Source organism: Humulus lupulus, chromosome X (genome assembly GCF_963169125.1).
Source record: "Humulus lupulus chromosome X, drHumLupu1.1, whole genome shotgun sequence".
Lineage (NCBI taxonomy): Eukaryota > Viridiplantae > Streptophyta > Magnoliopsida > Rosales > Cannabaceae > Humulus > Humulus lupulus.
In genome coordinates, this window is record NC_084802.1 from 90,503,552 (window position 1) to 90,575,640 (window position 72,089).

A 72,089-nucleotide genomic window follows, 5' to 3' on the forward strand; every position below is an offset into this window, starting at 1 on the left:
GGTGGGGACCTGTCTTTTCTGGCCTTAAGGCTCTCGTGACCATCCTCAACAGGAATATATTTTTGTGCCCGCTCGTAGAAGTCATCCAGATCTGTGATCTATCTCTTAAGCATGTTATCCCATAACTTACTTCCCGGGCATACTCCGGCTGTGATGGCCATTTTTAACTCCCTACGGGTCAAGCTCCCTATTTTGGCTGCCTCCATATTGAGCCTATGGGTGTAGCTCTTTAGGCTCTCATTTTCTCCCTGTTTCACATTAGCGAGGATGGTGCCCGACATTGTGTAATCACGCATGGCATGATGTTGCTAGAGAAATTCATCAGAAAATTGTTGCCAAGACCTGATGGACCCTGGTCGGAGTTTGTACACAGGTCCTTTCAACATGACAGCAAAGCAATGGACCCTGGCCCTGGTACTAATTACCCTTAATTTCACCAGGATGTTAGATGCATCCAGATGGTACTTTGGATCTGTATTTCCTTCATATGGGGTCATATGAGGCTCGTTGAAGTTGGCTGGGAGCCGGATGGCTTGGATTTCCTTAGTGAAGGGCGATTCATGGTCGAACTCATCATCGATGGCTTCTCCTCAAGATGCGGTGATTATCTTTCTCCGGAGGCTCCTCATTTCTGTGTCTAGGTCATGTCTCCTCTTGTTCAAGGAGTCTCTCAATGTGGACGGGTTAGCATTTCCCTTTCCTTTGTCTTCCCAGGGCGCCATAGGAGGTGTAGTCCTTTTATCTGCCATTTTCTTGTTAAGTCTAAGGGTGTTTTCCTTGAAGTGACTTTGATTTTGTTACGAGGGTCAGCATTTTTCTTCTGCTCTAGTCTCTGGGGCTGCTTCAGTGGTTCGGGGCATTCGCGCTGTTTTGTCCGGGGGGTATTACTTATGGAGAGTCTAGTCCTCCCATCATCCACTGAGACTATGGTTTATGCCCCATCTTGAAATCTCTCTTTTTTCCTAGGGAGATATACGTTTGATTTCCCTTGTAGCAGGCCATTCAACACCTCTTACATGTTCTCTAAGGTGATTTCTAGTCTTTGGTTCTTCCGATGCAGTTCGCATATCTCCTCTTCGTAGAATTGAGACCTAGTACTCGAGCTCACGGGATGGACTCGGGGATGCTTGTCAGGCCTGCGCGTCGATGGGCCCAGATCTTGCCGACTGGAGTTCGGCACCTATGGCAGCTTTGGGGGCGGGAACTCGCCGACATCACTCGTGAGGGAAGCTGCTAACCTCGAACGATGCTCATCAGGTGGGACGACCGGGGACGAGGCCTCCCTTTCATCTTTGGGAACTCTTGGCACCTTTGATGCATTCACATATCTGGGTGGCAGAGGACTCTTCATGGAGGCCTTCAGTTGATCTCCATCGAGGTGTACCTCAACCTCCCGTGGTTCTCTCAAACTCTTAGAGCATCTCGGCATCTTTACTACCAGAATCAATGGAAGAACAGTGGCCTGGCACTTATCCTTCCCACAAACGGTGCCAAACTATTGACGGTAAGAACTCGTCAACGAAATATGGATGGAAAACTCAAAAACTTAAATCAATATCTAATGAATACAAATGAACTTATAGAAACTTGAAGGAAAATTGCAAGTAGAAAATAGAAAGAAAACTTGTATTTTTCTCTTAGATTAATCTGATCTTACAAGAATTTTCTAACCCCCTTCAATGATGAAGTGAGGTTCCCATTATAGTGGGCTCTAATGGCCCCTAATGCATTGTGGTTCCAGGGGACCAAATTGTTAACAAGTACGTTGTCAGTGTGATGGCACAAGTAGTAGTGGTGCAGAAGGTCGTGGTGTCAGCTTTGGTACATAGTCAGGGTTCGTGGGAACGCCTCCACTACTTATTTTTTATGAGTGTCAGAGAAGTGGCACCAGATGTAGTTGCACAGGTGGTTGTGGTGTCAGCCCTGATACATGGTCAGAGAGATGCAGGTAGTGCCTCCACCGTTGGTACTAACTTGTACCATCACTACTTGTCTAGTACAGACGTCAGAGTCATGCCTCTATGCTCCTCATGGTCGTACAGCTTGTTCCCGTACGCATGCCTTGTGCCTGAGTGAGATGCACCCTAGCTTCAAGCCCCTTTTTATTTTACTATGTATAAGAGGACTTGTAGCCTTGAGTGAGATAAGCATGTGGGAGTCGCGCCCCGCTGGTGACACCTTCCTTAGTAAATAGAGAAGAGCCTCATCAGCGGGGCATATTCTTATATCATAGGGGCGTGGCCTCGCGAGATGATGCGCAGGCCTGGGCACTTAGGCACGGCCAAGACGTAGCCTCATGAAACGATCCACGTTCTTGGGCACCTGGGCGCGGCAAAGGCATGGACTTGCGAGACGGTGTGCATTCCTGGGGACCTAGGCGAGGCCTGCGAGGCGTGGCCTTGCGAGACGGCACGGTGCCCGTTCCTAGGTACCTGGGTGAGGCATGGCCTCGCGAGATGCCTGGGTGCGTGGCTGACGGCAGGAGACACCTGGGTGCGCGACACCTAGGCACGGGTCCATAGGACCTTCAGTGAGGTAAGCAAGGTGAAGTGAGCTTGGGCCTCGTGTTGTGTGAGACAGGTCAATCTTGTGAAGGCCTTGCGTGAGTCCTGGGTCTTTCAAGATCATGTCCAATTTGCGGTGTTCACACACCATAATTTTTAGAGTATAAGCACTTATTCGCGTTGTTGTGTCTAAATCCATTAGAAATAATGACTTTATTAAACGTCTCATGTCATTGTTATGGAGCTTGTTGCAAACAATATAATGATTTGACAAGTCTACACAATTTATGTTCATTTCCATGAAGAACAAAACCCTTCGATTGTTCCACATAGACATCATCCTTGAGATCCCCATTTAGGTTTATCGTTTTGACATCCATCTGGTGAACATAAAGATTATATATAGATGATAAGGAAAACAACAATCTTATAGAAGTTTCTCCTGCCACCGGTGCATATGTGTCAAAGTAATCTATTCCCTCCCTTTGTTTGAGTCCTTTGGCTACTAACCTATCCTTGAAGGTTTGTATGGTGTCATTGGTATGGTATTTCTCTCTAAATACCCATCTTTCACCCTATTGGTTTGGACCCTTTTCGAAGGTCAACCAATTCCCAAGTGTGGTTAGACATAATTGAATCCATTTCATCATTAATTGCCTCCTTCCAAAAAGCGGAGTCTCTTGAAGACATTGCTTCTTTGAAAGTTTTGGGATCATCTTCTATTTAAAGTCTATTGGATGTTTCAAAGTAACTTCCTCATTATCACCTTCAACAAGGTACAATGTCTCTATTTGAGAACACTCCTCACTTGATCCAAAATCTTTGATCCTTTTACTTCTTCTAGGAAATTGAGGTTGCTCACCAACTATTCACTACTACATTAATAGCCTTTAACTTCAGTTTTTTAGGCTAACAGTCTTCGATTTTCGCTGAAATAGAATCCAAAGTCTATCATTGGGAAGTTAAAACCTTAAAATAACCAAAGTTAAAAATTAAGATTAGACTTAGGTTATTACATAAAAGCCGAAGTCTATTCTTACCTTTAACTTCAGTTTTTATGTAATATTCGAAGTTAAAGGGTTCCAGCGTGAATATTTAAACCTTTTAACTTTTGTTATTACATAAAAACTGAAATTAAAGGTATGAATAGACTTCAATTTTTATGTAATAACCGAAGTTAAAGGGTTATTTAAAAAAAAATATTTTGTTTTGTAATAATCGAATTGCATATATATTTTTGTTTTGTAATAACCGAAATATATATATTTTTGTTTCATATTACATAACCAATTATTTATTTTAGATTTAATATTTGGAAATCTAATTTATTTTAATACAAATAATGTTTTATTTCCGTTAATAACATTATTGTGATTTAATTTATCATTTGCATAAATAAAATTAAGCAAGTTTGTAATCTTATAAAAATATTCATATACTAAACATTCATTCTTTTGTCTAAAACAAAAGACATACTATTCATACCAATTGATATAATTATAAGTAGCTATAAACTATATTCACCTAATAATAAATAAAAGCTATCAATCTTGCTAACTATTCATTTTGTATTGGGAGGAGGACATCAATCTCACTTTACACATTTTTCCCATCAAACTATAAAATTGAAAAATAAAAATTAATGAGCATACTAATTATTTTATAGTTTATCATAAGACAAAATAATTTATAAAAATATAAACAAACATACTTTATTTTTTAGGACTCCCACCGCATTTGCTGCCCTTACAAGATCCCAGATGTATTTTAATACATAGCAACCACATTCATGATTCTTTGGTTGTTTTGGGCACTGAATATTGAAGATCTTAGTAAATTTCCCAAGCATGGAATTTGAAGAAGCCCTTTCGTATGCACTACATTAAGAAATTAAAGATGTAAAAAATTTGATAATTTAAACTTGAAAATTTAAGAAACATAATTTTAAAAATAAAATTTACCTCATCATCAATGCATCAATTTGTGGAGGTTGTTCTTGTACATTTAATGGGTCAAGAAATACGACCTTTCCTTGTGGCATAGCGATCACTAGCATCCAATGTTGACTAAAATAATAATTAAGTTAAATTAATTAAATGATTATATGACAAGAGTAGTTAAAGTAGTTTTAGGTAGTTCTTACTTCACGTTCCAAGGAATAAAGTACATTTGTCGTAGTCTATCAATTGTCATCAACAAATTGGCCATAATTGAAGTTGTACACTCCACATCTTCTGCATTGTTTGTACTAAGAAGCTCAATATCAAAAAACTTGAAATAGACACGTGTATTTTCGTAATGACTCTCCCAAATGCATCTGTAAAAATTTCTCAAGTATTAATTTATTTTTTTAAAATTCGGCAGAGTTTCCCCTATAGGAGTCTCATTTTGAGGCTTTCTAGTCTGAGTTGGTTCTAACATGTTGTCATCACATGATATGTTCTCAAAGAACTCAATGTCTCTTGATTCAATTATTACATTAGACTCCAAGTCTAATAATCTATGAGCTTTGCTATTTTGTGCATAAGCCACAAATGCACATCTTATAGCCCTTAGACCCAACTTGGTCATTTTAGGATCAATTCTCTTGTAATAAGCACACTTTAAGATAAATAATGTTTGGTTTCTTTCCTTTCTATAACTCATATGGAGAGATATTGTTTTCTTCATGGGAATATGAATCAAAATATGACAAGCTGATAGAAAGACTTCACCCACAAACTAAAATTCAATATAGAATGTAATTGCATAGCATTAATCATCTCAATAAATGTTCTATTTTTCCTTTCTGCTATAGCATTTTATTGTGGAGTATAAGGGGTCATAGATTAATTAATTATTTCATGCTCTTCACAAAACAAGTTATATTCATTTGAAAAATATTCACCACCCCTATCACTTCTAAGAACTTTAATTTTCCTTTCAAGTTGATTTTCAACTTGTGCTTTATAAACTTTAAACATATCAAATGCTTCATCATTATTCATAAGCGAATATACACATGTGAGCCTAGCGCAATCAACAATAAAAGTAATAAAATATCTACTTCCTCGTCTAGTCAACATTCCATTGAGTTCACATAAGTCACTATGCATCAAGTCTAACAACATAGAGATTCTTTCAACACTTGGAAAAAGTTTCTTTACCATTTTAGATATAACACATAGTTCACATTTATCATGCTGAACATTATAACAATCAATTCATCAACATTTGATAGCCCTTTTAATTATGCTAAATCCTATATGTGCAAGTCTACATGCCACAATTAATAGAATTTGAGTCAAGCATATAACAACAACAAGAAGAAACTTTATAGTTCACATTGTCAATAAATGTACAAAGTTGGAACATGCCATCACAAGCATATCCTTTTCCCACAAAAATATTATCTTTACACAAAATAAGCTTTTCGGAATCTATCACACCCTTGATTCCTGGTTTGCCAAGAAAATCGTCACTCACATGGTTTCTACTAATTTTCGGTACATACAAAACATTGATGTGTAGAACCTTCTTTCCAGATGTGAAGAACAACTCAATTGTTTGTTTGCCTTCAATCTTGGACCTTTTCTCATTGCCATTTTTTATCTCATACCCTTCCTTTCAAGATTCAAAGGTCTTGGAAAGAGTTGTATTATGAATGGTGGCACAAGTATCATGCCACCACCAACTCACATTTCCATGAATGGCATTAACTTCACTTAGTGTTGACACTAGCTCATCTTGGGTTGAACTGACTTTTGCCTCATTGTTTTGGTTCCTCTTGAACTTACAATCTCTAGCAAAGTGGCCATTTTCACCACACACAAAGAAATGTCCCTTGGAACTTTTGAATTGTCCCTCATTCTTCTTGGGCCCTAAGGGTTTTTGACCCTTGCCCGTGTTCTTACGAATTCATTTGTCCTTGTTAGGAGGGTTAGCCACCGCATCGGCCTTGGAAGTCTCTCCATTAGACTTATCATCATTCTTATCTCTAGAATGAGATTCCACCTAGTTTCTCAAGTGTTTGAGAATATCGTCCAATGAAATGCCCTCATTCCTATGGAGAGTTTTCTTCCTATAGCCTCTCCAAGAAGGAGGTAACTTGGCTATAATACCACCAAAAAGGTATTTCTCCAACAATATAATATTGATTGTAGACAATTTATTCACAACAATTTGCAACTCATGAATTTAAAGGAGAAGGGGTTTATTATCATGAAACTTGAATTCCATATATTGAGTAACAAGAAATTTCTTTGTATCTTTTTCTTCCGCTTTGTATTTCTCTTCCAAGGCCTCCCAAATGTCCTTAACGATCTTGGTGCTAGTGTAAATATCATAGACCCTATCCGAAAGAGCATTAAGGATGTGACCCCTACATATCAATTCATCTTCTTCACACTTCTTCCTTTCTTTGACAACTTCTTGGGTATAATCTTCCTTGGGATCTCCCAAGGTTTTTTGGTTTTTGTCAAAGATGTAGAAAACCTTCAAAGTAGTGAGCAAGAATCTAATCTTATCTTTCCAACGAAGAAAGTTAGTCCCATCAAACCTATCCAATCTTACAAAGTCTTGAGTCATGAATTTCAATGCCGAAAAAGAGTTAAATTCTTCATGATCTGCTATCTCAGATTATAGAGTATTAGAATGTTGGGGCAGAATGAGATAACTCCACCTCAATATTTAGGATCTACACAAAAATTGTATTGACAAAGACTAAATAAAGAATGAGAAAGATTATGCAAACCCAAGTTGATGAATGACCTTCTTCAACCTTGATTAACCTTGAAAGCCCTTGTAGAACAACCACTTTGAGCAAATCCTTAAAACAATGCAAAACCACAAAACCAAGCCTTATACACGTCTCTTAACGTTGTCCTAACACTTTATTTTTTAGTCACCATGGATGCATGAGACATTTTCTAGGAGGAAATGACGATTGAGAATGAACAAGCCTTAAACTCACAAAGTCAAACACTTTCTTTATGAGTTCTTGGAGAAAACTTAAGATTCTTGGACCTAGAGAGAGAAAGAGGGTAGAGAGAGATTGGAGAGAGTGATCAATTCTTCCAAAACTCTATTTTGACCCTTACATAGAGTAGGCATCATCATTAGTTCTAATCGATAGGATTAGACTTATTAAACACGTCATTTAGAGCAATTTATGTAACTTGTACGGACTCCAGTAGGAGACGCGTTGCCTGCTTACAGGCGACATAAGGCGATGCGACACCACTTGGGTAGCAATGCATCGCCTCCCTCTCTGTTTTTGGACACTTCCAAAGATCCTAAAAATGCTTCAAATGCTACCAAACATTTTGGGAACCCTTAGATACCTTCATGCATCACTTTGGACCCAAAAATTCATTTTTAAAGTGCCTACAATTGAAGCTCAAATTTCACGTCTTCACTATGTGATATTCACTAAGTGTTTATACCTATCTTGTATTTTAAACAATGATCTTTTTGTATTTAACCAATTATAATACTAGATATATTAAGTTTATAATTAACATATAGATTAGTTAAATAATATTTAGCACATTAATATTCATAAAATATTCTCTGATTAATTAGAGTAATTATTTAGATAGAATAATTATGTTATGGATAATACATAAAAGTGGTGTCCATAAGAGTTCTGAATTATTAGAACTCATACATATAGATATATGTAGTGTAGATATGGACACATATGATCAGAAATACTTCATCTCCTTATAGATGATGTTTACACAAGAATGGACTACCTGATGACCTAGCAGGATTGATCCACATGTGGGAAATATGTGGCAGTTTTAAGTGAACATATCCTCCTCGACCCTCGACCAGGATCATTGGTTTATCAAGTAATCATGGGCGACCAGCTTGGTTGCATATATTAAGTTATTTCCTTCAAATACGCAATCTTGTAATTACGTATTAATTATAATTTTTATTATTGTTTAGATACGCATGTATTAAATGTAATTAAGGCCCATTGGCCCAAAAAACCCTCTTGAGCCTATAAATAAGAATCAAAGGGCTAAAGAGAGGGGACTTTTGTTTTTCGAACATTTGGCTTAAGAACACTTGAGCTAAGAGATTCTGAGAAAGAAAAAAAGTGTTGTTATCCATCCCAATTGTATTTATCAGAGATCTAGTGAAACTCTTGAACCCTAGTTCATTGATCACTATTCTTGGAATACTACATCAATAAGAACACTGAGTGGATGTAGGTTGTTACCATTCTATTGGGGCCGAACCACTATAAATCGTTTGTGTCGTTTATCTTTTTTTCTGGAGTTCTTCTCATTTTTCATCTTACTTTATATAGTTTATCTGACTCCTTGTCGTTGGACAATTCGTGGGTCAACATTTTGGTGCTTTCATTGAGAGTTCAACTGAAGACTTCCAGAAAGAAGGGACAAACCTCTGGTGCTGCATCCACCCAGCCTCCTCCACCAAATGTGGCTGAAGATGAACCACAGTTGGATTTCGAAGAGGAGGAGATGGATTCTGAGACCTTGAGGACAACACTGAGTGTGTTGCAGGAGGAGTTAGCCAATCTGAGGGCTAATCAAGAGAATGTGGCTGAGACAATGGCATTGCAACAGAGAGAAATTGACTGTCAACGTCAAGAATTGAATGAGCGACAGGCTGACATGGACCACCGATAGAGAGATGCCACTGCAGCCCTAGAAGCAGCCATTCAGTTGGACCAGGGACAACCTGCACCAACTTCTCAATCAGATCAGCCACCAAGTGCACCACCACAATAAGGCCTAGACCCAAGTCCTCCACCTCAACCGGCAAGCCCTCAGAGGCTAGAACATCCTCCTGCAGCTCAACAGGATATTCCATTTTAAAACCCTGAGTAGCAACCAACTTCTCGTTCTAGTCGAGATAATCCCCATCATCAAAGGCAGAATAAGGCCAGACAATCTCCCCGAAGCCCTAGATGCCAAACTACTGAGGAACCGAACCCACCGAACAGGGGGAAACGTCCTTCTTCTAGAAGAAGACAAGTCGAGTCGGGCTCAGTGGTCAGGGGCCCCCCACGACATAATAATTCCCGTGGACCCACTGACCAGCCAGGCCTCCCCTGGACGCTCTGGACATGCCAGCAAGAGAAGGTGACAGTGCGATCAGCAGGTCGCGACATAACCAGTTGCATTTTAGAGATGGACACGACTACAATGAGGCTGATTTCGGTAGAGGAAATGATGGTCGAAGACAAGGAGAGAGGGGTGGACAACAAAATCCCCCACCAAAAGAAAATAGGTCTGCGAGCCAGAATGTTGGGTGGCAGCCTAGGCAACCTAACATCTTTGATCAGTTAGGTGCTAGCGAGCAAAGGCGTAGAGATGATGACTTGAGGGATGTGCTCAATGATAGGCGGGAAATACACGATGAGTATGCTCCTCCAGCACCGGTAGCCCCAGCAATACCAGTCGCAGTATAGGCCCAGATTGATGTGCTGAATCAGGCCGTACAACAACTGGTGGGAAGCCGAACATCCCACATCGAGTATGATCGGAGAAGAGGCACTCCGTTCATACAAAGAATAGCAATGGCAAAAACCCCAAGAAAATTTAAGATGCCAATATTGTCCAACTTCGATGGATATGGTGACCCAGTATCTCATGTGAATAAATTCGAGAAACAGATGGACATGCAAAAGGTGTCGGATGATGCTCGCTGCAAAATCTTTTCGGCCACCTTTTCTGATACTACTCAAATTTCCTCTTGCTAGCATAGTGTCATGGGTGATGCTCGTAAAAGAGTTCTATAGGAAATTCTACGTTGGTTGAGTACATCCGACTGAAGCCAACCAACTGGTCGAGATACGCCTGAAGGAGGGAGAATCCTTAAACGAATATGTCCAGCATTTTATACGAGCGATAGTTGGAGCTAAGACGGTTGGTGATGAGGGGAAAATGATGGCACTTACTGCTGGAGTGTGGTGCCACTCACCCCTCTGGAATAGTTTAAGGAAGAATGGGGTGAAGAGTACCGAAGAATTCTTGGATCGAGCAGACCAGTACATCAAGCTCGAAGAGGCGATTGCTAACAAAGGGAAGTCGCCTGCAGGAGACAGAGGGCCAAAGGAAGATCCTGCCAAAGCCGCCAATGGGTCAGATAAACCCAATGACAGTGGCAAAAACAACGGGAAAAATTGTGGAAAAAGGGCAAACAATGAGCCATCGATGTTTGAGAATAAGCGCTCTCAGGGTAACAGATACGAGCCAAAATTCACCCATTACACGGCCCTAGTCAAAATCAAAGTGGAGGTGTTCCAGGCGACCAGCACCAATGTCCCTTAAAAGCGAACGACTCAGATAAGGAAAGATATCTCCAAGAGAGATACAACCAAGTTCTGTCGTTTTCACAACAACTATGGTCATGACACCAATGAGTGCAACCAGCTGAAAGAAAAAATTGAGTTCCTTATCAGAGAAGGACACTTGAGGAGATACGTATGAGCCATTGTAGGTTCTCAGAGAGAGGCTCAAGGAGGCAACGAGCAGGCACTTGCACGCTAATGCTCGCCCCTTTATAGCTAGCTCTGCGGTGGGTACGTTGCTAACCATCTGTGGCGGGCCACACCTAGCAAGAGATAGTGGGAAGGCAAGGGAGCAATATGCCCGAACCTTACGCCATGACCAAGACATTGAAATGCTGAATGTGGAGGAGCGAATTCCCAAGAAAGCTCGAACAGAGGAAGAATTGATAACTTTCTCTGAGCTTGACGCTTAGCACGTCCGGTTCCCCCCCTAGTCGTGGATGTCCAAATCGCCAATATGATGGTCAAGCGGGTGTTAGTGGACATAGGGAGCTCAGTAAATATTCGGTACAAGTCTTCGATGGAAAGGATGAATTGTCCGTGAAGGATTTGGAGCCATGCAACCAAACCATTTATGGTTTTTCTGACGAAGGGCTCGTGCCAACAAGGTCGATTAGTCTTCCAATCACAGCAAGAATTTCACCTACGAACAAGACATTACTCACTACTTTTATAGTAGTTGATTGTCCTTCTGAATATAATGCTGTGGTTGGAAGACCTATTCTAGTCGACCTGTGAGCTGTGACCTCGGTATGGCACCTAGCCATGAAGTTTCCAACCGATGCAGGGATAGGATGCATGTTGGGAAACCAGCGAGAAGCGAGGAAATGCTACAATTCCTCGATTACTAAAGCAAAAAAGGGTGGTTCGAGGGAAAGAGCTGAAAAAGGGTTGCAATTGGCCAATGAGATACAAGCCCCATCAGGTGAGCACGTCGCCAAATAGGATGTTGCCCAAAATGAGGATAGGGATTTAGATCCTTGCTTTGGGGATTTTGAGGAAGATGTAGGACCATTCAAGGACCTCGAGGAGGTCTAACTCAATGAGTCAGATCCGACCAGGGTTGTGAAAGTTGGTAAAAACTTAGAAACAACAACAAAACAAAAACTGGTGAAATTTTTGAAGAAGAACCAGGAGGTCTTTGCCTGGTCGCACAAAGATATGGTTGGGATTGACCTAGCAGTTATCAGCCATGTCTTGAATGTAGATAAAAAATTTCCCCCAGTACAACAGAAAAGAAGGCTACTTGACAAAGATAGATCGAAAGCCTTAAAAGAAGAAATCGAGAAGCTGAAGGAGAACGGATTCATCAGGGTAGTGTTTTATCCATCATGGGTCTCTAATCCCGTACTGGTTCCCAAGCCAAATGGAAAATGGAGAACATGCGTGGATTTCACAGACCTTAATAAAGCCTGACCAAAGGATTGTTTCCCACTCCCAAGGATCGACCAGCTGGTCGATGCCACTTCAGGGCACGAGATCCTATCATTCATGGATGCATACTCTGGGTACAATCAGATCAGTATGCACCCACCTGATGAGGATCACACTAGCTTTCAGACCGATAAAGGGCTTTACTGTTACAAAGTAATGCCTTTCGGTATGAAAAACGCGGGTGCAACTTACCAGCAACTGGTCAATCACATATTCAAAGTGCTGATCGGCATAAATATGGAAGTATATGTTGATAACATGCTGGTTAAGTTGAAGAAAGTGGAAGAACACACCGGGGACCTGCAAGAGTGCTTCAACGTCTTTGTTGACGCGGTTCTTCGCCAACAGGTAATTAAGAGAAGAAGAGAAAGGGATTAGTGCCAAATGTAGAACCGAAACAGATATATGATCTTAGAGGATGAAAGAGGTGACTCAAGACACATTTTTTAAGTGGTTCGAAGGTTAAAATCCTTCTACTCCACTAGTCAATATTATTGATCTATACTGAGTATTTGATTACAGAGTATTTCTTACAAGAGATTATTTTTCCAACCCCTATCAACTCCCAGGGTCTCCATATTTATAGGAGAAGGCACCTAGAAGTTGGTAAGAAGGTCATCCCGTGACCTTCTTAGTTGTCGTATCAATTCTGTGACATTCATGATTAATTCCTAAACCTGACACATAAGTGTGGTCAAATCAATAGGTAAGGAGGTAATGGGCCGCACGGCCCAACCCAGTCGTGGGTGTCTGAACACGCACGTTCCTGCTGCGTGTCCGAGAAGTCAGGGGGATATCAGACACGTGATGCCTGATATATGCACGTTTACCTTGCGTGTGTTGACTTCACAAAGGGTCACAGCCTCCATATCAAGCTCGTACCACGAGCTTCATACTTAGCTCGGTCTTCAGCCTTCGGAATCCCTGCCCCGGCCTTGGGCGGTGAAGGCGAGCTCTAGGGGCTTCCTCGAGCTAAGAAGGCACGACATTACGACAAAAGCTCCGGCCCTGGGGATGATCATGAGGTAATCATGGTTAGGCCGAAGCTCGGCTTGCTAATCAGCCCGTGGGAAAATCAGGGCGTACATCTGCCCCCCAAGCTCCTGCTCGTGGTATATCACACCGTATATAAGACCACAGTAGGGGCTTTCAGACTTCCCCATGAACTCTTCGTATTCCACTTTCTACGTAGGCGCCTGATACGTGGTACATCGTGGGTGGTGACGGTACGTCTTACAAGAACCGCATTTAATGGCCTAGCCTATGCCCAGCCGTCGTTTCGTATTTCGAGTGGAGGGCCTCGGATCCCTCATCAGTGCCATCCAACGGTCCTCTACACGTGATCCTTTATGCATATAAAAAGGGGTGGACACCCTACGCATGGGCCACCCTTTCATTCGAAATTTTTTCAAACTTCTCTTCTTCTTCTCTCTTTATCTCAGAAGAACAAACACTCTACTCTGTTACTGCTACTTTCAGCGTTCAAGAAGCTTAGGCGCACGGATTTCTTCAAAGCTTTTGAAGCCAATACACCGACAAAGCTTTTACAAAGGCGACACCTCCAGCCACACACTGTAAGTTTCCTGACCATGTGCGTTTTGAAAATATATACCACTGTAGCATAGGTAAAATTTTTACTGTAGCCGCATGCAAGGTTTTACTGGGTTTTGTGGATACAGAGGGTGAAAGCCCTTTTTAGGTTAGGGTATCTTTGCTGTAGGAGACCATTTTAGAGTATGGGTTTTAGGATGCTTTCTCTGGGGAATATTTTCTGGGTAGGAGTTTTGGTAATTTTGGGTGCAAAACCGGGTAGCTTAGGGAACACGCCTCACAGGCGATTTTCCAACTTTCTGCCTACTGAAACTTCCCCCCAAGGAAAATTCTATCCTAACCCTCCTAACACACAAATCCTGAGTAATCGGGGATCTGTTGGGAGCACAGGCGCGTGTTCATCGAACCACGTGGTCCCACTCTCCACGGGCTGGGCTTACCTCAGCTCGTGCAAATAATAATTGCTTTTTCCTCATGCTTGGGTCGCCTTTTCTGAAATGTTTTCTTTTGTTCGTTAGGCGACCAGATGGCTCCAAAGAGGAATCTCCCACAGAAGAACGACAGAGGAAAGGCGAGGATGTCTAGCTCCCCGATCCTCCGCTTCGGGCCGGCAGTGGAGAAGGAGGTCGAGGTGGCTCCTGATGCATTCTTTGAGGCGGAGAGGATCGTCTCAAAGATCATCGATCAGGAAAAGATTAACAAAATCTTCCTTTCCCACAACATCGCCCTGGGGAAAGCATCCGTGGTGGCCCGACCTGCCTCAGAGGGCGAGCGGAGCTGTGCGCCGCTCGACGAGTCGTTCGCGACCTAGAGCGGTGAACATTTTAAGGCAGGGGCCTTCCTCCCACTGGATCAGTATTTTGCTGATTTCCTCAACTACGTGGGGTTGGCCCCATTTCAGCTCCCCCCCAACTCCTACCGTCTGCTGGCAGGGTTGAGGTATTTGTTCCAGAAGCATGAGTGGGAGGTCCCCACTCCTGCAGACATTTTATATTTCTTCTACCTCAAAGCCAGCCTGGACCAGTGGGGGCGAGGCGATGGGTTTTACTACCTAACTCGGTTTCCCAATACGGCGGCGGTCATCGAGCTGCCCAGCCACCCTAATGATTTTAAGGACCAGTTCTTCATGTCAACTGGGTTCCAGAACTGCGAGCACCACTACTTCAATCGTCCTCGTAAGTTCTTTTTATCTTTAGCTCGTAGGTTAGATTTCATACAATTCATGTGTCCCCTTCTGACTTTGATTAATCCTGCAGCTATCTTCGCGAGGACAAAGAAATCTGCGACCCTCGGGGGTCAATACGAGACACTGGCGGGCTTGCCCCCCAGTGAGAAGGAATACCGGGTGCTCGTGACGGACGAGACGATGGTGGCTTGTAAGCTGATTTTCCCAAATCAGACTTTGAATCTAAGGAGGCCTCGGGGGCCTCCCCCAGCTCGCTCCTCTATGCCCATCATCGTGGAAGAGCTCGCGATGGACGAGGACGAGAAGGACGAGACTCCACTTGTGAGGAGCAGGAAGTGGGCGCTGGAGGTCGCCCAGATAACAAACGAAGAGAGGATCCAGTCCGGAGCAGCCGCGGGTCCCTCGGGCCAAGGTAACCTTTACATATTTAGGAACTTAGATAGGGCCATTGCCGACCCCCGGCTAGCTAGATTCAACCCCCGACAGCTCATCCATCGTCACCGAAGTGATCCAGACCTGGACACAACCCTGCTCCACTACGTCGATCAGCTCGTGTTGGACTACCAAGATAGCCGACCTAGGGGTACCGTAGTAGTAGATAACACCCTAGCCTTTAGGTCGATCCTATTCGAGGAGTATGGGACCAACCTCCGCTCATGGCCATCCCTCCGGAGGGGTATCTTAGCTCCGGGGCTTAGGCAGTACGTAGGAGAATCTAGCCCTGAGTCAGACCCGGACCCAGAACTTGCACCAGTTCTAGAAGTAATCGTCTTAGGTTCTTCTTCCAGCTCGGGGGGTAGGGCTCCCTTAGTATTCGCATACTTTTTACCTTTAACCCTTTGCCTTTGTCTCTGTATGGTTGCTAACTTGTACTAACCATGTTTTTGTTTTGACAGAAGAGATGTCTCAGCCCGAGGAGAGCTTGCGAGGCGCAGTCTTCAGGGGGAACCCCTCAGCCGGGCCAAGACTGAAAAGGCTCCGGGTATCCAAGAGCGCCGTTGTGGTCTCCACCAAGTCTCCTGCAAAGGAGAAGGAGAAAACCCCGGCAGACCAGGTCGCGGGAGTGATTCTCCCTACTGCAGGAGCAGGCCAAATGCCTCCACCACCTCCGCGAGCTCCAGCCGCCACCCAGGACGCAGGAACGGAGCTCAGGACTTCGGCCGTGGTGGCCTCCGATGTACGCATCCCAGTCAATCCCCAGGATCTGGAGAAGATCCCAGAGGCCTTCCGGGGAACGGTGTATGAGTCGGCGAACTACGCCGTCAGCCATATATACAAGTTCACAGAGAAGGAGCTCCGGGCCATTGAGACAATGAGCCCGGTTGGCGTAATGGAGTCTTCAATATGCATGACCCTAACGGTAAGATGCCCTGTTTTCTTTAAAGCTTTTACCATTACACTTTGCCCTATTTTTCCTCTAAGGAAATTTATCTTTCATTTCTCGCAGGGCGTCGTCGCTCTTCACCGGAGCATCATTAGGGCCAAAACTCAGCTCGAGGATATGAGGACCGAGCACCAGGCCTCTATTCAGGAGGCTAAGGCGACTAAAGATGCCTTGGCGACCTCGAAGGCTGAGTTGGAGAAGACCCGCTCGAAGGTCCAAGAGCTCGAGACCTCCCTTGCAACCTCACGGACAGACCTCGAGGCCGCGAAGACTGAGATCCAGGCCGCCCTAGAGGCCAAACGGACCACTTCGGAGCAGTCCATGGAAGATCTGTTCTATCACTGCTGGGTCTACAATCCGGAGGCTGACTTTTCCTTCATGTCACCGAGTCTCTGGGTGCGCTTGCTGGTGAAGTTCCAAGCTCGCCTTGACAAAGAGGCGCCGCCTTCGAAGACTGGGGAAGGCTCTGGCGCGGTGGAGCAGGGTGAGACAGCGACCTCCCAGGGGCCATCTGACGGAGCTTAGGGCATTTTTTTTTCTTTTTCCCTTGAATATTTTTAAGTATTATTTTTTTTTATGTAACCTTTGTATGAGGTGTTTTCACCTCGAGACAATTTGCTTTGACGCTCTTAATTTACACTTTTTCATGCCTTTTCGCGCTTTGGTTACAATAATTTTTTTTTTGAGAAACTTAGTCCGCGTTAACTTTTATCCATATCTCGAGCTCTTTAGGAAGAACATCGATCAATAGATTTAAATTAACTTCTAAGTTTTATGACTCGGTTAAAACCAGGAACTTAATTTGAAAACTTAGTTCGTGTTAACTTTTATCCATATCTCGAGCTCTTTAAGAAGAACAACGATCAATAGATTTAAATCAACTTCTAAGTTTTATGACCCGGTTAAAACTAGGAACTTAATTTGAAAACTTAGTTCGTGTTAACTTTTATCCATATCTCGAGCTCTTTAAGAAGAACAACGATCAATAGATTTAAATCAACTTCTAAGTTTTATGACCCGGTTAAAACCAGGAACTTAATTTGCAAACTTAGTTCGTGTTAACTTTTATCCATATCTCGGGCTCTTTAAGAAGAACAACGATCAATAGATTTAAATCATCTTCTAAGTTTTATGACCCGGTTAAAACCAGGAACTTAATTTGAAAAATTAGTTCGTGTTAACTTTTATCCATATCTCGAGCTCTTTAAGAAGAACAACGATCAATAGATTTAAATCAACTTCTAAGTTTTATGACCCGGTTAAAACCAGGATAGGACTTAGTTAGCATTAACCCTTATCAATATCAAGCGTTTTTAAGAAAACAACGTTCAATCGATAAGAATCAACATCTAAGTCGTTAAGGAGACCTGGTTATATCCAGGTACCATATGCCCCCCAAGTAACTGGGAAAGGGTCTTTCGTGGTTACTTTAAGATTACACTTGCAAATATGGGTAAAAAGTTGATTTTCATTAATACATAAAAAGTGGCCTTCCAGGCCTTACAAGTGGATCATTGATAATATCTCTTTAAGTGGATGGCGTTCCAAGTCCGCGGGACCGCCCCTCCATCAAGTCGAGCTAACTTATAAGTTCCCTCCTTGTTGACTTCGATGACCTGGTATGGTCCTTCCCAATTCGGTCCCAAAACTCCATCTTTGGGATCTTTTCTGGCGAGGAAAACTCTCCTCAGGACCAAGTCGCCCATGCTAAAAGCGCGTTTTTTGACCTTGGTGTTGAAGTAGCGGGTGATTTTCTGCTGATAATGGGCGAGCTGGAGTTGCGAATCCTTTCGCCTTTCCTCAACCAGATCGAGGGAATGGCACAGAAGCTCATGGTTTCGATCTTGGTCGTAAGACTGGACTCTATGTGAAAGAACCTTTATCTCCACGGGGAGGACTGCCTCACTCCCAAAGGTTAGGGAAAAGGGAGTATGACCCGTAGGGGTTCGATGCGAGGTCCGGTATGCTCATAGGAACTGGGGGAGCTGTTCTGGCCAGACCCCCTTCGCTTCATCTAATCTTTTCTTGAGGCTCGCTTTTAGGGTCTTGTTGACAGCTTCGACCTGGCCATTAGCCTGAGGATAGGCCACGGAAGAGAAACTTTTTACAATCCCATGTCTTTCACAGAACTCAGTGAACAGGTCGCTGTCGAACTGAGTGCTGTTATCGGAGACGATCTTCTTGGGCAGGCCGAAGCGACAGATGATGCTTTTAACCACGAAGTCAAGCACCTTTTTGGACGTTATCGTTGCCAACGGCTCTGCCTCAGCCCACTTAGTAAAATAGTCGATGGCTACCACGGCGTAACGGACCCCACCTTTTCCAGTGGGGAGGGCGCCAACCAAGTCTATCCCCCAAACGGCAAATGGCCATGGGGACTAGATCATCTTCAGTTCGACTGGAGGAGCTCGAGCAACTGCAGCGATTCGCTGGCACTTGTCGCACTTCTTCACGTGCGAGATCGAGTCTTTGGATAGAGTTGGCCAGTAATACCCTTGCCTGAGAACCTTTAAGGCCAAGCTCTGCCCCCCAGCGTGGTCGCCGCAGAATCCTTCATGAACTTCTTGCAGGATGGCCTTCGCTTCACTTGGAAGAACGCACCGGAGGAGAGGTAGGGAATGCCCACGTCGGTACAACACCCCATCGACTATCGTATATCTCGGAGCTTGATACAGGATTCGCCGTGCATCGTTACGTCCTTCAGGCAGCTTGCCCTCGATGAGATATTTAAGAATGGGGGTCATCCATATCGGCCTGGCGTCGACCATCTCGACCTCCACCCAGTCTTCTTCTATACTTGGTATTTCCAAGAATTCTATTGGCACCAACCCCAAGGTCTCCGTCTCTCCCGAGGTGGCGAGCTTGACAAGAGCATCTGCATTAGCGTTTTGTTCCCGAGGTATCTGTTCGATCGATCCTCGCTCAAATGCGGACAGCTCGGCCTTTACCTTTGCCAGATAGGCGACCATCTTGGGTCCCCGCGCCTGATACTTGCCCAGAACCTGGTTTACCACGAGCTAGGAGTCACTGAAGCACTGGACGGAGCTCGCCTTTAACTCCTTGGCCATCCTCAGCCCGGCCAACAAAGCTTCGCCTCGGCCTCGTTGTTGGAGGCCTTGAATCCGAACCTTAGCGCCGAGTGGAATCTATGTCCCTCGGGGGATATTAGAATGATTCCGGCCCCGGAGCCGTTCTCGTTGGAAGAACCATCCACAAAGATCCTCCACTACGATTGGGGCGAGGTGACCTGGGGTGAGCCCTCTGCTGGATCCTCCTGGAATCCCGTGCATTCTGCCACAAAATCGGCGAGGGCCTGACTTTTTATAGCAGTTCGTGGAGTGTAGAAAATCTCGAACTGACTGAGTTCGACCACCCATTTTAACAAACGTCCCGATGCTTCAGGTTTTTGCAAAACCTGCCTTAGAGGCTGATCGGTCATGACGTGTACTGAGTGAGATTGGAAGTACGGCCTGAGCTTTTGCGAGGCCGTGATTAGGCAGAACACCAATTTTTCCATCAGTGGGTATCGTGATTCTGCCCCGAGAAGTCGCTTGCTGATGTAGTAGACTGGCTTCTGAACTTGGTCCTCCTCTTGTACCAGTACGGCACTAGCTGCATCCTCAGTGACAGCTAGGTAGAGAAAAAGAGGCTCTCCTGCCTTGGGTTTGGATAGAACGGGTGGTTCAGCCAGATGTGCCTTCAGGTCGAGGAATGCACTTTCGCATTCTACTGTCCATTCAAACTTCTTGTTTCCTCGGAGCAGGTTGTAGAAGGGCAAACACTTATCGGTTGACTTGGAAATAAACCAGTTGAGCGCTGCCACTCTTCCTGTTAAGCCTTGGATATCTTTCCGCGACCTGGGCGCAGGAAGCTCGAGCAGTGACCGGATCTTACCGGGGTTTGCCTCGATTCCTCGGGTATTCACTATGAACCCCAGGAATTTCCCTGACGCGACAAAAGTGCATTTCTGGGGATTGAGCCTCATGCCATTCTCGCGTAGTATTTTAAAACATTCTTCCAGGTCGGAAACATGGTTATCGGCAGTCTTTGACTTGACTAGCATGTCGTCAACGTACACTTTCATGTTCTTTTCGATCTGGTCCGCGAACATTCTATTTACTAGTCTTTGGTAGGTAGCTCCGGCGTTCTTCAGACCGAAAGGCATGACCTTGTAGCAATAGACATTAGTCGGGGTCATGAAGCTGGTGTGCTCCTGGTCCGCCGGATTCATCGCGATCTGATTGTAGCTTGAGTACGTGTCCATAAAGGACATGAGCTCGTGCCACGCCGTGGCATCCACCAGCTGGTCAATCCTTGGCAGTGGAAAACAATCCTTGGGGCAGGCTTTATTCAGGTTGGAGAAGTAGATGCAGGTTCGCCATTTCCCGTTGGGCTTTGGAACTAGCACGGGGTTGGCGACCCAAATTGGAAACTTGGCTTCATGTATAAAGCCACATTTTTTGAGCCGGGCTACTTCTTCTTCTAGGGCTTCAGCCCGGGTTATTCCTAAACGTCTTTGCTTCTGAGACTTGGCAGGAATGCTTTTATCTAGATGAAGCGTGTGCATGATGACACTCGGGCTAATCCCCACCATGCCCTCGTGGGACCAGGCAAATACGTCTAAGTTAGCCCGCAGAAACGTAGTCAGCTCTGCCTTCCTCTTGCCGCAGAGGTTTTTCCCGAGCCTAACCGTCCGTGACGGATTCTGTGGATCAAGGTTCACTTCCTCGAGCTCCTCGATAGCCTGGAGCTCGGATCTGTCTTTGCCTATTCGGGGGTCAATATCCTCGCTTATAGTGACATTTCCCCCTTTGGCGCTTTGAGGTTTTTCAATCTCAGGGACCGCTGAGGGTTCCTGAGATTCCTCTTCACTCAGAATATCCATAGCCAGCTGCCCGGGTTTAGATTTTCCCTTCATGGAAATGCTGTAGCATTCCCTGGCAGCGAGCTGATCGCCCTGGATAGTGCAGATTCCTGTCGAAGTAGGGAACTTCATGGCGAGGTGTCGAATGGAAGTGATAGCCTCGAAAGCTATGAGCGTAGGTCGGCCCAAAATGGCGTTGTAAGCAGCGGGGCAGTCTATGACCACGAACTCGAGTAGTTTGGAGACTGTCCGAGATTCTTCCCCTAGGGTGATCACCAGCTCGATCGTCCCTATCGCCGCTGATCCTTCTCCCGAAAAACCATACAGCATCATGGAGGTTGCCTTTAGCTCGGCGACGGTCAAACCCATCTTCTCTAAGGTGGATCGGAATAGGAGGTTCACCGAGCTCCCATTGTCTATTAGTACCCTCCTCACTCTCCGGTTGGCGAGCTGGACTGCTACAACCAAGGGGTCATTGTGAGGGAACTGGACATGGCCTGCATCTTCCTCTGTAAAAATGATTGGTTGCCTCTCTAATCGCTGCTGCTATGACTGGCGCTGCACCGGGATGAACTCCACTCCGTTGTGAGCCTTTAGTTCATTCACGTATCTCTTCTGGGCACCTCTGCTCGTGCCAGCCATGTGCGGTCCTCCAGAGATGGTGGATATCTCTCCTCTGACCACGGGGGGAAGGACATCCTGATCTGGGCTGACTGGTTGGGGCTTCTAGAGCAGGTCGACTCGCTGAGACCCTGTTCCACGAGTATTGAGCCAAAGGGCCGGTTTGGATGAGAGTCTCGATCTCATCTTTCAAATGCCTACAATTGTCAGTATTGTGGCCGATGTCGTTATGAAAACGACAAAATTTGGAAGTGCCTCTCTTTCCCTTGTGGTGCTTCAATGGCTCCGGCCACTTCCAGGGGACCCGAGTAGAGTTCGCCAAGAAGATACTCTCTCTGGACTGGGTGAGCTCAGTATACGTCGTGAAAACGGGCTTAAAATTATCTACGGACTTATTCTTCTTTTGGCCGTGCTGACTGTTGTCGCCATTGCCCTTTCTTTTGCCTCCACTGGGCTGGTTGCTCTGTGCGACGTTTGGGGTCGCTGCCACGACCTCCGTCCCTACTCCCGCGGGCTGATCGGGAACCTGGCTGGTTCCCGCAGCTGAGGCTTCGGCCACCTCCAAGTTTATCCATTCTCGGGCCCTGTTAAGGAATTCGTTGACCGAGTTGACTCCCTTCCTCTGTATATCCTTCCATAGGTCTCCTCCGACAAGGATTCCGGTTCTCATGGCCATGAGCTTAGAGCTATCATCCGCATCTCTAGCTCGAGCAGCGACGTTCGCGAATCTGCTCAGGTAGGCCTTCAGAGTCTCTCCGTCCCCGTTGAACTTTGACAAGTGAGGCATACGGAAACCAGATGGGTATGCCGTTGATGCTATATTGGGTGTGAAGAGTTCCATCTCGTCCCCTGAATCATATTCGTCTTTTTCTTTTTCAAACAGGAGTTTCCTCATCAGCTCCTCCATCTGAGTCAGGCGCTCGAGGGTTTGGTCCTGATGTCCTTGGTTATTCCGGGGCTGTTCAACAGCTCCGGATCCAGTGTACACATTTGGTGGGTTATTGCCCCTCCTATCTTGAGACAGGTTATTTGGGACATTCCCTCTGTTATGTACTCCGGACAGAACCCCCCCTGAACGAGCCTGGCCATCTCCTCCTGCTCTGTCCCCTCTATGAGAGTTGAGGCGATCTCGCAGGTCACCTCCCTGGGTGGTCTGGTGACTTTGTGCCGAACTTAACCGCTGACGCAGGTCTCCCCCAGAGAGATCACTCCAGCGACTTCCGGTCCAGTGGCTCCTGTTGGATAAGCTTGGAGTCCGCCTTTGGTGGTGACGGCCTGAGCTTTCCCCTGGCGCCCTGCTACGCCGGGAAAGTCCAGCTGATGGCGGGTTTCTCCTACTACCCCCATAGGCTGGGATGTCCCAGACGGGCCGAGGAGGAGACGGATATCTGATCGGAGATGGAGGATGCCTGACTGGGGAGGCGATCCTAGTTCCATCTGGACGGATCAAGTTTGGTGGGGACCTTTCGGCCCTGCCAACCGGTTGATCCCGCGCCGGGTGATCTGGACGAGGCACAGGATGGTCGTCGGGGATGGGCTGAGGTCGCGAGCCCTCCCCGGATCTCCATCTGGAATTTCCTCGAGCTCTCCTGGGCATCCTCGAAGATGGCTGGGAGCTAGGAGTTGATGTCCTGACAGAACGGTTGTATTGCTGTTGTTCGGTCCTAGGCATTTCCTCGAAGTTTGCCTCTCGATGGTGTGATGAAGGGGTGGAGTTGGCTGCCGGAAGTCTATCCGATTGGCTATGCCTGGACCGGTTACCCCGGCGAGACGTAGGAGCCTCGCCTTGCCTCTCTCCGACGTTAACGCCGGTTGTGAGAGGGGGTAATCGGGCCAGGATATCCTGGATTTGCTGGCTAGCTGTTATTAACTGACTCCACAGTTGAGCGTTATCCATTTCCACCGCAGTATAATAACATGGGTTCGGATTAGGTGGCCGAGGCACCGAACTACCGTATCATCTTGGCTCACCGTCTGTTTTCCTGGCCGCTGCTGGACTTCAGGAACTTGTTCATCAGGGATGGTAGTATGATGAGCCTCCTGCCCATCATGTTGTTCTGTCTCGTTACCATGCCTGGACCGAGTAGTCACCATAGTTGGATGTTTGCAGCAGCACTAATCGAACTTGCTCTCAATGAATGCACGAAACTGTTGACGTGGTTCTTCGTCAACAGGTAATAAAGAGAAGAAGAGAAAGGGATTAGTGCCAAATGTAGAACTGAAACAGATATATGATCTTAGAGGATGAAAGAGGTGACTCAAGACACGTTTTTTAAGTGGTTCGAAGGTTAAAATCCTTCTACTCCACTAGTCAATATTATTGATCTATACTGAGTATTTGATTACAGAGTATTTCTTACAAGAGATTATTTTTCCAACCCCTATCAACTCCCAGGGTCTCCATATTTATAGGAGAAGGCACCTGGAAGTTGGTAAGAAGGTCATCCCGTGACCTTCTTAGTTGTCGTATCAATTCTGTGACATTCATGATTAATTCCTAAACCTGACACATAAGTGTGGTCAAATCAATAGGTAAGGAGGTAATGGGCCGCACGGCCCAACCCAGTTGTGGGTGTCTGAACACGCACGTTCCTGCTGCGTGTCCGAGAAGTCAGGGGGATATCAGACACGTGATGCCTGATATATGCACGTTTACCTTGCGTGTGTTGACTTCACAAAGGGTCAAACCTCCATATCAAGCTCGTACCACGAGCTTCATACTTAGCTCGGTCTTCAGCCTTCGGAATCCCTGCCCCGGCCTTGGGCGGTGAAGGCGAGCTCTAGGGGCTTCCTCGAGCTAAGAAGGCACGACATTACGATAGAAGCTCCAGCCCTGGGGATGATCATGAGGTAATCATGGTTAGGCCGAAGCTCGCCTTGCTAATCAGTCCGTGGGAAAATCAGGGCGTACAGTCTTAAACAAGTATCGGATGAAGCTGAATCCCCTTAAGTGTTCCTTCGGAATTGGATCAGGGAGATTCTTGGGATTTATAGTGAACTCACGAGGCATTGAAGCTAATCCTGAAAATATCAAGGCCCTAATTGAGATGAAGTGGCCAACAAAGATAAAAGATGTTCAAAGCCTAACCGGGAGGATTGCTGCCTTAAGTAGATTTATTTCCAAATCTACGGACTAGTGCATCCCATTTTTTAATCTACTTAGGGACAATAAGAAATTCGAATGGATGGAGGAGTACGACAGGCCTTCCAGGATCTGAAGTCTCATATGTCGCAACCACCAGTTTTATCTAAGCTGGTTGAAAAGGAAACTTTGTTCATCTATTTGGTGGTCACAAAATATGCTGCTAGTGCTGTCCTGGTAAGAGAGGCGGAACATGTGCAAAAAGTTGTGTACTATATAAGCAAAAGGCTAATAGGAGCAGAACTGCGATATTCACCCATTGAGAAATTAGCCTACTGCTTGATCTTAGCCTCCAAAAAGTTGCGGTCATAATTTCAAGCTCACCCCATCACAGTACTCACCGACCAGCCACTATGGCAAGTCTTCCAGAATCCAGAAGCTGCTGGTGGATTACTGAAATGGGCAGTTGAACTTGGACAGTTTGATATTTCTTACTTACCACAAGTAGCAGTGAAGGGACAAGCTCTAGCAGATTTTGTCACAGAATTTACGGGGCTCCAAGACATTGCGCAAGCAGAAGAGCCTGAACCTTAAAGCCAAACTCCCTCTTGGAAGTTGTTCATAGATAGCTCTTCTAACGAGCACAATGCTAGAGTAGGTGTGATTTTAGTCACACCTAAAGGACATCGATTCCACTGCGCAAATAGATTCGACTTCACAGCGTCCAATAACGAAGTCGAATATGAAGCTTTGCTCATAGAATTAATATTAGCCAAGGCCATGAACATAAAGTTGATTGAAGTCTATAGTGACTCACAGTTAGTGGTTAATCAAATTTCCAAAGAATATCAAGCCAGGTGTCAGAAGATGGTTGCTTATTTAAACAAAGCAAAGAATTTGTTGGCACAATTTGACAAATATACTCTCCAACAAGTACCTTGTGACCAGAACTCAAACACTGATGCTTTGGCCAAGTTAGCAAGTGCAAAGGATGCTGAAACCTTAAATATAGTGCATGTTGAACATTTATCCTCATCAAGCATCCAAATAGAAGAAACCTCCCTGGTCATACAAGCAGCAGACACATGGATGACACCTTTCATTGAGTACTTAGAACGTGGAATATTACCGTCGGACAGAAACAAAGCAAGAGGCCTCCAGAGGCAGTCGGCTCGGTTTATCCTGGTCGATGGAGATTTGTACAGAAGGGGGAACTCAATGCCACTCCTAAGGTGTGTTTCAAAAGAAAAGGCTAAAGAATTAATGCAGGAAGTCCACGAAGGTTTTTGCGGAGATCATGCTGGGGGCAGAGTTTATCAAAAAAGATTTTAAGGCAAGGATATTTCTGGCCAACAATGAATGAAGACTCTATGGATTTTGTTCAAAAGTGCGACAAGTGCCAAAGATTTTCCAAGATACCACGAGCAGCCCCTAATGAGCAAAAATAAATGCAAAGCTCGCGGCCATTTGTAGTGTGGGGAATAGACTTGATTGGGTCTTTGCCCACGGGAAAAGGCAATGTCAAGTATGTTGTGGTTGCTGTTAATTATTTCACGAAGTGGGCCCAAGCTGAACCACTTGCAGCAATAACGACCAAGAGATTTTGTGGTCAAGAACATCGTGTGTCACTATGGGCTTCCAAGGAAGATTGTTTCAAATAATGGCACACAGTTCGATAGTGATATGTTCACTGATTTTTGTGAAAGGCATGGGGTTATCAAGAGTTTTTCTTCAATAGCTCATTTACAGGCAAACAGACAGGTTGAAGCTATCAATAAGACACTGAAGGATACTCTGGAAAAAAAAAAAGGCTTGAAGAAGTGAAGGGGGCATGGCTAGAATAGTTACCTGAAGTTCTTTGGTCATATAGAACATCCCACCGAACAACAACAGGTCATACTCCATTTTTCTTGGCCTATGGGTATGAGGCTATGTTGCCTGTTGAATTAGATCTGCCATCGCACCGAAGGTTGGCATACGATCAACACGTTAATAATCAGTCATTGATGGAATCTCTGGGTTTGTTCGATGAAAGGCACGAGCAATCTCAACACTGAGTAGCAACTTACCAATAAAAGGTCGTTCGGTATTTCAACTCTAAAGTACGCGAAAGAAAGTTTAATGTGGGAGATTTTTCACCTAGAAGAGTTTTCCTCAACACCTGCGATCAAGCTATTGGAGTGCTTGGACCTAACTGGGTGCGGGCCATACCAAATCGAAGAAGTCCTAAATCCATGCACTTATAAACTTGCTCGCTTAAATGGAGATCTCGTTCCTCGTTATTGGAATGGAGAACACCTGCGCATGTATTATTAATAAAGAGTTCTTTCTAAAGAATTGGCTTGTATTAATTTCACTTTTTACAAGATTATAAACAAGGGTTAGTTAATCATATGATTGATGGTTTATACATGTAAGATCAAATTTTTGATCACTCATACAGACACGATTGTCCATTTATTACGAGAAATAAAAGGAACTGTGCACAGCCAGTTATTCTTGCCAATCATTGTATTTATTACAAGTATTTGCTCATTACGTGTGTTGTTTTGCTCTATTATCAATTTTATAAGTATTTATTCTGAGCAGTAATGTTCGAACAGGTCCTGGTCAAAGCAAGTGACTGAAGACCTTAAGCTCCTCAATCACTTGGGGGGCATATAAGGTATCAAGCAAGCAAAGCATATCAATAAGTATATGTAAACACACGAGCAAAATAAGGGAAAGCATGCTACAGTACTTAGAGTACTTTTCAAAATTTTGTTTAAATTTTTTATATCAAAATAGAGTGCTATGCTAAGTTCGGTCATGCGAGCATATGTTATAATAAAGTGCAAATATTATAATGTGAAAAGTAAAATCTTTTCACCGCGATAAGTTTCTGTTCGGATGAAATTGTTAATTAAAAGAAAAAGCTGCCCGTGCAACAAAAAGATAAATTGTCTTGACATCATGAACCGAGGTTCTAGTGTCCCTAGTTACAAGTTAAAATAAATACAGGTAAAAATTTATGAAGCAGCAGAAGGATCCTGAGGCTCTTGTGGCTGCTGGTTGACGGTGGCCCCAGCATTTTCTTTGACGCCCTCAATGCCTATTGCCAAAGATATCTCAGGGGATCCCTGAGCCCTCTCCTCCTCTTCAAGCCGAGCGACACACTTTGCCAACTCAGCCTCCCTTATGGGGTCTGGTAGATAGGTAAAGTCCGCCTTGGGATTGCTCTTCCAGAACATATAGAAGCATTGGAATGCCGCTCCTTCGTACTTCTCCAGGTTGCGGGCATTGGTCTCCTCAAGGTCAGTAACCTCTTTGCGCCTGATTTCCAACTCCGATTGAAGTTTGTTGGCTTCTCGATAGTTTATCAGCGAGGCTTCCTTATACCTCTCCTTGGAGGCTGAAATTTTGACCGCAGAGTCCTCCTTCTTCTTCAGTTCCTCCTCGAGCTTGGTAATCTTAGCTTCAGTTGCTCACAACTCTACAGCATGCTTGGCCTCAACCACCTTGTGCTGCTCGACGAGCCTCTCCTTAGCCACCTTCATCTCTTCAGCATGCTTGGCGACCACCTCCTCCAAGTGGCACCAACTGGTACTCACGGTTAGAATCCCCTGCGATCAGAAAATAAAAATAAAAGGTTGTTAGTATTCATTAGAGAGATAAGCAATCAAACCACAATGGAAGCAGCTGCTTACAGTGAGTAATTCGTTTAGCGCGTGGCTAAGGAGCTGGTCCACCGGCATGGTAGGAGTGTTGCTAAAAGATTCCAAACTACATCAGTGTCTGGACAGTTTCTTTAGCCTGTCACTGGCCGAAGTGCAGGCGGAGTTCAGGATCGCCTCGACCAGAGTTTTATCTAGCTAAGCAGCAGGACTTGGGTTGGCATGAGCTAGGGGATTCTGGTCTGTGGGAGTTGGAGGAGCCTGGTCGACAGGGCCTGGAGGGGGAGTTATCACTTTGGAAGGAGTTGGTGCAGGATGGTCCTCTGTTCGAGCCCTCTTTGCGGATGGGTGACGACAGCCTTCTTGTAACGCCCTGGATAGCCAGGACCGCTACGCTGTGTATTTATAGAGGTGTGGGACTTGCTAATCAAGTCCTTAATTCGAAAACGTGTCACTAAACATGTAAGATCTATGGATAAAAAGGTTTTGATCTCAAAAGACTCATTTCATATATTCAAACTGTAGTAAACATGGGATCCCATACAAACAAATTTAAAAATAAGTTTACAGACTCCCAAAAGTACTCAAGGAACCACTAGCCATACTAAGGCAAAACAGATAGTCTTTAGGTTCCACGTCCATGCCTACACCTCAATCGTGGCGGCTGAGCACCTGGCTATGTACATTCCGCTCGCTGAACTCTCCAGTCAGGGCTGATCTAACTTGCCCTTGCCTTTACCTGCACCACGTAGTACCCGTGAGTCAAGGCCCAGCAAGAAAACATCATAGATAACTCAAGCAATACCAACAGACAAATAGCTCAGTAAGCATGTATACTCATAAGATAATCCACAACAGATATACATCATATACAACCCAATACAAGACACATTCTATCACATATAATATTCATATCACATAATATTCAGGGTCGACGACTTAGGCCGCACCCTCTGTTTAACCCACTGACTCTGGCCCGCTTAAACCAAGCCCAGTGCATATTAAGCTGTCCTCGGCTACCAGTGGCCGAGCCGCGCCCTGTGCGCTAGTGAGACCCTTGGCACCCTTAGGCCGTTGGTTCACTAAATGGCTTGCATGGCATAATACCATCCTTTCAAGCTTCTACAATAGGGAGCTCTTAGTCCCGTCACATATGTTCAACCAGGTGCAGTTTTCTTACCTTTAGTCTGTACAGTTATCGAATTACGAGCAACGCCTCTCAATCACGATCTGTCCCCGAGCCTAAGCTTTTATCACCTAGCCACAACCAAAGTATAAGGTTTCATAAATACTCAAATATAGGTTTCCAGTTACAAAACTAACTCCCGGGACTCCTAATTCCACCAAGCACGGTGGTGAAACCAAACCCGAGCACACTAGACCACTCACCCGTGCTTAAAACCCTCAAAATCTCAAGTGTGCAACCAAGGGCTGCAGCCCCCAAAGCCTAGCCACGGCCCTTCCCCAAAACAGAACCTATTCCCTCACTGAACCACACACGCACCACAGCGCGCCCCCTTGGCCGAGCCCCCTTGGCTTCCTTGCATGCTAGGGCCGTAGCGCTCTAGAGCAGAGCCGCGGCCCTCCTCTTCGAACCCAAATTTTTCACCATTTCAAAGCTTAAAACCTTACCTTAAACCATCCCAAAACTTCCCAACTCCTAACCAATTAATTCCCAACTTCTTTAGCATGATCTAAACAACATAATTCCCAAGAAAACACAGCCTAACACACTCTAATCACCTCCTTTCAACTTCTGAAACCCAAGTGCTATAAACACTCAAACCATCCACCTAAACTCAATTTAAACCTTTAAACCAGAAGTTAAAACTCACCTTTGCTATAGAATCACTTCACCAAGCTATAGCCAAGCTAGGTCCCCAAGTTCCCTTCTTTAATTCTGCCTTAAAACACCGAAGCTATACTTGTTTCAACACTTAATCAAAGTCCAGAATTCTAACCACAGAGAAGAAAATTAAGAGCTTACCTTAACCCTGTGTTGATGCTTGATAATTCCCTGAGCTAGACCCCAAAATCCACACCTCAAATCTCAGAATTCCAGCTTGTTTCCCCCTTAAGTTCCCTGTGTTTTCTTTTCCCTTTGTTTCCCTTGAGCGTGAGAGAGAGAGAGAGCTGAGTCTAAGTGTTTAGTCGGTTTGTTTTTCTTCTAAAAGCTTCCTAAGGTCTATCTCACGTATTAAATCAATCCCGATGCTCGGGGTGCTGGAACCGTCCCCGAGGCCAAAATGGTAAAATCTCCCAATATTCCGGCCTAGACATTCTAACCTCAAATATATCTCCATATATTTATTTTCATGTCCCGATAACCCAAATCACTATCCGCTATCTAAAAATACCCCCGACTTGTCCAAAGTCATATCTTAAGCCCCGTTGTGACTTTTCCCACTATCTGGCCCTAGAATCGTCTTGAGTCGTGCTCAACGAACCTATCCATATAATAATGTGGTTCTCACATATATCACATATCATATTACCACATAATATAATCAATTATCATATAAATATTATTAGACATATAATTACTCATTAAATCACAACTATTCCATTAATGCCCTCCTGGCACACTAATCAAGGCCCTTAAGCCTTATTAGCGAATTTGGGTCGTTACACTTCTCCTGGCTGGCGTGGGTTCGATTTCTTCCTGCTAGCAGGAGTGGTGGTAATAGGGTTGGTGTATAAAATGAACGCTTTCTCAGTAGGCATGTCTGCAAAAAAGAAGCATACAATCAGTCAGGGCAAGTTGTCATACAAAAAAGACATGGAAATGGAGGAAAAATAAATTATAAGTAAAATACCCGAACTACAACTACTGGTCATTACATTATCTATTGTACTACTGCTACACTCACTCTCTACCATGAAGAAGTCTGAATCTAAACTAGTCACATATTTAAAGTTGCCGTCCCCATCAAATAAATGACAGGGAATGGGCGAACTGTGTAAACGTGAGAAGTCAGTACCATTCTCATCCGAGGACTCAAGTATAGGCTTGGGGTGTTTAGAAAGCTTTGGCTTGCCTTTTCCCTGTTGAGCAGGGGTAGCAGCTGCTCGCGGACTACTGAAGGGTTCCCTGATGGTACTCCCGTAGGCCTCCTCGGGGGTTGTGACACATCCTATTTCTACTCAGGAACTTCTCCCCCAGTTGCACTTCCCACTGTCGATACCCTCACATCCTGGTGAGGTGCAAGAAGACTGACCAGGCTTAGGTTATTCTCCGTGACCAGCTCTTTGACACTTTTTTCCATATTTGTCATGCTGGTCAGGGCTGCTGCTCGTATCTCCATGTCTGGAGTAGGGACTGGGCGATGCCATGAACCTGAACAACATCGAAGTTCTAAAATGTGAATAGGAAAGCTAACAGAAAAAAAATGACCAGTAAGTAAATGACTTACCTCCTTCGGTGAAGTCCAGATTATGGGCGACCATGTCTGGTATTAAAAAGTACTCCTGGAAGTACTTCCCCACGTTGGATTTGTGGGTAATGTCACTCAGGAAGGTGCGAGCAGATTTCTGATGGTAGAAATGGAAGAACCCCATGTTGTTGTGGTTGGGGATTAGATTTGAGATCAAATAAGTAATTGATCTCATGTGGCATAGGAACAGGCCACTTCTTGTGATTGTAAAGGATATAGAGAGTAGAAAGCACTCTATATCTGTTTGGGGTGATTTGGAAGGGAGCAACCTCGAAATAGTTGGCCACCCCCTGGAAGAACGCATGCAGAGGCAAGGTTGCCCCTGCCTCAATGTGATACCTCGACCAGGCGCTAAAGGCGTCCCCAGGCAGGTTTGCCCACTAGTCGATCCTAGGCTTGATGAGAGTTATCCCAGGAAGGTTGTACTTCTTGAGATAATTGGCTACCATCATAGCTGTAATAATACTAGGAGGTGCTACGTACCATTCGACTTCTGGTCGAAGGACGTCGTGGGGTTGGGCTTTGGTTTGAATTTCTGGCGAGGAAGTGTTTTTAGGTTGAAGATTGGTCAGAGTAGTTTCAGCCTAAGGAACAGGCTGAGTAGTAGGAGGCTTGGTTGTATTCTTTTTTCTTTGAGCAATGGACTTCACGCGACCCATATTTGTTGGGCTGCTTGCTGGTCTGTTTGCAAGATTGTGTTGAGAAAAGGGAATTTTCGAGAATTGCAGTGATGGCTGTTCTTGATCTTCGAGCAGTAGCACAAGAAAGTCATCATCAATTGGCCTTTCACCTCCCCACGGGTCGTGCATTAAAACCTGCGAACAGTTTGGAAAGAGGAGATGAGAAGCTACGGCCAATAGACTAAAGAAGTGGAAGAATTGGGATAACGTTGTTCTTGTATAAAAGTTAAGATTTTATACGACCAGCAACATTCTAACGTAAATACTAAGGAGTATGCGAACAGTTTGGAAAATGGATGAAAAAACATAAATGAAAAGTTTTGCAAAGAAAACTTTTAAACTCTGAAAAAGGGAGGGAAAAACCCAGTTTTTTTCTGAGTGCCACTTCAATTTTACGCCCTAAATCAAAAACCCTAACTCCCAAACCAATTCCTAAGCCTCGTTTAGTTTTTTTCCCTTATCCTATCATGTTAATACCTATCAGCCCAATTACCCCAATCATGTTTTTTTTCAAGAACATTCGAGAACTTAGAATTCAAAACACACCAGAAAACTCAAAATATAACTATTGCATGGCATCTTAGAGACAACGAAGTTAAAAGGACTTACTTGAATAGAAAGTTGAAAGGGAGATACGAGCGTTAATTCAAGTGGCTGAATAAAGACTCAATGGATCACCAAAGTCGTCTGAGTTTTCTGGGTTATACGTATTTCGTTCTTCAATTTCTACTTAGTTCTTCAGTGTTCTTGAGGACAGAAGGAAAGTAAAAATTAAATAGTGAATCTGGGAGTTATTAATAGTGGTCCAGGCACGGTTAATAAGGTAATGATGGGAGATGGTTTTTCGAGGCATGGAAAAGTGTGATAGTCGTCAGATCACTTTTTGGGAACTGCAATGACATGATTGGTTGCCTTTTTTCGAAAAGGCATTGATGGCTCTGATAGGTCTGACAGGTCATGCGAAGGGTCACCCAAAGGGTTGATTGTTTAAGTTTACTTTATACTGGTCGTAGTAAAATAAACTTGGGGGGCAAATGTTTAACCAAGAATGGACTACCTGATGACGTAGCAGGATTGATCCACATGTGGGAAACACGTGGCAGTTTAGGTGAACATATTCTCCTCGACCCTCGACCAGCATCATTGGCTAATCAAGTAATCATGGGCGACCAACCTATCGCATATATTTAGTTATTTCATTCAAATACACAATCTTGTAATTACGTATTAATTATAATTTTCGTTATTGTTTAGATACGCATGTATTAAATGTAATTAAGGCCCATTGGCCCAAAGAAACCTCCTTGAGCCTATAAATAAGAATCAAAGGGCTAAAGAGAGGGGACTTTTGTTTTTCGAACATTTGGCTTGAGAACGCTTGAGCTAAGAGATTCTGAGAGAGAAAAATAGTGTTGTTATCCATCACAATTGTATTTATCTGAGATCTAGTGAAACTCGGGAACCCTAGTTCATTGATCATTGTTCTTGGAATACTACATCAATAAGAATATTAAGTGGACGTATGTTGTTACCATTCTATTGGGGTCGAACCACTATAAATCGTTTGTGTCATTTATCTTTTTGTCTGGAGTTCTTCTCATTTTTCATCTTACTTTATATTGTTTATCTGACTCCGTGCCTTTGGCCAATTCGAGGGTCAACAGATGATTACTCAAGTTACAGGTATCTCTACTTACTTCATAATAAAAGTGAAGCATTGGATGTCTTTAAGACATTCAAAGCTGAAGTAGAGAAACAATGCAATAGGAAAATTAAGATTGTGAGATCAGATAGAGGTGGAGAATATTATGGTAGTTACTCTAAGGATGGACAAGCACGTGGTTCGTTTGTGAGGTTTCTTGAAGAAAATGGGATTGTTGCCTAATACACCATGCCCGGTACACATGAGGAAAATGGTGTTGCAAAAAGAAGAAACTGAAAACTATTGGACATGGTATGGAGTATGCTTAGGAGCAATTTGAAACTTCCTAAATCCTTAGGAGCTCTAGAAATGGTTGTGTACTTATTAAATCATGTTCCAACCAAGGCAGTCTAAAAAATTCCTTTTCAATTATGGAATGGTTGGAAACCAAGTTTGCAATATGTACGCGCTTGGGGATGTCCATCTGAAGTCAGGGTATATATTCCACAAGAAAAGAAACTGGACCCTAGCACCATTAGTGGGTATTTCATTGGATATGTTGAAAGGTCCAAAGGTTACAAATTCTACTATCCATCTCATAGCACTGGATTGTGGAATCAAGAAATGTAAAATTTCTTGAAAATTACTTGATTAGTGGGGATGATCAATCAAAGGACTCAAATCCTAAGAAAGATCATTCAGAACCTTCCACCTTAGGATCAAGATTGATAGAGGTTCAAAACATCCCTCAAGTTGAAACGGATGTTGAACAACCACAACAAGTGATTTAAAATCCACAAGTCAATGATGAAGTGCAAATGAATCAAGTTGTTCACGGATTACCTACAGTTGATGAACAACTAGCTGAACCACCTGCTCCCCAAGAGCCTGCTAGTGTAGCCTTAAGAAGATCCACTAGAACAACAAAATCTTCTATTCTTAGTGACTACATTGTGTATTTTCAAGAAACTTACTACAATATTGGAGCCAAAAATAATCCAAAAACATTTTCACAAGCCATGGATAGCCAGGAATCAAAACTGTCGTACAATGCCATGAATGAATAAATGAATTCTATGAACAGCAATGAAATCAGGGATCTTGTTGAGTTGCCTAATGGGGCGAGGGCCATTGGGTGTAAATGGGTTTTTAAAACAAAGAAATACTCATTAGGAAACATTGAGAGACATAAAACAAGACTTGTTGCTAACAGATTCACTCAAAAACAAGGAATTGATTAAATGGAGACCTTTTCTCCTGTTTCTAAGAAAGATTCCCTTAGAGTAATCTTGACATTAGTTGCTCATTTTTATTTAGAGCTACAACAAGTGGATGTAAAAATTGTTTTCCTGAATGGTGACCTAGACGAGGAGGTATACATGAAACAACTAGAAGGATTCTCCTTTGGATAAAAAGTCCATCTATGGATTAAAACAAGTGTACCGCATATGGTGCGCACTTGGTATGCAAGCTTAAGTAGTCCATCTATGGATTAAAACAAGTGCCTCGCTAATGGTATTTAAAATTCCATGATGTCATCTCTTCCTTTGAATTTGAAGAGAATGTCATGGATCAATGTATATACCAGAAGATCAGTGGGAGTAAGATTTGTTTTCTTATTTTATATATGGTGATATTCTTCTTGCAACCAATAATAAGGGTTTTCTCCATGAGGTGAAACAATTCCTCTCAAAGAATTTTGAGATGAACGATATGGGTAATGCATCTTATGTCATTGGCATTAAGATCCATCCATATAGACATCAAGGTATCTTAGGTTTATCTCAAGAAGCCTACAACAACAAAGTTTTTGAGAGATTTCAGATGAAGGATTGTTCATCAAATGATGCTCTTATTGTTAAGGGTGATATATTAAATTTGACTCAGCGACCGAATACCGATTTTGAAATGGAAGAAATGAAGAAAATCCTCTATGCTTCTGTTGTTGGAAGCTTAATGTATGATGAAGTGTGCACAAGACCTGACATTTCTTTTACTGTCGAAATGTTAGGAAGATACTAGAGTAACTCGAGGATTAGACCACTGAGAGTTGCGAAGAAAGTGATGAGGTACCTCCAAGGTACTATAGATTACAAACTGATGTTCAGACGAACTAAAAATCTTGAAGTAGTTGGTTACTCAGATTCAGACTTTGTTGGTTTTGTTGACTCATGTAAATCAACATCTGGTTAAATGTTTATATTTGCCGATTGAGCTGTGTCATGGAAGAATACCAAACAGTCATTGATTGCTACTTCTACTATGGAGGTCGAGTTTGTTTCCTGTTTTGAGGCTACATCGCATGGTATATGGCTAAAAAGTTTAATTTCAGGCCTTAGTTGTAGATTCTATTTCTATGCCATTGAAAATGTTTTGTGAAAATTCAACTGCTGTATTCTTTGTTAAGAACAACAAAAGCGGTAGTCGAAGCAAGCACATCGACATTAAGTACTTTGCTGTTAGAGAACATGTTAAAGAAAATAAAGTGGTCATTCAGCACATAAGCATTGAATTGATGATAGCCGATCCTTCGACAAAAGGCTTGCCACCTCATAAATTCAAGGATCATGTAGTGAACATGAGACTTTGATCCCTTATGTAGTTTTTATTGTACAAATGAAGTTATTATCAATGAAACTCTTATTTTGATGTTTTCTAATATTTATGCACATCTTAATTTTAATTGAGAAAATTTTATCTTCATGGGACCTGAGTAAACATAGGGTTTATTCATTAATTTGCATCGCCACATAAAGTTTATTTGTTAGTAAAAAATACATTGTAATACATGGAAGATAAAACTCATCACAAAAGAGTACCTATTGTTATGGTTTATGTGTTTGTTACCCAACAAGGATAATCATTGGGCTTAAGTGGTACTTTAGTTTAAATACAGACCAAGTGGGAGAATGTTAGAATATTTTATTAAATTAATTAGAGTTACTGAAAACCATAATTCAAATTAATTATGATTAAATTCAATATTTGGATCAATTGACAAATATTCTGAATATGGTTATTCTGACATCAATTGTGGCAGAGACCTTGATGGAAGGTCTCACCTATATAAATATAGGATTTTTATCCCCAAGCTCAACACTCTTCCTCATACTCCATCTAAAGAGCTAGCGAGAGCTTGGAAGTCCTTTACCCTCAATCATACTTTTTTCTTTTCTTTTTGCGGACCTGAAGCTGTTAGATCAAAGTTAACAAAAACAATGACTGGAGGTATACTATAACAATATCTTTAATTTCGTGGCAATCACATTCAGTTTATTCCACATATTAGAATTGTTATGCATCTATATAAATTATCTTCCACATTAATCTCATATAGCATGAACGTACACCTTTAAAGAAACAAACATACATATTGATCAGAAGATTATATAGAGGTGTTGACACAGTTTTTTGCCAACAGTGGATTAAGAAATCCAACAACATAGATATTAGTGCTCTCTTTCTAAACCATAATTAATCAAATGAACAATACCTTAAACACTCAAACTTTAACGTGGTTCAGTGGTTAAAATCCACCTAGTCCACGACACAATATTATTAATCTCCTTTAGGCTCTGGATGAAATAGTTTCTTACAATTTCAACAGAGTTTCTGTATCTCAAGAAGCAGCCCCTTTTCCTGTCCATTCCCCTTATATTTATAGTGGGTTTTCCTTGATAGCTTTGGGTTATTGTGTGCATAAATATGGTAAATAATCAATCAAAATAATTTCCCATTTACATAGGGATATGATTGCCTATGAAATTTACATCTGTTATCTAGGGTAATAAATGTGTAATATAATCTGGGCATTAATAAGCGTATAAGGAATTTCCGAGTCTTTTGGGATCCTCCACTGTGCATCATGATCAGGCTTCCGCAAGCTGAACACTTGCCTTGAGCTAACAGAACTTGACATGGGCCAAGTTCAAAATACCTAAAAGGGGATTTAGTCATCACACATCTCGAACTAGGCTATTGGTGCAATAGGCAACCTGGAGATTATCTGGTTGTTGTACTGCCAAGTTTGACTCGAAGTGCTCATGCTAGAGTTAGCTAGATGTTTTACTTATTCGCTTTCTCAATTCACTCATCTGCCAGATGTACCCCGAACATAGTGATTTAGTTCATGTTTATTTTGGGGTACAACAAGAAGTCTCTCGATGGTTAATTAATTTCTACACTATGTAATGAACTCTTTTGAATGTTGAGTTATAGTTTGTGTTTTATTAGCATATGTACAATATTCTTTAGGTTGAGAGATCTGTTAATGAGTACTTCGCAAACATCACTCATGAGTTTTTGGGATATTATCTAGCTATGTAGCTAGGTTACTTCTGAGATGCTAACAAGTTCTCATGATGGTGACTAGTTACTTATAGTATAGGTCATTGGTTTCCCCTAAAATGCTAACAAGCTATCTTGATGGCAACTTGTTCCTTATAATATAGGTAACTGGTTACTATTCAGATATGGTAACAAGTTATCCTAATGGTAACCAATAATTGCAGATATTTGCGACAAAAATACTACTATAAAACTGTACTTAGGCAACACATGAGAGACAACGATGTTGGTAGAATTGTTGTCTCATGTCAAAAATAGACATGGCACAACAATAGTTCTTGAACTGTCGTGTTATGCAAATTAAAACTTACATGAGACAATAGTTCTAGTAAGACTGTTGTAACATGTCTACTTTTAACATAAGACGACATTTTTACAAAAACTATTGTCTCACCCAATACAATTTTTTTAGTCAAGTATGGATAAATTTGTATTTTTATTATAATTTAATATTATATAAATATATTCATAATAAATTATAAATTAATAATTTGCAACATAAAATAGCTATTAGTTAAAAAATGAGTTTTTTTTAAAATAAATTATTCAAATAATTGTATAATTTTTTTAATAATTTTAATATTAATTGTTAATTCAATTAGTTATTATATATTTAATAAAAGTAGTTTTTAAAAATAAAATTTCATTAATGCTACTTATTATGATGTTATAGTATTAATTTTCTTTTTTTCTTTTAAAACTAATAACAACTATTAAAAAAATAGAAAAATTAATTAATATTGAAATAAAACTTGTCAAAGTTGTAACTAATAATTTGTAATACTAAATTTCTTTTATTTAAAAATAAGTTATTTAAATAATTTATCCAACTTTTTAATGTTTTTTCAAAAAAATTAAGTTTAATTAAATTTGTATCTTCTTATATAGCTTAATAATTTTAGGTGTTAGATGAAAATGAGTTATTTAAATCATTCAAAAAATTTAATATTAATTAATTGTTAAATTTTTATAATATTGTACTTCTTATAAATTGTATACGTGTATTATATAATAAAAATATAATTTTATATAACTTAATTTAATTTTCAATGAAATACCCTAACCATACTAATACATTTCATCCCTCTCTCAAAATTACTAGCTGCTACAGTCTCTTTCTCAATTATTCACAACACCAAAGACCCATTTCCAAAATACATTAATATAATACTATTAAAAAAGTATTATAATACCTTACGTTTGAGAAGCAGTAAAGTTTAATTAAAAATTCTGAAAAAAAAAAGAAATGGCGTGCAGAGTGAAAAAATGAGCACGCGCCCAATTACTTAATATTTTTCACTTCAACATTTTCTTTAATAAAATGCAAATTATCCGTGGGTTTCTGCCTCTAGAAACATGAAGCCTCCCACCTCTCTTCTCCGCCCATCCTCCCGCCTGCTCTTTGCCTCTATGCTTTTCTTTCTTCTTACGTTCCATTTCTTTTCTTCCATCGGCACTAATGGTAATTCTTATGCTCATTGCAGGCGTCACGGAAGGCTCCTGTTTTTCCCCTTTGTCGCTGCGAGCTTATCCCCAGAAGCTCCTCGCTTTGTCTAGCCCCTTTCTTGCGCATGGTACCAGCGATTTTTAGATGGATCTTTAAGGCTCCATTGCTGTCCTTGGTACCAGTCCCGAGGGAGAAGGATGGTAGAAGTGTGTCCATGAATGGAAAGCTAACTAAGATGCTTGAGAAATGGCTGAGAAACTACCTTATCTCCCTCATCAATCTTATCATCGGTGAACTAAACTAGTCTCTAGATCTTGCTGCTGTCACGACCCGAGCCCTAGGCCGTGGCAGATTTTTAATATCCATAACTTGGGTAGTCAAAGTTCAAACTTTGACCCTCGTTGAAAAATAGTCTTTATAAATGATCATTTAATTTATATTAAATCGTACTATAATTATAAGTTAAAATAATTAAATAACTCCTATAATTATATATAAAAATATTAGTAATAAAAGTATGATCATTTATCATTATACATAAAACAATAATATTCCCACAGTTATGTAATCACCAAATAGTTAAATTTAATAAGTCTAAACACCCAAAATAATACTTAGCATCCACCATTCCTCATCCCTAACTATTTCATAGCTCATTCAGATATACCGATCATTAGATTCGAAGTCGAATACTTAAATAATGCTCAAAAGATAAGACAATGACACGAAATAGAAATAGGCTAAACACATTCGCTCCATCGATAATTCATCTTTTCCACGTTCGCGTCGCTAGGCTCCTGGAATGGGAGAGATAGGGGTGAGCTTATAAAGCCCAGTAGGAAAGCAACTAACAACATAGGACTCAAAAGTTTAATAAAAACCCCTGCATACAAAACATACATCATCATGTATAAACCAAAATAGAGAGAAACCACAAATAATCATAAGAGCATAGCTACTAGTGCACATCACACCATCCACTAGATCCCTAGTTCCCGTTACCCACCATAGGAAATCCGACATCCTAAACTGGGTAGCCGAACCTGATAACCACCACAAGGGGGAGGCTCAGAACACTTCCTGTATACAGATGCTAGGTCTTTACACCTACAGGTGAGTGGACACCTGATCTACCTATGATGACACAGAGACTAGGTCGTGAAACAACAACGTGCACCAATCATGATCACTATGGCTCTCATCGGTATAACCAAATGCAGGTAAACATGAAAATAAAGAAACATATTCCCTTTATATTTTATAAAATTGGGCAGCATAACAGCTACATTTGAATAAACCCAACAATCATAACCTGCATAAATAAGTGAATGAAAATATATTTGGCATTCGGTGCCCTGAGAATAGATCAGAAAACATGCAGATTAAGTTTTCAATTTTTCAAACATTTTATAAATATCAAAATTGGAATATGTTTAATGCAATTCAATACGAGTAAAATAAGTCCAATAGTCAAGTTGAGTCCCTACCTATCCGAGCCCAAAGCGACGCTCTTAAGCTTATTGATGATCTAAGAGTGATTTAGTCCGATTTTTATATCACATTTTTCCTACGTGCACAAAATGAGCAAACGATTATCATCATAGCATTCCTTATTCAAAATCGTGTCCAATGACCTATAATATGACCATATTTAAAATTTCAAGTTCTGGAACCTCACCCAAGCGGTGCACAATAACGGTTGGTGTGGTACCGGAAACGTCGACAAATATATGCATGGCATATATCAAAATGACCCGATCGATGAGTACATCACGAAAGTACAGCTCCTTTTCCCAAATGACCTCCGGTGTTGCCGGAAAACGCTTCTAAAGGGCGGAGATACCCAAAATCTTGCCGGAGAAAAACAGCGAGTTGACCGGAATGACTTAGTGGGTGATGTTCCTCCCTTCACGCTGGTTCCAACGGTGCCACCCACTCACTGAACGGAGGTCTGGGTTTGCCGGAAAGCACGGTCAAAGTTTTGACGATGAAACTTTGACTGCTCCGTTCGTGTGCGTCTTAAGTCCGATGACCCTGAGATTTTGGGGATGGGGTTGTCGCCGACCACTGGTGCTCCAGCTCTGGCGCGTGGCAGCAAAAGGGAACTCCGACAATCGCTTTGTGGTACCCCGACGTGGGTTGTTGCAGAGAGAAAAAGAAGAAAAAGTAGAAGAAGAAGAAGAAGAAGAAGAAGAAGAAGAAGTGCTCGGGAAGAAAAAGGAAAAAGAAAGAAAAAGAAAAGAAAAGAAGAGAAAAAAAAATCTGACAAATATTAAAATAAGTGGGTCCTACTACTAAAAAAAAATTATTATTTTATTTATTTATTTTTGAGTCTTCACAGCTGCAACATGGGGTTTGTTGTTTGTGGTTGGCTACAATGACTCCACCTCCGTCATTCTTTGTGATGTAAGCTTCTCTTGTTTTCCTCACTTCCTTTTTATGTCTATTCGTGTTTGTTTCTCTTAAACTTTTCATGAAACTTTAGGAAATGTCAAGGTTAATTTATTGAGTATGTATAGTTTCTGAGCTTATTTTTAGATGCTTGTTTGTCTTCTTGAGCTAGATAGTAGTTTAGGGAAACCTTCTAATGTAGAAACATATTCTAATGCAAAAATATTAACAATCATAATGTATATATTGGGTTTTGGATTGTTAATCTTTATATTCTAACTGTGTTCCATAAGAGTATCTAATGCAAAAATATTTGGTCTTAATCTAGTATCTATTGCAATTTCATTCTATATACGCAATGCATTATTTTAGACATTTTCAATGCATTGTTTTATATTAAGACATGGTAAAACAATGCATTTTACTAGATTTCATTTATGGATTATGGTTTGATAAGACAAGCTATATATGATATATTTTAGACATAATAATCTTTCATTTAAACATTGTTTTGGAAACTTGTTGCAGATTTTGGAGGGTGAAAATGTGATCACTGTCCACTGACTTCAACCTAATACAACATGAGCTCTGACCTTATAATTTTGTGGCTAATACATTTGGAGACCCTACCTTATAATTTTATGCTATGCAAGGACCAAATATTTTGTTCTTACATTTATTCAGATATGTTGTTAATTTACATGATTTTATATCAAAAAAATTTATTCAAGCGAGTTAGACAGAATATTAATGTCCTAATTGCTTTGCAAGTCTTCTATATTGGCATTTGATATTTGCAAAATTTTATTTTTTACTACTCTTGGCTACTGGATAGTGGGATTTCAGTAGAGTTTCTGGAAGGATTCCCACTTGTTAATGGTTAGATATTTTAGCTATTGAGTTTTGGAAGAGCACTATAATTGACTATATGTTGTTTTCTTTGCAGGTAGAGGTAAGATAACAAGTGGGAACATGATATTTATGAGGATAATGAACCACGTGTTTCACGTATGGACTAAAATACTATCAAATGCATCTAAAAACTAATTATCTTATGCACTTATGGAATTTATTGTCAATCTGTCTGGTTTCCCTCGCTCTTATAGCACATTTTCTCTGGTGGAAGTTTTGTTTTTCTTTACATTCGACATTGTTTTCAAACTAGTGACAACAAGGTACATAGTCAACTGAGCTATGTTTTGAAAGAGCCATTGTAGAGACACAGAGCTATCCTCCTACTGCATACTCTGCTTTCTCGTATTACTTTTTACTCTTTAACCATTTTTGAGTTTTTTTTCAGTATTGATAGCAATGGCTTAGTTTTTTTTAGCAATGAAAGAAATGTCATTTCTTTTCATTTATTTTATATTTCTATTAAAAGAAAAGAAACATGAATGGAATTTTCAATAAAGTCTTTGTTTAACTGAATTAGTTTCCTCATACTGAGTTGTTTCATTTTTTTTTTTTACTTTTTTTTTTATATCTCATCTATAACCAAATATTTTGAATGAAGATTTTGAGTTTCTTTTTGTGATTTTGATTCTTTTGATTGGGGCACTTTTACTTAGCTTGTTTATTCTTTATAAACTATGCTGATGTATTTTAAGTTGATTTATATCATGTAGTTTCTGTTATAGGTGGTATGCAACTTGGGTTGTTCTTGTACGATGACTCTTCAATTTATATTTTAATATTTTGGTATTTGTTTCCCATTGACCAAATTGAGTAGCAGTTAAGAACCGAAGCATGTTAATAAACATAGCATAAAATTTCATGGACTTTGTGAGTACTCATGCTACAATTTGTCTTCCAGCCTATGCTTCAACAACTAGGGAAACAAAATCCACATCTTGTGCCTCATTCGCAAGTTCAAAAGATGACAATTGACCAGATTATTACGTTGGAAAGCAAATATGATCAGGTGAGATTATTAATTTGAATTTAGGGGTAATAGATTCTCTTTTGACCTGACATAATAAATGCACTATTTTAATTTAGTTTATACTGCTAATGGATTGTTATGAATAATTTTTCTTTCATTTATGTTTAATTTGAATATTGTAGTCGTACACAATTGTTAATACTGTGAATTAAGTATATACATGTGATATGTATATATATAATCATATAAAAGACTTGTATGTATAAAAAGAAAACACTTAAGCTGGTACACTTGATTCATATATATAATCAATTGAAGGCCTGATGTATATACACTTGACTCATTTATTCGTTCATTTATCCATTAATTATTGTAGGGATTATTAAATTGTTATAGTGCTGTTATTAAATTTGTTGCATTTCTTAATCTTGTGACATAACTTAGTTTAAATAACGCGTGTCTTCTTATTGATGTATAGATATAGTGTCTCTTCGCACATTAAGAGAGAGACATGGAGGAATGAAAAAAGTCAGAAGTGGAAAATAGTCAAATACCCTGGTCAGACTTCATTGGTACAATGTAACTTTTAGATCATAAGGATGATAAAGTATTGCTTGCATGGGGCACTGGGGCACCCATCCGATGGCTAACTACTAATGTAAGTATATTTATAATAGTTGAACTACAATTCTATTCAATTTAGTTTCTAACTTAATTTTTTATTTTGATTTTTGTAGTGTGGTGGGAAAAACACATATAACCATGAGGAAATCAACGAAACTCTAAATGAATGGGCAGCTAACTCCTTGAGAGGATGAGCCGAAGCTAAGGTAACTTTTGAAATTAGAATTAAAAAACAAACTAATTACATAGTTAAGACAAGGATGTATTTACATAGCTAAGGCAAGAATTATACATTTTAATCTTGTAAGTTTAGCTATATAATATATACTGTAATTATACAAGAAATTTTGAATGAATGTAGAGATTTAAAACTGGGAATTTTTTTTCCATTTTCTGTGTGTGGTACATCAGTTCTAAACATTATGTCGTCTCATGTGCTACATGGCACAACATTTGCTTAAAACATGTTGTCTCATTTTCAATAGTTGCCCATAAACTGTCGTATCATGTACTGCAGGAGACGACATTTTCATAGCAACTATCGTCCTCGTGGTACATGAGACGACGGTTTTATTTGAACTGTTGTCTCCTACTAGTACATGACATTACAATGCATGGTATAACATTATCGGAACTGTTGTATGAACATTCTTACCACAACCACAGTTTAAAATTGTGGTATCGCGTCAATTTTTTAGTAGTTGCTCATAGTTGCACTTATATACGAATTCTTTTATTTTTGCCACAATAATATGATTTTTTTTAATAGTTTCACTTAATTACAAACTATTTTATATTTGCAGAAAAAATACCAAATCTTTGTCAATAGTTGTAGTTAAGTACCAATTCTTTTATTTTTTTAACTACAATAATACAAATTATTTAGTATTATAGCGGCAAATATTCCTTAAATTGCTAAAAAAAAGTATAAAATCAATTTTAATTTACAATAAAATACTATTTTAAAAATATTGGTACTTTTCTATTGCATACAATATATTATATTAAAAATAATAATATTAGTTTTTATCCCCAAAAACTAAACCAAACACACAATGCCTTGGATCCTGCTAAACCAAAATTCATTATACTGTTTGAATCAATCAGAGAAAAGTAACATATTTAACAAGTGATAGATATTGGTACTTTTCTATTACATACAACATATTGATTCAACACACCACTTCCCCCTCTCTCTCTCTCCTTCATGCACGACACCTTGTCTTTCCATTTCCTCCATGCATGAAGCTTGCTCAAAGTAAAGAAAAAAAAATACAAAAGAAAAAACAACCAAATTTGTCGAGGAGAACGAAACTCAACCACCCAAATTTGCCATCTCGTTCCCATTGTCAGCAGCCTGCTTGGCCAACTGATGACGTTCCACCGATTTTGTGCACTATTTGGACTAAAGGTTGGCATGAGCATGATTTACTCGTCGATGTGGTCATTTGATATATACCACGCCTCCTTCCAACATCGTTGTTGGTGCATCGCATGTTGCCACCATTCACCGCTTAGGTGAGGTGTCATAATTCATTGAATTAAAACATAGTTTAACTAAATTTAAATAATTTTTTCATGTTAAAATTTTAAATTTTTTTTTAATTTTTAAAATGCAGTTCAAATTATTTTTTAGTATTAAAAATATATATTTAGGTTTTTATTATTAATTAAAATTAAGACAGTATTGGTGTAAATGTGGCTTTTGCTGCCAAAAACTTACTTAGTAATTTAAGTGCAACATATTAGACTACTTACTGATTTTTACAGCAAAAAATACTACTTAGTAACTTAAGTGTAACATTTTAGATTACTTAATGATTTTTGCTGCAAAAAGAAAATTACTTAGTGATTTAAGTGCAACCTTTTAGACTACTAACTAATTTTGTTGCAATTTTCCCTAATAATAATATTTATAATGAGGTGTACTTAGGAAACATACATGAAATTACTGGGAAATGTGGAACAAATTATTTTATGATTCTTCAATTTTCATTTAACAATAAAACAAAATGTTTGTTGAAGCATTAGTATCTGAAACAGATAAATAAAATCAAAGGATACTTGTTGAGGCATAAAATAAAAGACCTAAAAAGCACGTAACACTTTCAACGTGTCACTCACATTGTAATATACAATAATGAATTATATAGTAACCGAGTTATATAGAGCTAACAGAGAGAAAAGAGTTAGAAAGAAAGACCAGTTGATCCTCCTTCATTAGTTGAATAAGAGATGTAGACATATGGGTCTCCTGGTGCAAGCCATGTGCCTAATGTCAGCATTATCGTATCACCAAACTCCCTTATAATTTTAGAGAACGAGATTTCTGGTTGTTAGAGAAATATGTCACATGAAAAGTGTGTGAGTACATTCAACAATACATAAGACTAAGTTACTTCACTTATCACCAATTGGTTTTGAGATGGAACCCCATGATTCTTATTATCACTACTACAAAAGTGGGCTTTCCCGACACCCAACCACGACAGTCAACTCTGTTGACTGTCGTAGCTGCTTAGCGGGACTCTACGCCGACAGCTAATAATTGTCACCGTTGCTTTTGACTGTCGCTATTGACCCCAACGCCGACAGTTAATTCGAGACCAATGCCGACAGTTAAAATGTGTCGCTATTGACCTTAACACCGACAATTAATTCGAGACCAATGCCGACAGTTAAAAGGTGTCGCTATTGACTCCAATACCGACAGTTAATTCGAGACCAATGCCGACAGTTAATAGGTGTCGTTGTTGACCCCAACGCCGACAGTTAATTCGAGACCAATGCCGACAGTTAAAATGTGTCGCTATTGACCCCAATGCCGACAGTTAATAAAAGTCTAATGCTGACAGTCATAAAATGTCGCCAAAATTCAAATAAAAAATCTAAAATTATAATTAATGAATAGCATAATGTTAAAAATAAACTAAATTATGTAAATATATATTCATAAAAATTATGTATTAAAGTATACTATTTATTATTTATTAATTACTTTATATTGTATATTTTAAAAAATATAATATTACATTGTAATCCTTTAAAAAAATATATTATATTGTAATTTTTTTAAGTTTAATAAATATATGAATTAAAATAAGTTTAAAAAAAATATTTTATATTTATATTTAATAAAAATAAAGAGAATTTAATAAAATGTATATAATCTTTACAATTCGAATAATAAAAAATACTTAAGAAAATTATATCTCTATTTTCAATATAAAGTATTTTAATAATTGTTTTAAATAATTCATCAATCACTGCACCAAATACACCATTCCATAATACACGAATGTAATATTATTTAGAAAGTATAATAATATATCATGAAAAGAAAGGTGCGGTAGGGAAAATTAAAGCGCCTACTTAATAATTTTTAGTCTCCCGCCTAAACTGGATAGTAAAAGTCAGAATCCTAGCTTTCCTCTTTCCCTCTTTAATACCTCATGGCCAAACCTCTCTAGTGTTTCTCCTAACTTTTCTGAATCCCTAACCCTCTCTCTCGTTTTTCTCAACTGGCCCCAAGCAGTAATGGAGCTCTCCTCTGTTTCTCTCATCTTGGTGTCTCTCTCTCTCTCTCTCTCTCGCAAAGAAGGTGAAGATGGTTAAGGAGAATTTCACGCATTCCTTTTTCATCTTCTTGGTGTGTTTTCGTTTTCACCTCTTATTTATGTGTGTGCAATCTCTTTTGGGTTCCTAGTTTACTGGGATTTTTTCGAATTAACACACATATATATATACATATAAATATATGTATTTAACATTGTTCTGCTTGTTATTTATTCAAGAAGTTGAATAATTGATGTGTAGGATTCCAAACATTATTTCTTTTTCTCTAAAGAGTGCGTAGTGAAAACTAAAGAGTGTCTCGACTGTGCTAGAATTTTCTATTTTCAAAGAGTATCTTGTCTATGCCACAACTGCAAAATAACCCAGTTAAGGAATTTTTTAATACAAAAAATGATAAATCTGACATATAGATTTGCTTTTTTTTTGCTTTAATTAATTTTTTTAGGTTGGGGTTATAATTTGAAGATGTTGATTCTAGTGAGTTGTTATAGTCAAAATGATAATGAGGTCCTATGTATTTGATTAACCTTTATTTGTACTAAGGTAGAAAAAAATTGTTCGTATTTTGATGAGAGTTTTGTGACTAAATTTTTAATATACAGTAGTAGTGATAGTATAGCATATATTTGTAACCTTTATTTTAATTACCTATTTTATTATTGATTATCTTTTGTTTATGTTATATATGTTAATGTTTGTATGATTTTTCTTATTTATTTATTTGTGGTGTAGGCTTTAGTGAATGTTGGTGGTCATTGGTGAAACTTGTCCAATATATGAGTGGATGCAGGACTTGCATATGGACACACGTGGCTTCATTAGAAAGGTATTGATGTGTCTTTCATGGTTCCCACTGCATATTTTTATACAAATTTATGTTTTTTTTTTCATAAACACATGTTTGCATAATAACCTATGAAGTTGTTTCTGATTCTCTTGATGTGATAATGTGTGCATAGAATCTGTTTGATTAAATTCCTGAATGACTTGTATTTGCTTTAACACATTGCTTCATCCTTCCTATTTCCTTAACCTTCTTCAGACACTTTAACCACTTTTTCAGTTCTTTTGTTTATTTATGTATTTTGATCACCGAGAGTTTTGCTATTGCTAATCTTAGGCCATTTATTTCAATATTTATAGATTTTGGTGGTGTAATCAATCTAGGCCATTTATTTAATGATGAGTTGTATCAAGATTTTGCTGAGTTGCTTTGATTGAGATATTTCTAATTCCTTTCTTGTGTAGTTTCTAATTCCTTTCTTGTGTAGCTCTTAATCTGAAACTAATTGATGTTGCTATTGTTGTTTTGTTTATCTATTTATTTTTTTGGTGGTGTGTGCTCTGTAGCATGGAATTTAGTTGGCTGGTGGTTGGATCACAACGAAGGGCTCGATGCAAAGGCAGGGGGCTTGGCTCTCTCACTCCTTCATCCACCCATCTCTCGCTCGGGCTAGGCTTGACGACGGCTGGGGGTTCAAGGGCGCTACAGCGGCTGGGGGCTCAGGGGGTGGGCTCGACGGCGAGTGGGGTTCTCTGGGCTGGCTGGGCTCGACGGCATGGGGGTCTCGGGGGTGGGATCGACCGTGGTTCATTAGAATGAAATACTTTTACTATTGCTTCATTATAACTAATAAAATTATTTTCTTATTATTATTAATAATGCTCAAAACAAATGGGTTAGTTTTGCAGATCCTGAGAGATTTAGATTTACAAGAGACACATCATTTGGAAGAAGGCATTTGAACTTTTGGAGCCAGCCACCATTTTCACTTTAGATTGTAAGTAGTATATTATTGGCATTGTATGTTTAACCAATATATCTTATGGTCTCAGCATGTGACATTCAAAATAAATGGTCTTAAGTCTTAACTACTATTTTTGGAATACACTCAGATGATGAAGATTTAAATAATGCTAGAGCCTTATTATAGAGTACATGCAACACAATTTTGACAATGTTTTAAGGCTCTCTCTCTGTGTATATATATATATATATAAACTTACATTTTTCTTTCTTGCTTCTCCAATCAGGTATGTTTTTCAGACAATTCTTTGGGTCAGTCACTAAGGTTGATTACATGACCCTGAGGCATGGATTTGTCATGATATGCTACCCAATCATGGCCTGAAAGTTGCTTTAAATTACACAAAATTGATCACTGGACCTGATGAATACTGCCTATGCTTTTCCCATTTTAGGCACATTTGGCTCCAGAAAGTGAAACAAGATTTGTTTTTCAGAAATACATTAGCAGAACACTTGAAGAGGATTTTGTAGTTGTTGTTGGGATAACGTTAGTGTTTCAGCCTTTAAACTCGTCAGCTTATATATACATATATATATATATTTATATATGTGAGGATAACACCTGAACTGTGCTTTGGTTCGTTGCAGTATTGTTTCTACTGTCTAATACATATGGTAAGTTAGACACTTTGTTCTGTTATTATTAACACTTTTAATACACTCTTCGTTAGCATTTCATTGACTGCGAAATGTTATTCTTTTTAACAGGAATTTACTCTTATCTATGGTTGCCATTTCTACCTTTGATTGTACGTACAACACAATGCACAAACAATAGACTATGCTTACTGATTTCCTTAATTTATTACTTGTTTAAAACCCAAGTTATGGTCATCGATTGGTATTTTCGTGGACTTACTGGTTTGTGTATCTGCTTCTCTAGATTTGTTGAAGGCATGGCTCTAGTGTATTTTAGATCTACTTGGCAATGAGCTCGGCATCTTATATAGGTAACTTGTAATAATGACATCCATTGATAATCTTTTAATTTAGCAAACACTATTATTGAAATCGTCAAGCAAAAATTGCTTTCGCATTTTGTAATCTTCATCATACAACATGAAGTTTCATGTTTCATGGTAGCTAATAATTCTGAGGCTAAATCAAACACAGTTTCATGTTTCATGGTAGCTAATAATTTTGAGGCTAAATCAAACACAAACTTTCATTTCGTTAGACTTTAGTTTGCTTGAAAGTTGAAATTATGTTTAAAGGACTTCAAAATTGGTTATAAAGTTTAAAATGATGACTACATCTATTTATTGTTTGTTTGGTGAGAGATAAGAGATAGAGTAGTATGGACAGTGGCGTTATTTCCACCACAACATTTGATTAGTCTCAAAAGTTTAAAAAACAAAATTAAGTGACATTTTATGTTTTGCTCAAATTGTTTGTACCAAATAGTTGTAGAACTAGTATATTAATGCATAACTTTTTTTTTTCAGGATGGTTCATCTAATAACTTCTAGTACTAGGCGGCATGTTTTTGTGTAAGTTGTTTTTATTAAACTGAATGATCGTTTGAAGTTTGTACCAGCACTCTAGTTTCATATTTTGTTAATGAATCAACATCCACATGCATAGCTTTTTCCATTTGTAGCTTCTTGATACTTCATAGCTTCTTCATAAGGTTTGAGCTATTTTCTTGCAATACACATGGCTGACATAAAGCATAAATAAGGATTTCAGTACTTTTAGTTTGATATACTTTTCTTTGAATTTGTAAAACTTTATGCAATCTATTACTTGGTTAGAAAGATTCTAGATGTGAGGCATTTGATGCACTTATTTCTAGTTAGCAGATTTCTCTTCACCTATAACCTATTTTCTTTTGTTTTAGTTGTCATTTTTTTAATCAAATGATGAGCTATTGATGGAGATAATTTTTTATTGTTACCACACTTTGCTTTGAACTTATTATTTATTGTTAATGGCTTCATGCCAAGTGTGATTACATCTATGGACCCATGGAGAATTTGTTAGATGCTTTAGTTCGAATGGTTCTTTTGCAGAACTTTTGCTTTGAAATACCAATTGTTCCAGAATAAATTGTTGTATATTGTATAATTGTGTGTGCAATTTTTTTAATAAAGAGCTACAACTTTCAGTGTTTCGGGAACTAAAGAGAAAGAGCACAGCAGCGGCTGCACTCAAGTCACTTCAACATAAACTTGAGAAATACAAGATAGAGTTGAACAATTCGAATAGGAATACTCATAACTTGTTCATGTTGTACTTGATTGATTACTTATAAATTGAGATTATATTTGTACCAATTTGATGAAATATATTTTGATTAAGTTTGCTATGTTATTTTTGTCTTTGTAATATGTAAATTTGGCTTATTTTTTGATTGTTGACTGTTGGTGTAATAAATTTATAAAATTGTTGAAGAAAAATGTTTATAAGTTTATTTCTTTTATTAGAAAGTGTTAAAATTAATCAAATATAAATTTAATGTTACCAATGTTAATTTAATTTAATTTTTACTACACCATAGAGCCAATCACGACACCTAATAACTGTTGGCGTTGCTAGCAACGGCGACACCTAATAACTGTCGATGTTGTCAGCAACGGCGACACCTAATAACTGTCGGTGTTGCCAGCAATGACGACATTTATTAACTGTCGGCGTTGTCAGCAACAGCGACACCTAATAACTGTCGGCGTTGCCAGCAACGGCGACACCTAATAACTGTCGGCGTTGCCAGCAACGGCGACACCTAATAACTGTCGACGTTGCCAGCAACGACGACACCTATTACCTGTCGGCATAGTTACCCCTACGTCGGCATAGGCAAATACGACAGTTAGTCGGCTGTCGTCGTTGCTCAATAGCCACAGTTAAAAACTGTCGGGAAAGCCTATTTTTGTAGTAGTGTATGCACCTCATTCTACTTTCTAAATCACTTTCCACATTCTAACATAATATTATGAGCTAAAGAAAACTCTAACGAGTAAACATGATCTAAATAAAAAAAAAACGGTCCAAAAAGAGAGCCAAAAGAGTCATTTGTGATTTGGGGATAGTAAGCCATATTAAATCCTTGTTTGGAATATAATTTTGTAGACCATTTATTTTATTTACTCATGATTTTTTTGAATAAAAATCTGATTTTGTATGCTGTAAAAGACAACACAGTTTTTCAAGCATTCTTTGTGGTGACCGAGGAGGCTGCTACCAATGGGAATTGCTTGGACTCATTGAGGGAATTCGAACCACTGCCTCGAATTTTCACCCTGGCAGCAAACAAACAAAAACAGAGAAAAAACTAAGAGAATAGAAGAGAGTTTTCTATTTGAAAGAATGAGGAAATTGGTCATTCTTTGACCGATTATAATGAGAAGAATATGACACATGGGATTTGATTTTATTCCTTATTTTTAGACCAATATGTGTGAATTAATGAATTAATATCAAGGAAATAAGCCAAAGATAGAAACATTTGAAGTCAAATAATATAATAGGTGACAAAATCAAAAGCAGCATATAAATACCACATTTCATTTTCTTGATAGCCATGGCCAAGTCCTTTCCCCTCTTCTTTTTTATTTTTTTAGTATAGTAAACAAATATAAAAACAAATGGATTGCCAAAAATATCTCATTTTGATTGTGCCCAATGTCCTCGTGCCCTGTCCTTGGACAAAGTAGCAAAACTTTAATTCATAACATATTTTTACTATAAGGGTAGAAAATATATTTAACATAGATCATGCTTTTATTTTTTTTAAAAATATTTAGTCCGATCACAAAAAATATTTTAACCAAATTAATAATTGTGTATGAGTGTTACAAATTTGTCCCCAATAGTATATCTTAAGCATTTGTGTGCGATTATGAAAGTAGAGATCATTAATCTGTATGGAAATTTTTATCCTTTTTTCAGGGTGGCAATTTTCAGCCTTTTTCTCAAAGAGTACCCAAAATAGGCACTTTCACAATACATTGAATGCAGGCTTTTTCAATGGTAGAGTATCTTCTACATATTTTAGTTACATAGTTCCAACTTACTCAAAGACGGCAATCAATCAATAATATAGGTAGCTCTATTCTAAAATAGACCTCAAAAATACTTTTTACAGATCATATGCTCACACACTATAAACACCAATTGATTTGGAAGACTATTAATTGGAGGGGCTATCTATTTTGATTTTATTATTTGAAATATGCATAACATATATTAACTATAAAATCTAACCTAGTAGTAAAAAAATACATTTTGTCATAATGTTTGAGACTTTATCTTTGGACAAGAACAAGAAGGTATCGAACAACACTTTCTAGAACAGGGATATGACACATCACAAACAATATTTAATTAGTACAAACCCCTAAGGATTTCTCGAGGGGCTTTTGTGACAGTATCATGGGCTTTTGTGAAAATATATGCAATTTGTTTGTTAGTCTGAATATATTCTAAGCAAAAGTTTTATTTTCAACAAGTTCCCCGTAAAATGATGACGAATGTCAATATGTTTAGTGAAAGATTGCTGAACAAGATTTTTTGAGATATAAATTGCACTAGTATTAGCACAAACAAATAGTAAAAGTGTCAAGATCAAACCCATAGTCTGTCATCATTTGTTTCATCCACAACAATTGAGTACAACAACTTCCTGTAGCTATGTACTCAGCCTTAGCAATGGACAAGGAGATTGAATTTTGCTTCTTGTTATGCCTAGAAATCAGATTGTTCCCTAGATAGAAGCATCCACCACTTGTACTTTTCTTGTCATCTGCATTGCCTACACAATAAGCATAACTAAAACAAACAATGTTAGAATTAGTTTCTTTTTAATACCAGATTCTGTACTCAAGAGTACAATTCACATAACAAATGATTATCTTCACCGCTGTCACATGGGACTCTATAGGATCCCTTGATACCGAGCACACACACCCCAACACTATAGCTAATGTTTGGTCGACTAGTTGTGAGAAATAGAAGACTTACAATCATGCTTCTGTATAGTGTTGGATCTACCTTTACACTATTTTCATCCTTGGCTAGTTTGACGGTGGTCCCATTGGTGTTTTGGCATGTTTGGCAGACTCCAAACCAAATTTCTTGACCAAATTTTTGGCATACTTGCTTTGAGAGATGAAAGTTCCATCTTTTGATTTCTTAACTTGCAAACCTAGAAAATAGGTCCATTCTCCCACCATACTCATCTCAAACTCATATTTCAATTGCTTGCCAAATTCTTGCACTTCAAAGTTAGAGGTTGAACCAAAAACAATGTCATCTACATATATTTGAGTAATAATGTCAGGATCAATGTTTTTAATAAACAATGTTTTTCAACCCCATCTCTTCGGTATCCTTTCAAAACAAGAAATTGAGTGAATCTTTCATACTAGGCTGGAGGAGCTTGTTTCAAACCATGATTTGGAAAATGTGGATCTTCAAATCCTTTTGGCGACTCAACAAAAGCTTCTTCATTCAAAATTCCATTTAAAAATGTAGATTTGACATCCATTTGGTGTAGTTTGAAACCAACCATGCGAGCAACAACTAACAACAATATTATGGTTTCAAGTCTTACAACAAGGGCAAAAGTTTCATCAAAATCCACACCTTCAATTTTAGTATACCCCTGAGCTACTAACCTAGCCTTATTCCTTAGTATTGTACCAAATTCATCAATTTTATTTTTAAAGATCCATTTGGTACCAATAACATTGGTATGACTAGGTCCACGTATAAGATCCCATACCTCATTTCTTGCGAACTGTTCTAGTTTCTCTTGCATTGCTTTCATCGATGATTCATCACTCAAGGCCTCTTTCACATTTTTTGGTTACAAAATTTGATGTAAAACATACAATTTGAACCAGATTCATGTACCTTCTTCTTGTGAGCATACTTTCCTCAATATTACAAAGAATAGGTTCACTAGGGTGATTATTTTTCTCTATGGAAGAAGGTTCTCTCTGAATTGAGTCTCTGATAATTTCTAGACCCTCCTTCACTGTTCGTTCAGAGGTTGTTGGAACAGATTCAATTTCTGTTACAACTTTTTATGAAAATGTGGGTACAGAATCACTTCCTGTCACATTAGATGATTCTTTATGAGTGTTTTCATCGATTAACGTGCCAATTTCTTCTTCGCTGGAATATTCAGAAAAATCTTTCAAATAATCAACAACAACGTTAGCAGACTCCATATTAGTTTGAGTTCTCATGTTATAGACACGATAAGCTCTACTATTAGTGGAGTAACAAAGAAAAACGCCCACATCACTTTTGGCATAAATTTTGCAGATATTTTCTCAATCCCTAAGGATGTAACACACACAACGCAAGCACATGAGAAATACCTTTCTAAATCTCATATGGAGTTTTGGTAGTACCTGGTCGTAAGAAAACATGGTTGATTATGTAACAGACAATGTTAATTGCCTCAGCCCACAGTCTTTTTGGAAGCTTTTTGTTGTTTAGCATCACCCTAGCAATGTCTTGTTGGGTTCGATTTTTCCTTTCAACTACTCCATTTTGTTCAGGAGTTTAGGGTGTTGAAAATCTCGTGAGAAATACCTAGAGATTTACAAAATAATCGTAAACAGTATTCTCAAATTCCTTACCGTGATCACTTCTGATTCTCACAATCTTTCCTATATTGCAATCTTTTTCAACTCTTGATTTTATGCAAAGAGTTTTAAAAGCGTCAAATGTATATGATTTTTCTTTTAAGAAATCGACTCAAGTAAAATGAAAAAAAAAATCAACACATACAAAATTGTATCTTTTGCCATTAATACTTTCACCCTGTACAGGACATGTGAGATCCATATGCAATAGTTCAAGAACTTTTGAAGGATTAATTTTTGTAAAACCTTTGTGAGAATTTTTCAATTGATTCCCGAACATACAAGGTTCACACTTACCAGTTGATTCTTTAACCAATTTGGGTAAACCATGAACAAGACCTGCATTTAAAATTTTCTTCAATTTTTGTAATTTACGTGACCATGTTTTTCGTTCCATAGGTCAGGAGAATTACCGAAGACCGAGTGGCAAATGTGTATATGAGAAATTGCGTAGCAATTATCAAAAGATCTGAATCCTTTCAACACACTAATACCATCTTGATTAACAACATTACAATCTTCATGAGAAAAATTAACTTTGTAAATGCCAAAAACGCTGCACCAATAAAGGACCCCCTTCCCGTGTCTCTCAAAGAATCAACTAAGGCTGGGAATAAGCAAACATGACCAAGAAAACACATGCGCCTTGCCCACGGCGTCATGCCTCACGCCAAGGGCATCGCAACGCGCCCATCGTGCCTACACCCATGACCTCACATCGAGGCTCCTACGAGGTACTCGCCTCGCGCCTACCTCCATGGCCTCGCGCTGAGGCTCATGCGAGGCATTCGCCTTGTGCCTACTCCCACGACCTCGCACCGAGGCTCCTACGAGGCACCCTCCTTGCACCTACTCCCATGGCCTCGCGCCTAGGCCCTTGCAAGGCACCCACCTCGCGTCTGCTCCCATGGCCTCGTGTTGAGGCTCTTGCAAGGCACCCGCCTCCCCCCTACTTCCATGGTCTCACACAAAGTCCCTTGCGAGGCACCCACCTAGGCTCCTCCGAGGCACCTGCCTCACGCCGAGGCTTCTGTGAGGCACCCACCTCATGCTTGCTCCCATGGCCTCGTGCATATGCTCTTGCGAGGCACCCACCTAGTGCTTTCTCCAATGCCTTCACGTCGACCCTCTCGCGACATGGGCACACTTGCCTCGTACCTGCTCACACGACCTTGCACCAACCCCCTCATGACATGGCCATGTACACCCGCCTCACAGCTGCTCACATGCCCTTGCCCCGACTCTCTCGCCATATTGCTATATGTCTAAAATTGCAGAAAGGCCCCACTCATCTCGCCTCCACGAACCATCTTATGAGACCATTGCTTCCAAAGAATTTTTGGAGCGTGCACCTTGTTCACGAGGCCCTGCCCTATTTTCTATGGTAGGTGTCACCAGCAGGACGCACCTCCTTTGTGTATCCCTACAATGGCGACAAGTGGACTTGACACTTAGTAGAATACAAAGAGGCTTGTGGCATAAGCGTAGCTAGGGAAGGTGAGAATGTCTATCAAGTATGTGATCATACAAGAATGGTACATAGTAAGGACTCCTCCAACACGCCTATGATATTCGTACCCAATAAGTAGTGGAGGTACATCAAGGTACCATGGCAAGAATACTTTTACAGACCCCTAACATGTACTAGGACTGACCACCACTCCTTCAGCACCACTACCATCTGCTGCATGAGTGCTTGTAGCCTGCAGCCTGCAGATGAGTCCTCCTGTCCCTTCGGGACCACCATGTATTTTGATCCAATAATGCTCACCTATAAGTAGGATCTTCCTTCACCTGAGTAGGGGGTTGGAAAATTATGCATTGTAACTAGAAATTCTTGAGTAATACGAATATTCTCTCCAGTTTCACTCTGCAACTTGAGTCTAAGTTCAGATAAATATCCTAGGCTCTTCTAAGTTTCTTCACAGATCTTCACTTACTTTTAAGCTCATATTTTTTTCGATCTGATTTAGTTGACGATTTCGTATTGTCAATAGTTTGCCGCCGCCTGTGGGAAGGACAAGTAATAAGCCACTATTCCTCCATCAATTCTGACAAGAAGAAATGCCAAGGCATTCAAGATGCCTACGAGAATATCAGGATGTTGAGACCCACCATGACGGAGACCAACTAAGATCCTCCAGAAGAGGCCCTCCACAACCAGAGGATGGACTTATGCTGGAGAAACATCCAGCTCATCGAGAGGAAAAGGTGGCATCATCCCCTTTTGTCCAGCCTTACGAAGGTCATCTTGAACCATTTGCTGCCCCTGTGGGTGTCTTGGGTATGCATTCTCCTCCTTGACCACCGCCGCACCGTACTCTAGCCAACGGTGTAATGCCCTACTTCCCTAAAGTCGTTATTATGTGATTTTAAATTGTGCCATTAGCTTGCAAATCGAGGTATTAGACTGAAAAGTGTGATTAAATCAAAATAAAAAATCATTTAATGAAAATTAAGTATAAACGGTTTGGACATTCATTACAATTATAAAAGTGTTACATTGGGAGCCCAAAATATTGTTTAAGCAACAAAAGCAAGCATTTGTACAATGTTCCTCAAAACTATCCCAGTCGTGGCGACCAAGTAGGACGAACATGTACGCGTCACTCCATGCACTCAAACTCATGCTTGGTCGACTTTTGTAACGACCCAATTTAGCTAATAAGGCTTAAGGGCCTTGATTAGCGTGCCAGGATGGCATGATGGGATTTATGTGTGATTTTTATGAATTAAATGCATGGTTATGATTTAAAGCATGTTATATGACTATTTGTTTATCTGAGATGCATGACTAGGTATATTAGTATGCATGTAGGCCCGGATCGTGTTAGAAGGGCATAATTATAATTTTGGCCATGTTGGGCATAACGGCATTGATATGTGATGATTGTTGAGACCACAGTGGTATGTGGGTGTATCAGTGATTTGTGACTCGAGGCGATCCCAGTGAGCAGGCTAGCGGAAAGTCATGACGGGAATTTATACCCGGCTCGGGGCGAGCCTGGGGGTATAAGCAGGAATTTAGAGAATAGATTGAGATTAATTTTGATGATGGGGAATATTTATTTGGTTGTTTATCAGGTGTTGGAAAGCAACGGGAAAATATTAGAGACACTTGAGGATTAACGGGAATTGGGTAAAATGACTAAAATGGCCCTACTTGGTTAAATGGGTTTAGAATTAATAGGGAGGGCATTTTGTTCAATTGGCTTTTGAGAGATTTATATTGAGGCTTTATACACTTAGTGGATTTTGTAGAAAAGAGTGAAGGCTGAAAAAGAAAGAAAAGAAAGGAAAAGGAAAGAAAGAAAAGAGAGAAAAACAGATGGGTTTTCCAAAGGATCGGTTTGGGGTTCTAGCACCTCTTCTCTTCAAATTTCTTGGGGCAAAGCTCAGTGGAGAGCTAGGATAGGCTGAGCATCAAGGATCTTAAGGTTACACTTGAAGATTTGGCAAGGATTAGCAAGAACACATCAATGTTTGAGGTAAGTTTTAGAGATTTCAGTTTTAAGGGTTTTGATGGTTTGAGCTGTGTTTTGAGCTGAGTTGATGGGAATTTTAGGGAATTTCTGGGCAAGCTTTGAGTATGAACAAGCTAAGGAGGTCTAGGGTTGAATCAAGGTCAAAATTTGCATCAATGGTAAGAATTCTAAGCCTTTAACTTTGTTGTTGATTGAATTTCTGGGTTTAGGGTTGTTCATGGTGAATTTTGAGATTTGGGTTGAATGTGCTTGGGTTTTGAGTTCTTTGGATGCTTGGGATGAGTGTGAGGTGTTTATAAGCTTGATTTTGAGATTGGAAAAGGTTTGGACAAGTTTGGGGTTGAATTGGTTGAAGGAAATCGCAAGATGCGATTTTCAGGTTCTGCTGGGCTACAACTAGCGCTACAGCGTTAGTCAGTGGGCGCTGTAGCGCTAGCCCCTGTTCTGGGGGGTGTGTTCTGTTTGTAGCGCTACAGCGCCCTCTTTAGAGCGCTGTAGCGCTGCACTGTTCACAAAAGTGGATTTTTGGGTTTTTGATGAGGGATTTTGACCTAGGGTTCGGGGCTCGATTCCGCCACTTTGTTTTGGGGATTTGGGACTTCCCGGGGGCTCGGGATTGGTCCCGAGGCTAGGTATTCGGACTTGGGGTTCGGTGTTGACTTTGACCTATGTTTGTGCCTAGGTGTGTGCTAAGGCTCGAGTGGGATCATGCTCAAGGAGTCAGGTAATCTAAGCTATTGAATGGATAGGTAAGAAAACTATAACACCCGTAGGATAGGGCGTGGGCCCATAGTGTGATTGCGAGGCACGGCCCTATATTGCATGATGAGATGATTGCCGGGCACGGCCCTATATTGTATTACATGTTAGGGTGCAGATTTAAATGAATTGATATTTGTTTGAATGTTGTTTGATTTATGCTATATATATGATTATAGTGAAATGAACGGCTATGGCCGAGGGCGGCAAGGCCGAGAACGGCAGCGGGGCCGGAAGTAACACTTAGCACATGGGATGCTTATAGTCAGGGTAGGACCCAGGGGATACGTGTGATATCCCTACGGTGAGGACCGCGACCCCAGGCTTTGGTAAGGGTTCTGGGGCGGCATGGCCGTGTTTGCTTAGTCTAATGGTTGACTTGTTTATCTGTGGATTATCTGATATGATAAACTGTATAAATTGCATATGTTATGTTCTGCATGAGTTTTCTTGCTGGGCTTTGGCTCACGGGTGCTCTGTGTTGCAGGTAAGGGCAATGTCTGAGTCAACCAACCATGAGTACGGAGAGCGTGAAGCGACGCGTACATGTTTGGCCTGCCCGACTGCTTTGGTTGGGGGTTTATTCGAAAATGGCTGTAATAATCTATGATTTTTATAACTGATCAATTGTAAACTTATTTTAAGAAGTAAATAGTTTTCTAACCTTATTTTGGGATCCCAAATGTTTAATACTAGAAGTTTTATTGAAACAACGCGTTTTTCTAAGATTACAGCCTTAACTTTTAATTAGTCACACTTTTGTTTCAAAACCTCGGTTAGCGAGTTCATTGCACACTGTTTTGTCTTAAAACTCACTTAGTAACGGCTCTAAGGAAGTAGGGCGTTACAACTTTTATGTTTCCCTTACCTGCACCATAGAGCACCCTGAACTGAGGCCCAACAAGAAAACTCCACACATATAACATACAACAATTCACTCTAGTAGATGCATAACATTAACAGATAACACATACCATTCACATAGCGGTCTATGCCGACCTAGGTGCATTACCAGGCACCGAGTTCACAGTCTTCACCGAATGGGTGAATACAACACCCTAGATGCCCATGCACGGCGGCTTGCATTCAGCATGCTTATTGTCTTTTTGGCCTGCATTCAGCATGCTTATTGTCGTTCCCAACCTTCACTGACCCCGACCTTAGCCGAACCCAACCTTGGCTGAATATTCATAATCACACAAAAATGGCATAAAAATTATAAATATTCATACATAGCATTAAACACAGATAATCGAGCCATGCCCTAATCTACGGGCACAAACAATTTTCTTACCTGTGTCCCGAGATGACCATATAGTGCGATCCCAAGCACGATCCCCCAAACCTGAGCCTTAGTGGTAAAACCTAGTGACAACACAATAATAATAAATATCCATCAAACCCTAAACCAAATAAAAACTTTTGAATAATATTCTATCTTCTGGGACCTCGAATTCTTCTAAACCAAGTAGTAGAATCCTTCCCGAACCCTTAAGTTTGGATTCCCGAGTTTAAAACCCTGTTTTGACCATTGCCCCTAATTTGAGTCATGGCCCAGTCCCCCTAAGGTCGTGATGCGCTACAAGTCAGAGAGGCCCAATGTAACGCCCTGGATACAAAGACCGTTACATTATGTGTTAATAAAGGTGCAAGACTTGCTAATCAAGTCATTTTGTTAAAAGTGTGTCATTAAACCATTATTGAACTAGGCTTAAAAGATTTTGGTCATAGAAGATAAATTTTCATTTTAGTAAGTGTTGGTTACACATGATCCCAAAAATAAGGTTAAATAACACTTTACAAAATTATTAGAGATTATAAACAACCACAAGCCAATCTAATGGCAAAATAAGAATTTTAGGGTCTCTTGTCCTTGTCTCAACCCTCGGCCGTGGCAGCCGAGCATCCAGCTATGTACATTCCACTACCAGAGCTCTCCAAATCAGGGTTGGTCCAACCTACCCTTGCCTTTAACCACACCACGTAGCACCTGTGAGCCATGGCCCAGCAAGGAAACCCATTTACAAAAACATAATCAATGATCAATAGTCAAATAATTCATAAATCACCAATCAGATACTCAGTAGACCACATTATTCACATAATCAGTGATATCAATCTGCAAACCAATAATTAATCATCTAGGTAATAAACATGCCATAATAATCAGAATAATAACAGCAAAACACATCACACAATTTCCAGGGTCGATGCCCTTAGGTGGCACCTTCTATTTATCCCACTTACTCTGCCTCACTTAGGCCGAGATCAGTGATTAAATAATTAACCTCAACTACCAATGGTCGAGCCGCGTCCTGTGCGCAAATATTAATTTTGGCACTCTTAGACCGTTTTTTCTCATGTCCCCATGGCATAATACCATCATATGACATCACATATCCACATATCCACATAACTGGGTGTAGTTTTTCTTACCTTTGATTCCGAGCGCTTTGGCTAATTGAAATTACCCTCAAGCACGATCCCGATCCGAGCCCTAGTGTACACCTAGTCACATTCCATAAAGTAGAACCATCATTAAATCTCAACTCCATAACACAACTTCGAGACCAATCCCAAGCTCTCAGGAAGCCCAATTCCACCAAACGGGGTGATGGAATCGACCACTGAGCCCCCAAGGAAAAGCCCTAAGAAAAATACCCAAAAACCCATTTCTGGAGGTAGGGCAGCGCTACAGCACTACATGGTGGGTGCTATAGCACTAGAGTCAAAGACTCAAGTCCCCCAGAAATCATGGCCTAGCATTGTAGTGCTCCCTACCTAGTGCTACAGTGCTACAGCCAGCACATGCAAAATTTTGTGGGTTTCCCTTCGAACTTCCTCGAGCCAAAGCTCTATAAAACCACTCCAAGCCTCAACTAAACTCAAAATTAAGCGTACCATCCACTATATCTCGTCCAACATGACCCAACAACATCAAAACTTAGCTTATAGCATCATCAAACACAAAAAACCAGAATTGAGCTTGAAGCTCAAGAACTTCATCAGGAAAACCAGAAAACCCAGATAAACAAAGTCAGAATTTGTTACCTTAACTGAGTGAATTCGACCCTATGTTTCCTTCAATACCTTTCCAGACTTTAATTCCTCAAATCCCCAAGCTCAAGTCCTTAAATTTCCATTCAAAATCCAAATTCTAAATTCAACTTCACAAACCCAGAAAATTCAGACAAAACCTTTAAACCTTACCTTAATTGGTAGCTAACTCCAATAGAATCCCTTAGCTTCTCCAAGTATCAACACCCCAAACCAAGCCTAGACTTCCTCTGAGTTCTTAGCTTCAAAAATTCTCAAGGGAGAGTGAGAGAGGAAGTGATCGTGAGGGAGCTAAATGGTGAATTGAGGGCCTCTGTTTTTTTTCCTTCCTTTCTTTCCTTCACAACTTCTAACCCTTTCACAACTTTCAACTAAATTCTAAATTAATAGAATACTTCATTTATCCCCTTTTAAAATCAAAAGACCCTTTTTCCCTCCCAATTAAATCCAAGTCTCTTAATCACTCAAAGAGCATTTTGGTCATTTACTCTCAATTCCTGCTAATTCCTCAAATGACCCTAAATTTACCACTTAAATCTCGTCATCTAATTAATCACCAATTATTTTCCCTAATGTCAAATAGTTTCCAATATATTTCCTGAATTCCTAGAATTACCCCCAGGCTTCGCCCGAGCCAGGTATAAATCCCCATTGTGACTACTTCGCTAAACCGCTTACTAGGATCATCTCGAGCCATAAGCTGCAAATATATCAACATAATAATGTGGTCTCAATAATTTACCACAAATAATCACATTTATGCCCTCAATGGGCCAAAATTACAAATATGCCCCTATGAGCTAAACAGGACCTACATGCATACTAATACTCGTAGTCATGAAATTTCACGTATCCATATAATAATATAAGTATGCTTTATCACATAATCATGCATTAAATTATTTAAATCACACATAAACCAATTATGCCCTCCCAACACACTAATTAAGGCCCTTAAGCCTTATTAGTAAATTTTGGGTCGTTACAACTATCCCTCCTACTGAGAATTTCGTCCTAGAAATCTACCTGAATAACTCAAGATACTGATCCCACATTGCTGACTCAAGCTCCCAGGATGCTTCCTCGACCCTACTATTCCTCCTTAACACTTTAACTAGAGGAATTGTCTTATTCTGTATAATTTTATCCTTCCGATATTAATTCTGAACCGGTCTCTCCTCATAAGAAAAATCGATCTACAATTCCAAGTCTTAGTACTTCAACACATGTGTCGTATCTAAGACATACTTCCGAAGCATAGAAACATGGAATACGTCATGAACTCCCGACAACGATGGTGGCAAAGCTAACCTGTAAGCCACTTGTCCGATCCTCTCCAGAATATCAAAAGGTCCAATGAATCTAGGGCTTAACTTTCCCTTCCTCCCAAACCTCCTCACCCCTCGCAGTGGTGAAACTCGTAGAAACACGTGGTCCCCAACCTAGAACTCCACGTCTCTACTCTTAGGATCAGGGTAGCTTTTCTGTGTGCTCTGTGAGGCGAGCTTTCTAGCTCGGATATTCTCAATAGCTTCATTGGTCTTCTGAACCATGTTCGGCCCCAAATACCTCCTCTCACCCATCTCATCCCAATGAATGGGTGATCTACATCTCCTCCCATATAACATCTCATATGGGAACACTCCAATTGTCGATTGATAACTGTTGTTGTACGAAAATTCAATCAACGGGAGATACTTACTCCAAGATCCCTCAAAGTCTATTACGCATGACCTAAGCATATCTGTAATGCCCCGAAATCCCTAATGCATGTTTATGTGAATTATATTATAGTATGACGTTATATGCATGCATGTGGGTCCACATTTGATTATTAGGGTGTTTTGGTAATTTGGCCCATTGAGGGCATATTTGTATATTTGGGTGCATATTGTGATTTGTGAATGAGATCCCATTAATATGGAGATATATTCGAGCTATTCGACATGAGACAATCTTATATTATAAATTAGTGGTTTTGTCATAACAGGGCTTTTATTGGGATATTGAGTTATAAGGATGTTATTTGATGATAAATTGGGAATTATTGAGATCAGGAGGAAGTTATGGGAATTTTGACTATAATGTCCACGGGGGTGTTTTTAGGACCCCGAGCACTAGGTTTTATTTGAGGTTACTTAAGCTTGAAGTAGCTTTTCAGATAGAACTGTACGTTAGAAAACCTCTCTTTCTCTTCTTGATAGTTCATTTTACCGTTCAAAGCATTTTTGAAAAAATCTCGAGTTCTAAGAGTCGGAATCAAACGATCCTAGGAAATATTAGAAGCTTCTTGATCGAAGGATTTGATGAGAAACAACCCAATCAAAGGTAATCTAAGTTTTAAGTTATTAGTTTTTAGAGTTTCTAAGCTTAGAATTGGGTTTTGTGAACCGTTGAGTTTTTGGTTCGTTTGAGCCTCAAGATTTGATGATTTTGGATCATTGGGAAGTTTGGGAACTTTAATTTTTGGATTTGGAAGTGTTTAGGTATGTTTTTGGAAGGTTTGGGATGAAGAAAATTTGGTTTATGGCTGGTTCTGGGTTGGGGCCACGGCCTTGTTCTTGGGCGCTGCGGCCCTAACTCGAAGAAGCTGTTGGGGAGGTTTTGGCCTTGCTGGGCGCCGCGGCCCTAGGTGTAGGGTGCCATGGCCCTTGCTCCTCGAGTGGCTGGGGGCCGCGGCTCAAGGTGCTAGGGCCACAGCCCTTGGTTGGTTTTGAGCCCGTTTGAGTGTTTTGACTTCGGGAACTTGGTTTTAGGCCTCAAGATTGTTCCTACTACCCGGATGAGTGGGGATTGATGTCCCAGAGGCCAGATCTTGGTTTGGGAACCATTGTTATTCATTTTATTGATGGTGTCCCATATTTGGTTATGACTAGGTGATCGCTAAAGGACTAAAACTCAGATCGTTCTCAAGGATAGTTCTTTTATTTATTCTTGCTCCAATCAGAGGTAAGAAAACTGCACCATGTGTATATATGACATGCATGGTTATTCTTGATGCATGTTGAATGGTTAAATGTGACATGCATGGTTATTGTTGAGGTATGTCAAGTGATTAAATGTGATGCATGTGATGCACGAGAAACATGTGAATAGGGCATGCTATGAATATTGATTATGAGATTGGTCAGAGCATGAGTCTCTGTAATTATGCATGATTATAATTATGCTTTTGATTACTGAGTGAGCATGCCAAATTCCTTATATCTGCATATTTGACATATGATATATGTCTGTTTGTATTACCTAAATGAGGAAACACTGACTTATTAGTCAGGGATTGGCAATGGTGTCAATATCAACTGTGAAGCTGTGACTCATTAGTCAAGTTTGGCAGTGGTATTGAGCACTGGTCACATGGGATTGACTTATAAGTCAAGTACGGTCTTAGCGTGTTTAATGCAAGCCGATAAAAGATTAGATCTAATCGACATGTGCATTGAATGACTCAAATGAGCATTAATGCCAGACTGACCTCAAGTTCGATGAAAATTAAAAGCGCTTGTCTAGTCTATGGGCTAGTTAATTAGAGCCAGAGCCAGAATGGCTAAGGTGACCTACATGTCACATGGCTAGGAGGGTATGGGACCTCCAGAGCGTGACTCATTAGTCATCTATACAGGGTATGACTCATTAGTCATCCACACCGAGATTGACTTATTAGTCATCTATACCAAGTGTGACTTATTAGTCACCAATACAGAGTGTGACTCATTAGTCACTTATACAGGGTATGACTCATTAGTCATCCACATAGAGATAGACTTATTAGTCATCTATACAAAGTGTGACTTATAAGTCACCTATACTGAGTGTGATTCATTAGACACCTAGACAGAGATGGACTCATTAGTCATCTACATAGGGTATGACTTATTAGTCATCTATACAGAATGTGATTCATTAATCACCTATGCAGGGTGTGACTCATTAGTCACCCACTCCGAGATTGACTTACTAGTCATCTATTCAAGAAGCAGGTCCTCAGAGAATGACTCATTAGTCTTCTATTCAGATGCAGGACCCCATAATCATTTGTTTGAACTTATTTGCATGCATGACAGAAGCTATTAGTGCTAGGCATGCACATTATGATTCGATGACATGTTATTACTGTTCATGAGCATGTTGAGTTTTCTTGCTGGGCTTCGGCTCATGGGTGCTATGTGGTGCAGGTAAAGGCAAAAGGAAGCTGGACCATCCTTGAGTTGGAGGGCTTAGGTGACGACATGTACATATGCGGCTGCTCGACCACCACGGCCGAGGGTTGAAAGAGGAACTAGGGTTAAACCCTATTTTTCCGCTTAGATCGGCTTGTTGTAAATATTTTCTTGTAATAGACCTTTAAATTATATTTTTGGGATCCCAACGTATACAATAAAATTTCTAATGAAACGTTATATCCTAACAAAAAATTTTAATCCCTAAACTACAAATCATACTTAGTTACACGATTTTGGCCAAATGACTCGATTAGCGAGTTTAGCACTGTTTACAAGGCACACCGTAACGGTCCCTGGAGTTTAGGGCGTTACAACTTGGTATCAGAGTGAGCCAAGGTTTATGGTTCCTGAAGATAAGCTGGGCATGTACACTCGTCACTGATGGTAGCTTCACTCAGGGAATGGTAACTATTTCTGTAGTTATGTGCTTAACTACTTAAATAGAATGTAAATTCTTTACCTGCACATTGTGTTATGGAGCACGAGATTCTGATAGAGCCTGGCTCTTGATTATATGATTATATGCTCCGTGAATATTTATATGAATATGATCATATGATTACCTGCTCCATGAATATATAGTTGTAATATTTTCATGCTGGAGTTTGAGGCATGGTGTGGATATTGAAATGGCAGGGATCATGATTAGTGTATGAATGTCGTGGGCATGTTTTAGCACTGCAAGTGGTTAATGAATGTGGTGTGGTAAGATTTATCCCGTGGGGGAAAGCTCTTGATATGCTCATTATGGTTAATGGGTTAAGTTATTGACTGTAGATTCAATCAGCAGATTTATAGCCAAGATAGATAATGAGGCTTGGTGGTGGTTATACAAAGGCTGGGAGTTATAGCCATAGTATTAGTTCTTCATCTGCTCCTATGAATTTTTAGCAGATGTTTATAGATTTGTAATCAATATTGAATAGGAAGGAGGAAGAGGTTAGGTGTTTGAAGCAATAATAGAATCTGTTGGGGAGCACCTCTACCTTTGTTGTGCCAAGAGTGGCACTAGCTTTGGCTCAGCCTAGGGTTGAGAACAGATGGGAATTTCTCTATGGAAGATTCCAAGAGTATTACCCTCTAGTCTTCGAGGGAGGCCTAGATCCATTCGGAGCTGAGCAATGGATGGGTATGATCAGTTCCATTCTTTACAGTATGGGGCTGGTGGGTCACGATAGGGTGATTTGTGCTACATGTGTACTGTGGGATGATGCCCAGCATGGTGGGAGGTAGTATCCCAGACATGAAACATAGCTGTAATGGACTGGAAAGAGTTTAGGCAGCTGTTCAACGAAAGATATTATTGTGATGCAACTAAGACTGCTAAGATGAATGAGTTTGTGAATCTCGTTCAAGGAAGGGCATCAGTAATCGAGTATGTTAGCAAATTTGATGGGTTGGCCAAGTTTTCTTTAGACATGGTACCCACAGATGTGGCTCGGAAGGAAAAGTTCATTCATGGATTGAATCCTGGAATAGCTCAGGGCATTAGAGTTGCCCCAGTGCCTGAAATCTCCACCTATGCTCAGGTGGTAGAGAAGGCTCTTGCTGTTGAGAGCATAAAAGATGAGAAGAAGAGTGATAGGAAGCACGGAGCTCAGATAGTGGTATCTCCACTTATTGGTACAAGAAATAAGGAGCACTGGAGGGCTTATCCAATATGTGTTCGGTGCAAGAGACGCCATTTGAAGAGGTGCCAACCAAAGACATGTTTCTTATGTGCAGTGGTTGGACATATAAAGAGGGATTGCCCAAGGCTAAGAGAGGATGAGCAAAAGGGGATAGACAGTGTGATTCCAACTCGAGTGTTTATTCTGAGGCAGTTAGAGTCTGAGACTGAGACTAGTTCCTCAAGGGTGGCAGGTTAGCTTTTGGTCCTGGTCTTTATTTTGTGCTGAATGACTTGGTGCCATGTTGTTCTTTATTTGTTGCATATAGAGAAACATAAAGTTGCTACACAGGCCATATGGTTGTCTTATGATGAAAATGTGATACTGTATTGGTAATTTAAGAGATCAAGTGAATTATTGTGGAAAGGCTCATTTGTGGTTTTCATGAGTTGGTTATGACTGATTGGTTTTAGTATGATCCAGGGTATGGATTGGTTAGCCAAGTGTGGGGCAATTTTAAATGGCAAGGAAAGTATAGTATCTCTTGGGCTTGAGAGTGGAAAGTCTTGTGACAGTTGGCACTGCGCATGGATCTAATGTGTTTATGACAGTTGTAGTGGGAGCTAGAGTTTTATGGAAGAGAGATGCATGGAACTCTTAGCTAGTGTGGTGGATCTTGGATCTGGTTAGGACCAGTTAGAGATTAGAGAGGAAGTTATATAAAAGATTGTGCTTGTATCAGATAAGGGCACTGGGAGTGCTAAGTATTTCTTGAGAATTTGTTTAATGCCAATTGTTTATGAATCAGATGAACAGATCATTCAAAGGATTATTTGAATGGGATTTGTGATCGTCTTGGACGATGGTATAGTGGTATTTTCTCTACAGAGATTTGCCAAGGTTAAAGAACGCATTAAGGGCAGGAGTGTCCTTGGGTGGTAAAGATATTTCAGGTGTCTTGGGAAATAGTTCTGAGTCTTCTTGCAGGTCAAAACTAGTTAGTAGGTCGTTATGACATCTCAGTGACAGAGAAAAGAAATTGCCTATGCAATATGTTGGTTAAAGGATCTGACCAGAACTAGAGTAGAGTTTCTGGTGGGCCAGGTGGCCAGTTTTATGTTTAAGATTATCATTTTGGAAAGGATAAAAATGAAAGATGACTAAGTGAACCACAGATAAGAAAGATTGAATGGAAAATCTTAGCTGGATTAGCTAAGAGTTGTACAGTGTCAGATATGAATTTATTGTGGTATAGGGTCGGATTTGAAATCCGATGGACACTGAGATTAATTGGGAGATTCCAGATGAATCTCATGCTATTATTTCATTCTCTTCATTCAGGCATCATGGAAATGTAACAAGATATGAAAGCTTTATAGTGGTGGCCTGAGATGGAGAGGGATGTAATGGAATGCGTGGTAAAGTTCTTAGGTAGCCTTTGAGTGTCAGAAATTGGTGAGGCCATGGTAGCCTTTGAGTATTTTATAATGGAAATAAGATAGTATCGCGATGGGTTTCGCGGTGGGATTGCCCAGGATAGTGGACCAGTATGAGTTGGCATTGAGTCATTGTGGACCAGTACTCCAAGTGACTATATTTTTGTCAGCAAGGATGAATAGTACAGTTGATCAATATTCAGATCTCTTTGTGAGAGGGATAGAGCGCCTTCATGAAACTTAAGGTCTATCTTATCAAATGAAGACTCTATTGTGACTTCCAGGTTTTGGAAGGGTTAAGAAGGCGATGAGTATATAGATGGAATTCAGTACAATTTATTACTCTCAGACTGATGATAAATCAGAGAGAGAAGGTTATCCAATTATTATTGGAAGAACATCTTATAAGATGAATGAGTTAGTATATATCTGGATCCTGAGGTGGTTCAAGGGACTATTGAGATTACTAGAGATTGAAGCTTGGATGCTCACTTCTC

General features: G+C 40.2%; 1 long non-coding RNA gene across 6 annotated transcripts; it reads left to right on the plus strand.

The window, feature by feature from the left end:
• The first annotated feature begins 48,463 nt into the window (after nucleotides 1–48,463).
• LOC133805017 (uncharacterized) lies at nucleotides 48,464–52,731 on the plus strand. 6 transcript variants are annotated; one of them, XR_009878756.1, is made up of 10 exons: nucleotides 48,464–48,686; nucleotides 49,346–49,439; nucleotides 49,964–50,394; nucleotides 50,648–50,685; nucleotides 50,816–50,910; nucleotides 51,012–51,038; nucleotides 51,132–51,172; nucleotides 51,307–51,373; nucleotides 51,869–51,913; nucleotides 52,532–52,731. It is a non-coding gene; the product is annotated as an uncharacterized LOC133805017 (long non-coding RNA). The 6 variants fall into 6 exon arrangements; XR_009878757.1 differs by having other exon boundaries at nucleotides 50,648–50,672; XR_009878754.1 differs by having other exon boundaries at nucleotides 49,964–50,187; nucleotides 50,306–50,394; nucleotides 50,648–50,910.
• Nucleotides 52,732–72,089: the final 19,358 nt, after the last annotated feature.